This window comes from Coptis chinensis, chromosome 2 (genome assembly GCF_015680905.1).
Source record: "Coptis chinensis isolate HL-2020 chromosome 2, ASM1568090v1, whole genome shotgun sequence".
NCBI classification, from domain to species: domain Eukaryota; kingdom Viridiplantae; phylum Streptophyta; class Magnoliopsida; order Ranunculales; family Ranunculaceae; genus Coptis; species Coptis chinensis.
This window is the reverse complement of record NC_141457.1, coordinates 99,308,703-99,380,791: the sequence shown is the minus strand read 5'-3', so window position 1 is coordinate 99,380,791 and position 72,089 is coordinate 99,308,703. Positions and strand designations below refer to the sequence as shown.

At 36.5% G+C, this 72,089-nt stretch overlaps 1 protein-coding gene, 1 long non-coding RNA gene and 2 pseudogenes across 5 annotated transcripts; 3 read left to right on the top strand and 1 right to left on the bottom strand.

Moving 5' to 3' along the window:
- Positions 1–28,060: 28,060 nt before the first annotated feature.
- On the top strand, positions 28,061–29,600 carry LOC147519538 (putative carboxylesterase 2 pseudogene; annotated as a pseudogene). The gene has a single exon (XR_015212261.1). The product of XR_015212261.1 is annotated as a putative carboxylesterase 2 pseudogene (transcript).
- A 7,823-nt stretch (positions 29,601–37,423) lies between these two features.
- On the top strand, positions 37,424–38,390 carry LOC147519537 (beta-glucuronosyltransferase GlcAT14B pseudogene; annotated as a pseudogene).
- A 1,815-nt stretch (positions 38,391–40,205) lies between these two features.
- LOC147519535 (uncharacterized) lies at positions 40,206–56,106 on the bottom strand. Its single transcript, XR_015212260.1, has 7 exons — positions 55,078–56,106; positions 54,173–54,383; positions 53,506–53,701; positions 53,323–53,391; positions 53,060–53,188; positions 52,693–52,858; positions 40,206–40,349 (listed from the first exon to the last, which is right to left on the bottom strand). It is a non-coding gene; the product is annotated as an uncharacterized LOC147519535 (long non-coding RNA).
- Positions 41,635–45,933, top strand: LOC147519536 (uncharacterized). 3 transcript variants are annotated; one of them, XM_086594866.1, is made up of 5 exons: positions 41,635–41,953; positions 42,725–42,889; positions 44,459–44,534; positions 44,796–45,086; positions 45,520–45,933. In XM_086594866.1, exons 2-4 carry the CDS (start codon positions 42,791–42,793, stop codon positions 44,966–44,968), a joined length of 348 nt encoding a protein of 115 aa, XP_086450992.1. In that variant the 5' UTR covers positions 41,635–41,953; positions 42,725–42,790; the 3' UTR covers positions 44,969–45,086; positions 45,520–45,933. The 3 variants fall into 3 exon arrangements, 2 of the variants coding, with proteins under 2 accessions (XP_086450992.1, XP_086450991.1); XR_015214246.1 differs by having other exon boundaries at positions 41,806–41,953; positions 44,459–44,638; positions 44,748–45,086; XM_086594865.1 differs by having other exon boundaries at positions 41,808–41,953; positions 44,748–45,086.
- Positions 56,107–72,089: the final 15,983 nt, after the last annotated feature.

The window sequence follows — 72,089 nt, the reverse complement described above, 5'->3', positions numbered from 1 at the left end:
CTTCAGCCATTACTTCAGGTGATATGTGTGGTATATTAGTTAGAGGTGTAGTCTATGGTATACTAGAAAGGCGTGTTTGTTGACATTGCCGATTGATTATGTTAGGCATTTTTCTTCGGCCTGACCTTAATCTTATGCAAGGCTAAGCCAATCTTAACGAACACAACAACACTCCAAACAATCTTGATATGCTAGTATGAACCTCTAACAGGAGATGCGAGGTGTGGAAGAAAAGAGTACCTGAATGCCTCCTTGCTTCGCTTATAAATAGCGTCTTGTTTACGCGTGCTCAGTGTGTATAACAAGTTAAAACACTAAAACTATGAAGAAATGGAAATTTGAAACAAACCTGTGGAAATCAGGCAGTTTCAGCAGAGGGCGCAGGTAGTGTTCAGAATAGGCCTAAGTAGGGCGCAAGTAGCCAGGCCGAGTTCGAGCTGGAGTTCCGTGCTCTTGCGTAGAAGGGCTACTCAATTTAGCCTTGGTGGGGCGCAGGTAGCGCTTAGGGAAAACCTCGAGGTCCAGCGCCAGATCGGGGCCGTGTTTTGCCTTGGCAAGCTGGTCGCTACCCAAAGAGTCGAAGTTCCAGTGCACTTGGGCACGGGTCGCCCCCATTATGCCTACCCGTATGGCTGGTCGAGCTCGCGTAATTTTTTGAGGAAAATTTTCAAAGTCTTTAAAACGGACAACCACAGTGAGAATCAAACAAGGGTGGGTGGGTTATGGGTCTTTGGAAAATTAACAATTCTAAAGAAAACAATGCTAAAGGCAACTAAGATGGCAGCGGCGCCATTTGATAATCGTAAAATGCTAGTTTTACTAATGAATAAAGCGATGAAACTTTAAACGAAAGTAAAACTAAAAACTGGACTTATACTAGACTTATCAAAGATTTCTACTCTCGAATCTATTGAAGTAGAGTTGGAATAGAAGATTCATTCCACTCCTAGTTCTTTAGCACTCAAGTTTCCTACGACTATCAATCCTACCAAAGTCAATGAGAGAATTACGAATTATACTATGAAATGCTACGGAATACTAAGGTTTGAATCTAGAATAAGAATTAGGGGGGAATTGAATCCACCTTGAATCTAACTTAAGAACTAGCATAGATTGTTGTAATCTAATTCTTACGTTCTTACGGTAAGAATTGGTCGTTTTAATCCCTAATTATACATGGCATCTCTACCAATTCATAACTAGCATGTGAGGAAGTCAACCCATTCTCATGGCGAATCAACTCTCTTCTAGAGTGGAATAGACTCTTACAACGATTATACACTACATAATCAAGTTTTCATCAAACCCCTCTAATGGAGGTTTAGCCTTGATTCATCAAACTATCATTTCCATATGAAATTGAATAAGACATAACATAAAGATTCTAACTTTATTAATATAAAGTTCTAATCAATAATTCAAAACTAAATTAAACAACTAAGAAATGAATAACAACTAATAACTGAATTTAGATCTAAGTAATTCAATAAGTCAAAATCGAAATTATCAAGACTAATTATTTTATTTAATCCAATGAATAATAACAATCATTCAATAATCTAAATTAAAACAAGGAATGAAAACTAATTAATAAACTAATTAAAATTCTCAAAACAAGATCTAGAACTAAGGTTTAATGGCTACTCTATGGCTACTTTCTATCCTACACTAATTGATACTTAAGAGCTAAGTCTTGTGTGTAGAAATGGAGGAGACCAGATCCACATTTTTGTGCATGGGCTGAGGGTCCATGTTTTGGGCCGGAAAATCGAGCCCAAAGCCCAATTTCTTCAGTCCACAGGCCCCTTTTCAGCTGGCTTTGACTTCAATAGGATTTTCGTCTACTTATGCTCCTCTGATTGGGTCAAGATTTAGACCATTGGAAAGCTCTTTCCGAGCTGGTCGTTTTGACATAAGGTACGCCCAATTCTGAGGCATGAGTCCAAAGATACGATCTTCGGAAGTTCTGTTGATTTTTGTGTGCTGTTTCTGCCCGTCTTGGCCTTTAATCCCATAACTTCTTAGCAACCAATCTTTTGCTCCTTTATATCTCTAAAGTGGCACATTTCTGCATAGAATTGACTTCAATGCCTGAAATACATAAAAGCACGTAATTAGCATTAACTTTTATTTATTACTCGCATAATTGGTCTAAAAGTACTATTGTTAAGGGGTTAAAACTACAGTTTTGGGCTCTTATCAATTTGCATGAAGAGGTTTCAACCTCAATTATTTTGAGTTGTTAGTGAGTCTGAGTTTCATTGTGACATTTGTGAACTGCCTAAGAGCCACCGTATTTCATATTCACCAAGTATTAATAGATGTCTTGTTCCTTTTATGAAAATTCATTCTGATGTTTGGGGTCCTACCAAAGTTTCTTCATTTTCTGGAGCTAGATATTATGTGACTTTTATTGATGATTGCACTCGCATGACGTGGGTGTCGTAACTGAAAAACAAAAGTGATGTATATGGGATGTTTACAAAATGGTGGCGACACAGTATCAACAATCTATCAGGGTTTTTCAGTCTGATAATGGTGGAGAATTTGTGAATGGTCTCATGTCTGAATTTTGCCATTTAATTGGAATTCGTCATCAAACCTCCAATTCTAGTACCCCCCAACAAAATGGTTTAGCCGAACGGAAGAACATGCAGTTGTTGGAGGTTGTTCGCGCTTCCTTGTTTGGCATGAATGTACCTCGATTCTATTGGGATGAAGCAGTGAAATCAGTAGCCTATGTTATCAACCATACTCCCTCACGGGTAATTGAGTTCCAGAATCCTTATCAGAAGCTCTATACACTTTTGTCCATCCCATCTATGCCTAACTTGGAGCCTCGGGTGTTTAGATGTGCAACTTATGTTCATATCCCACAACCAGAATGAAGTAAACTTGATCCTCGTGCGAAGAAGTGTATTTTTGTGGGTTATGCAGAGTTTCAGATGGGGTATAGGTGTTATGATCCGACTACTGCCAAGATGTATATATCCCTTGATGTCTCATTCCATGAATCGACCCGTCATATACTCGAGGGGAGTTTCCCGCTTTTCCTTCGTGGGGAGAGTGGCGGTGAAGGAATCCCGATGTCTTTGGAGAATTGGAACACTTGGAGGAATGATTTTAAGTTCCTGAAGCAGAAATTAATCCTGTAAGAGATAAAAGCACATGATCCGGATGTATCTGAAATTGTTGTACACGACATTTCCCCTTCTACATCAATAACTGAAGATCTCGATCAGAATGCTCTACCTCAGGTACCTCCTATAACCTTTAATGGGTCTGTTGGGAAAAAAAGTCTTGAACCTAGACAATCACAAAGAGCTAGTAAGGGAGTTCCTAAGAAACAATATGAACCAGACATCAAAGCCAATGCTAAATACCCTATAGCTAACTCTATGTCTAACCATAGTCTTTCTGAAATCCATGCACTTATCATAAATCAATTATCTACTGCATCTATTCCTAGTAATGTGCAGGATGCTTTGAAAGATTCAAAATGGAAAAAAGCAATGAATGAAGAATTGGAAGCCCTTCAAAAGAATGTAACATGGGAGGTAGTTGATATGCTTGTTGGAATGAAGACTATTGGATGTCGTTGGGTGTTTACCGTGAAGCTTAATGCAGATGGAACTATTGATAGATATAAGGCGAGATTGGTTGCTAAGGGATACACACAGCGTTATAGAATTGATTATGAGAAGACTTTTGCACCTGCAGCGAAAATCAATACAGTCTGGATTTTAATTTCACTTGCAACAAATAGAGATTGGCCCTTGCACCAGCTTGATGTGAAGAATGCATTCCTGAATGGGAACTTGGAGGAGGAAGTATACATGGATATGCCTCCAGGTGTGAAGAACCATCCCAAAGATGTTGGGAAGGTGTATAAACTGAAGAAGGCTTTGTATGGCCTGAAACAGTCTCCAAGAACTTGGTTTGGAAGACTTACACAGTCAATGAAAGTTTTTGGGTACAAACAGAGCAATTCTGATCATACCTTGTTTATCAAACACAAGGATGGTAAGATTACAGCTCTAATTGTGTATATTGATGACATGATCGTTACAGGAGATGATCCGAAGGAAATAAATGAATTGCCGAAGTATTTGTCGAAGGAATTTGAAATGAAGGATCTAGGACAACCGGTATTTTCCGGTATTGAAGTTGCAAGGTCTAAAAGGGGATTTCACTCTCATAGAGGAAGTATGTCCTTGATTTGCTTGCTGAAACCGGGATGTTGGATTGCAAACCGATGGAGACGCCCATTGAGATGAATCACAGACTCGCCATTCATTCTGATCAAGTTCCTACTGATAAAAGTAGGTATCAGCGTCTTGTAGGAAGGTTAATCTATCTATCTAATACTAGACCTGATATTGCTTATGTTGTGAGTGTGGTTAGTCAATTTATGCATTGTCCTAGTGAAGAACATATGGATGCAGTCTTTCGTATCCTGAAGTATTTGAAAAAAGCACCTAGCAAAGGTTTACTATTTGGAAAGTATAATGCATTGGATATTGTTGGATACACAGATGCAAATTGGGCTGGTGATAAAACTGATAGACGGTCTACATCAGGATATTTCACTTTTGTCGGTGGAAATCTTGTAACTTGGCGTAGTAAGAAGCAGAAAGTTAATGCCAGATCGAGTGCAGAAGCTGAATTTTGAGGTATGGCACAGGGAGTATGTGAATTGTTATGGATCCATACTGTCTTGATGGAATTGGGCTTCGAACTTCAAAAGCCTATGGATTTACATTGTGATAATAAAGCCGCCATTCAAATTGCACATAATCCAGTTCAGCATGATAGGACAAAGCATGTGGAGGTTGATCGTCATTTTATTAAAGAAAATCTTGATAGGAAGGTTATTCATTTTCCATTTGTAACCTCTGAGGAGCAATTAGCTGATGTTCTTACCAAAGGTGTATCCCGAAGGTGTTTGATGAATCGGTTGACAAGTTGGGCATGATTGACATCTATGTACCAACTTGAGGGGAGTGTAGAAAGTGTATTTTTTGCTTTCCATGTATAGGGCGACCTACACTAAGATATAGTGTGTATAAGATATAGACTTGCACCTTGCACCCTCAGCTTTCGAGATGTCCAAAGAGTTGAGCGACACGAGCTCTTCTTCTAGCCTAAACAGAGCGACCACCGCCCGTGTTTCTCAAGCCACCGAATTGTTTTGTTTCCTATTTTGTAAACTCTATATAAACAATTATATTGTAATCTCTTTAGAATTCAATCAAGAAAATATACACTGAATTGAATTGAATTCTCTGGTTCTACATAATGGTGAAACCTTCAACCGAGATAGTGGTTGCGTTATGAACTTCGGACGGGATGTTGGATTCCGTCTCGTGTGTTTTTTTTTTAAAAAAATCAATTTTTTTTCCGGATGGGATATTGGATTCCATCTCGCGTGTTTTCAACTTTTTTTCGGTTTTTTTTTTTTTACTTCAGACGGGATGTTTCATTACTCGTCCGGCATTTTTTTCGATTTTTACATTCAGACAAAATCCAACATCCCGTCCGATATTATTTTTCACTTTTGCATTGGGCAGTCTAACCTTGCTTTTCACCAAAATGGTGGAAAATAGGGGAAATACTGCCTACGTGAAGGTGAATATTTGTGACTTGCATTGGGATTGCTTTAAGAAGTACAAGGATCGATACCTCGCATCTCCATTTACTAAAAAACATTGGGTTTTTTAGGTTTTGGTCCTCCTAAATAATGGGTATTCTTTGATTTAGAATGACCAAAGCCTAATAAGTCGATTAGTGCAGACCAAACCCTAAATACCAATTATTTAGGATAACCAAAACCTAAAAAAATGATGAATTATACTTGAAAGTTGTTTCTTTATTTATTTATTTTTGGCTAGATTACATGAGAATGGTGCATATAAGAAAGCGTCTCTTACTCAGTACAACAGTGAGTTCTTACATTGTTTACCTGTTATTACATTGCTTACCTTAGTGATCATGGTGAATGCTGAACACCTATTACTTTTAAGAGGGCATGCAACTAAAAGCCTCATCCTGATTCCACCTTGTGAGTAACTTCATATATGTTCCATAACTTATTTATCATATTTATGTCCTTCAATTGAAAGTGTGTCATGCAATAGGAAAGACGTGTTTTGATAGTTGGTACTATGAATAAGTTAATGACCACGATTCACAGTGAATTTGTTAATCATTTATAAGAACTGAACGTGTGTTATCTTTTGTGCTAATACAAACCCTGATCTTATTAGTAAAGTTGTTTCAATTATGAAAAATATATTTTTATCATTAATCTCTTTAGATTGAATCATTAACCTCCAGACAATCATCCCAATGCAAGTAGACATGTAATGCCTTCGATAAATATTTAAGTAGGTAGACTAGCCAATCAATTAACTCTCTCTAATACAACTTTAGACATATATAACTACTACAACTAAAGATATTAATTGACAGACATAAATATGACAGATAAGTTATGGAACAAATATGAAGTTACTCACAAAGTGGAATCAAAACGAGGCTTTCAATTGCATACCCTCTTAAAAGTAATAGGTGCTCAACATTCATCATGATCACTAGGTAAGCAATGTAAGAACTCATTGTTGCACTGAGTAAATGACACTTTCTTATATACACCCCTTCTATTGTAATCTAGCCGAAAATAAGTGAAGAAAGAAACAACTTTCAAGTATAATTCGTCATTTTTTAAGTTTTGGTCCTCCTAAGTAATTGGTATTTGGGGTTTGGTCTGCACTAATCAACTTATTAGGCTTGATCCTCCTAAATCATTTTGACTAACAGCCTACAAATAGTCAACTTGGTTGACCGTTAGTCAAGACGATTTAGGAGGACCAAAGGCTAATAAGTCGATTAGCGATGACCAAACCCCAAATACCCATGATTTAAGAGGACCAAAACCTAAAAGACCCAATAAATTTTTTTACAGACATACATCATTGCCCAAAAGATTATTAATTATATTTTCTATTTAAATGCAAAAATGATTCTATGAGATCGTCATCCAATTATATATGAGTTAAGGATTGCTAATTACTCACTTAAAAAATCTCTGGCCTTTTATCAATATAATTTGTATTTTACCAATTAATTATTTAAGGTTATGTGGATAATAAGTTTGGGATGTAGCTCAAATTGTAAAGGTGCTTTCATTTGTTTAAAGAAGTACGATGATTGATACCTCACATCCCCATTTTCCTTTTTAAAAAAATATAGACGTGCACCATTACCTAAAATATTATTATATATATTAGCAAAAATGCACGTGCTCTGCACATGCTTGACAAACAAATTTTATTGAAGAGAATGAACATTTTATGCCTTTATGATTTTTTTTTTCCAGAGGGCGGAAATGTGAAACCCAATTTTGTATATTCCTGCTATCCAAGTTCATAAAAATAAAAATGATTACTCGAGCTTTTTTCCATATTGTTTTTCTGAACATTTACAATCACTTCAATAACTTCTATTGACCAACTCAAGTTTGAGTGGAGTTCATGAAATAATACGTTTAAAAGGGAAAAAATATGATCGCCATGTACATATGAAACTACGAAAGCAATAGATCATAGTTGGTTACACAACTACAGAGATTCAAAGAAGTGGTGGGTTCAAAGCAAGGGGAAACACTATATACTGAGCAAGGAGCCTTTGACCCGCACAATGTCAAAACTGTAAAAGAAGCAATGCCCATTTATATATTTTAATACAAACTAAAACTGCAATCCATTTACTGCTACAAAAACACTTGTAAAAAAATTGGAGAAAATCAGTCAGCTTGCTAACAAATTCTCCTGTCTTCACTTTTGCTATTCCATACTATTTAAAACTCATACCTTAGTTAAAATTGTTCGACAAAGCGGACCTATAGAATATCTTTTCCCATTGAAAAGTACATCCGTTGTGAAACATATAGTGATCACCATATATAAGATAAAACCACTCAATCAACCCACTCAAAAGTTACAATAAGACAAAAAAAACAACTGAAAAAAACTCAGAGAGGACATGCTCCTGAACACAGACATATGATTTCCATATGTGGCAACTTCCTGCATTCATCCTCTTCTTATAATTCTTATATGCGTCCTGAAAAAATGAAAAAGAACCAGATAAGTATGAAAAGTCAAGTAAATTGAGAATTCAAATACATGGGGTTAACACATTGATATAAAAGTATAAGAAAAAAAAAACAACACATATTGCTTGTATAGTTAGCAATGTCACTAAACCAAAGTATATATTTTAGCCAATTGGAAATTGAAATGATTTGCATAAGTGTTTTTTACAAACATATGCAATAAACTTGATAGTAAGGATGACAATAGAGACCAGAATGAATGTCTAAATGAAAAACCATACATCCATAAATCACTTTGGTACAAAGCAAGTTGTGGAGGGAATATTTACCCAAGGTTTAGGGAAATTTAAAATACTAAATTAAAATAGTTGTAGATAGTGATCTTAATTTCAAGCCTCGCTCACCACCTTGATGTCCATTGAGGGTTAAAAGTTAACAACAAAATCATTCAACAACCTTTCAAACATAATGATTTATTTGTTCAATATACCTACACCAGAAATAGTAACTAAAACCTTGGTCGACATCTGCAAATCGATAGATTTAAGGAATGAGTTCTAATCAATCTATCCCAGGTATAAGAGTTTCACGAATAATCAATAATATTAAAATTAAAAAAAATAAAAATAAAAATAAGTTATAAAGTTAAGTAGGCACTTACAAAGTATTGACCAACTGCGGGAAAGTGCATATGCCTTGGATTGTTAAACTTCTCCAATTACTTGAAAGCAGTTTGAAATCCTGGTTTAAGAGCAATTGTTTAATATTTTCCCTCGTCTTGTACACTGCTTGAATTTTGATCCGTTAGTAGTGAGATGATTGAAAGTAAGGTCTAAAAACTCATTTCTCCTTAAACAATCAAATTACTAAAATGTGGAAAATCCTACATACCAATGCTTTACAAAGCTAAACGGATTCGTCATGATAAAAAAAAATGTGTTAGACTCCATTGGTAAAAATTCATAATCCAACCAATGTTACCTACAACACATAAATTATAAGCTATTGAAGTCTTTCAAGGTTGTCAAGAGAGGGAAATAAATTCTACCTTTAGTTCTTAGGCACATACCAAGATACATTGTTCTATTTGCAAAAGTCCCCACTAATTGCTATAGGAAATAATATGAGACCTAAAAACCAGAAATCATACAAAAAAGAGTTAATGCATAATATCTAAGTCGAAATTTCATCATGAAGTTGGAGGAAAACTATTAACATCAATAATCTAAAGCATGTTTCACCAAAGCCATGTCACATTGCCCTATCCCTACCACTTGGATTTTAACATTAGGAAACTCTCCAAAACGAATCATCCTCCCCCACTTTCATCCTATTTTATGAAAAATCCAACCTATTATAAACCCTATAGTCCAATAAGTTCAAGCTGAAGAGGTAGACCTTAAAACTTAGGCAAACTTTATATTTCATAATGCAACCAAAACAGCCTACCTTACCTAAGAAGGAAAAAATTGCCTCCCTTGACGTGAAAAAAGGGAAGAGGTTTAATATGAATATAAGAGTCTTAAGTATATACAGCCCAGCCATCATTATTCACGCATAACATGACATTTAAGAAATCGATCTAAACCTCGAACAATGGCAATCTAAAGTACTTTCTTTGGGGATTCTTGGGCACTTAAACCATAAAAACAATATAAATCAAGGCATAGAGTGTTACATAAGTCAATTCGAACAACTACATATGATAATACGCCTCTCACATCTAAAAGCATAGAGTGCTACATAAGTCAAGGCCACTTGAACCCAAAACAATATAAGTCGAGGCCACTAAAACCAAAACTAAAATATAAAATCTCAGTAAAGTTTAAGAGATTTTGTATGAATTCACATTTAAATGTTGGTTATGGCCATTCATTTATAACAACAACAATAGATTTAAGAATCGGACAATCATAATAACAGACAAAGCCATCAATGCATAGAGCCTATAAAGCTTTTTTCTTGCTTTTCTTACATTTGTTTTTGTGTATCTAAAAGCTCTTGTTTTCCATTGTTAAGGCAACTTACATTTACATCAAGCAATAGTAATCTTAAAATGGAGATTATGTTGTTGTGTATCTAAAATATTTGTGTTCAAGTAGTTACAAAGATTAAGAGGTGTAGGGAAAAGACAAACCAATGAGACCGGCTACTATGCCCAATTGCATTGGCTACATCAACAACCCTTAAGTTGCCACCTGTTTGTAACACTTCCCAGACACCATTCATGTTGCTCACATGGGATTCAACCAATCCTAGAACATGATAGAATCCATCTGCCACTTGCCTAATTTCAAGCCTAAACACATAGAAATATCATTTAGGCGCATAACCTATTTATCGCTTTTCAACAAAAATATTTTTTAAAAAAAACTACATAGTATTACCATTAGTAGTAAAAAAAAATGTAAAATAACATTCTAATTACCTCTTTGAAGTTACTGTAGACTGAGATCCAGGCACAAGTAGGTCTCAAATTTGTTCATTATAGACTTTACATAAACTTCATAGTGGTATAGTCCCTGACGATCTCTCATGGTGTGAAACAACGCCTCAAGCTAGAGTTACACAATTTACACCACAATCTTCTTTTGGCCCTCCATTGTAAATGTCTTTCCAGTCCCTATTTGTCCGTAAGCAATTATACAGACATTGTAAACATCTAACACAGATGTGGCAAACGGGCCTGTAAAAGAAAATTGCAATGTCATTAGAGACTATCAAGTCAAAAACCTTCAGGCATTATGTCTAACTCTATATAAGCATCATGCACATTAAAAGAACATTTCAACAACTTACCAGTAATGTAATCACAGTACTGCTTGAAATTAGATCCAATATAAATCTAGTTGTGTTCCTGAAATGACATTAAATCAAGAAGTAGGTGATCAATGCCACATAAAATTGACCAAGTGAAAAAAAACAAACCTGTTGTGACCTAGAACATTAGATAGTTTGCTTAAAATGTGTTGCATGCAAAAATACTCTCTAAGAGTTGGTTCATTGAAGCAGTCTTTATTAAGATTTTCCTGTCTTATTTGGACATTAACCAATATAAGTAGTTTTTTTTGGGGGGGGGGTCCTTTAATGCATCAAGTAATAAAGCAACTAATCGACTCAAGCAAGAAATTTGTGTTTTTCTTTTTTCCTAAAAGTGTAATTAAATATAGTCCAATGTTTCTACTTGTTTACAAAATACTTCCAGCTTTAAACTTTGCCATTCTAATACGCTGCCATAGTGCACTAATTTTGATTCCCAGACATCTAGTAAGAATGTGATATACCATAAGATCCATAGAACCTTCATTTTTTTTTTTTTAATTCCACAAACAGATAGGCAGCATGTTACTAAATCTGAGTACATAGTATGACCCTGGTTCTAAACCATGCAAAATAAACTTATGTCATTATCATGGAGAGCATCTAGAGGAACCTTGTCAATATACAGTTCCATGATAGATGAAACAGTCAATTCTCAATTTCAGTAAGAAGGCTAATCTAGCACCTTAACAAAAAAGGAGAGAAACAACTCTTACCCTTTCTAGTTGCAATTTGCTAGGATGCTCCGGAAACTCCTTTCAAACCAGCAGACAAATTTTCAGATGATTTGGAGTGACGCCAGCTTGCAAAAATTGTTTGAAGAACACATGTGAAATAGGGGTCAGTTGGTACTATTAGCTAACAAACCTTTTGTGACTTCGGTGAGTTGGTACTATTGAATGCATATTCAAAGCTTTATGGAATCCACCAAACACTTGTAGTTATCCTTCGGAACTTAATTACAGGCTTCCAAGACGATGACATATCAAGCAAATTCATTTCAGAAATCAAGTATTCACACCATCTAGTTGGTCCATCTCATTCCCTCGATCTTGCAGAAGTCAGAGACACATCCTCAGACGCACACTGTTGTCTTGATTTTGCCATGATCTAACTCCTCAAACCTTTAGGAAAAAAATGCTCCGAATTGAATCAATAATTGTTACTCAGACCGAATCAATAATTGTTAAGAAAGAGGCTTACATTCTTGCTCTTCTTGACAGTGACACGGCTGACCCCTGGAATGGGTTTCATACCAAGCTTTAGCATTGCCTTGTGACTCTTCTTCTCGCTTCTGCTCTGTTTATTAGACTGGCTTCCATCTGCTAGCTGACCTACACATGTGAATGGAAACCCAACATTGTAAAACTGAAGAAATAGAAGTTGATCGAAAAATACTCAAAAGTACCACCCAACCACAAAAAGAAGAAAATTAAACTTAGTCTCTATTGTCTGGCGCTAGTAATCTTCTTACCTTCAGCATCATAATTGTTCCTCTAGCAAGCATGGAAGTATCTTGAGATTAGTACGACTTACTGATTATTATGCACTGATGGAAACCAAGGAACTCAAATTTTTGGTGCCACAGGAGCTTAGGCAGCAGATTTCAAATGAAAATATCCCAAGCGACTTTCGCAAGGGATTTTATAATTGACTATACTTTTTTCCATGCTCATCAGGCAGCCTAATCAACTCAACCATATCAGGAAGACACTTTACTTTTCTAAGAGGACATATGAGAGATTCTTCCACGAAATCCTACGTAACGAAGTTTTTGTATTGAACATTTCAATACCAACATTACCATAAGAAACCCTTTATATGTATTTCATAGTGGAAATTTACATGGTCAATCATACCTAGATATATACAGACAAAACTGCTCGTATCAGCTTTGTGCACATTTAATAACCAAAATATACCATTCAGAAGTCAGTGGCAAAAAAGCCAAAGAGTAGCGATCATATACATGCTTATTGGGAAAAATGTGTTCCTCTTTTTATCGAAGCATAATCGAAGCCTCTTTTTATCGAAGGATATTTATTGGGAAAAATGTGTTCCTCTTATAAAACAGGTAGAAGATAAGCGAGAAGTATATGAAGCCAAAAAACTGATACGAACTGATTATTACGAAAGCAATAAACATATTACAGAAACTATTTGCAATCGATACCGAACCTGTAAACTTTGCTGCTTGAACCAAGGTGACTCCTTGTAATGTTTAAGATGAATTCATTGAAGCGAGCACAAAACATTAGACAGTAATTCCAGTGTATATAAACAAAGTTTAGAGAGAAAATTGCCTTCAGAAGGATGCTCAAATCCAGAATCAACAATAGCGCGAAGTAGCTCGGGCTTTAAAAGAAAGTCTCTTGATAAACGTAAAAAGAATACTTTTACTAATGAATAAAGCGATGAAACTCTAAACGTAAGTAAAACTAAACGATAGTTTACGTGCCTATTTTATCAAAGATTTCTACTCTCAATCCTATGAGATATAGTGGAGTAGAGTGATTCGTTCCACTCCTAGTCCTTCCGCATGTTAATGTTCTCTAAGTATAAGTATTCAACTCTTAAAGTCTAATGAGAGATTTACGAAAAGGCAACTAGACTACGATGCAACTACCCACGAGATGCACTAGTCAACTATTAGGACAACTAAGGGAATGCTACGTTGATTCTATGATAAGGAGTTAGAGGGGATTGATTCCACCTTAACTCGACTTAATCCTATTAACGACGAATCGTCAGAAATCCGAATTGAATCGCCCTTCGGAACAATTGGTTCTTCCTAATCCCTAATTACACATGGCATTCCTACCAATTCATAACTAGCATGTGAACGATTAAACCCATTCTCATGGTGAACTAATCGCTTCTAGAGTGGAAAGGAAATTACGACGATTCTACGATATTCGAATCAAGCTTTCATCAAGGCTTCTCAACCCCTCTAATGGAGGTTTAGCCGAGAATCATTACGCAATCATTTCGATTACATTTAAACTAAACATGATATAAAGAATTGAAATTTACTTAATTAAACAATAATGAAATCTAATTTAATGACTAACATGAAATAAGGACAGGAATTGAAATTAGATCTAGAAATGGAAATGACAAAAATCGAAATTGATAAAAATACTACTTTATTGATCTAATCAAAATGAAGAACAAGATTCAAAGGTTTAATCTAATACAATAATTGAAATGGAACTAAACTTAATTAATCTACATGAAAAACTAGATCTAGAATTCATTAATGGAGGCTACTAATCTAATTCTAATCTAGGTCTAACTATCTACCATTAACAAAGAGCTAAGCTTTTGTTTTTATACTTTCAGATCCAAAATTCGTGCATGGGCTTGGAGCCATGTTTTGGGCCAGAGAATCAGGCCCAAAACCCAATTCTTTCAGTCCAAAAAGGCCTCTTCAGTTGCAGTTGGCTTCAACAGACTTTTCGTCCACTTCTGCTCCTCTGATTGGATCACAGCTTAGACCATTGGAAAGCTCTTTCCGAGCCGGTCGTTTTGACATAAGGTAGGCCCCATTCTGAGGTTTGAGTCCAAAAATACGGCCTTCGGAAGTTCTGCTGACTTTGTGTGCTGTTTCTGCCCGCGTCGACTTTTCAGCTTTTGACTGGGCTTTAAAAAGGTTTTGTCTTCTTGAATCTTGGCCTTTAATCACGGAACTCCTTAGTAACCGACCTTTGCTCCTTTATCTCACTAAAGTGGCACATTTCTGCACATAATGGACTTTGAAGCCTGAAATGCATAAAATCATGTAATCAGTGTTAACTCTTAATTATTACTCACATAATTGGTCTAAAAGTATGACTGTTAAAGGGTTAAAACTACAGTTTTGGGCTCTTATCATCTCTAAATCCCGAACTATGAATTCCAACGTAGCCCCTACGCCACCAATACAATATCCAAAAAATCAATAAAACCACCACTTTGTTATATAACAAAACAAATCCATATAAATAAACTTACTTCTTAGTAGATTCGTTTGTGGGTTTAGTTCCAATGGAATCGGGTGCTTTATCTTCATCTTATTCGTAATCGATTAGTTCTTCTTCGTATGGATAGTTGTTATTATCTTTTGGTTCTCCCATTCTTACTTTCTCTCTCTGCAAAACCTTTTTTTTTTTTTTTTTTTTAATTAGGGTATTTGAGGATGATAATGAAAGAGATTGTGGGAGGTAAATATGGTATTGAGCAGTGGAGAGATAATGGGTAGTAGAGAGACAATTAGTTCTCTGTTTTTTTTAAAACAGAGAGTGAATGAGGGGAGATTTGAGAGAAACAAAGGGGCGCCAGAAGAAAGAGAAAGACGTATATTTTCTAGCAATTAAATTCGATACAAATGGTAATAAATTCAGTATTAATGTGGAGGCGTAACTCGCGAACAATTAAATAGTGGCGTATAGTTGATTTCCACTTGAATTTACACAAAAGTCCTTAAGGGTGTTATATCAATGTAAGGGTATAAACGGTAGTAAATTTTGAAATGACAAAATAGTCTTTTTTAAAGGCATTGAATAATTTATTTGAATATTTTATCAAGGGTATTTAGTGGTAGAAAAAAATTGGTCCAATTTAAAAGCTCAAGTTAATTATGGTGTACTCTACTAATTGAACTATATGAATTGTACGCCTATATTTATTAGTCATAAATTAAGACTTAAATTACCATAAATATACTAATATTTTCCCTTTTCGTCTCCCTCTCAATCTCTACTTATCCCACCTTTTTTTTTGCAAACAGTAGGTAAAAAAAAAGGGTATTATCTCTTGCCCCTCTTGAAATACTTGGGATCAATAGCCTTTTCTTCGCTGTCTCTTAAATTAAAAAAAAAACCTCTAATCACTTAACCTCCGGTCTCTTAACCTCAACAAACAAATAGAACATTTGACGTTCTTCAAAGAGAAGTTGGTCCTCAAGTCATGGAAAAGATTGAAAAGATTAGGATCCTTGCTCAGGTATGCATATACTTTATCTTCCTTCTTTTCATTACATATAGTTCATTGTAAACATGGGGAAATGCTACATTCTTTTGCATCTTGCCATACATGTGTTATGATATGCTTTCCACTATTTTTTCAACCTTCTGTTTATTTTGCACTTTGAGTTTTTCTTATTTTATTTGAATTGTCTATATATATATATATTGTCTAATTTGCTGTTTGAAACGTTGGTGTTGCACTTTTCCTTGCATTTGATCTTTTTTCCTCTGTTTTATACTTACTTGCCGAAATTTTGTTGATCTAAGAACTTGAGTACTACTAAATTAAATCTGCAATGTCACCCTATGTGTATAGTATTTTGTTTTGAGATGTGGGCATTCGCCTTTTCGGCCCTATTTCTTCATTAGTTTGATGTTTACCGAACTCCGATGAATTGGGCATGTTCTTAAGAGTGCTCTCAATATGAGGACGGCAGGGGGATTGAAGACATGGCGAGGTGCTTGAAAAGCGCTTAAAGTCGGAGATATCAAATGTGACACTAGAAGATGCTCTTACACCGGCTAGAGCATTTAGCCATTATCTCAATCTCATGACTATTGCGAAACCCACCACCAATGTCGATTGTATTACACTACTTCTTGGCTAATTAGTACAAGCATCCACTTGATATGTTTTCTATTTTTTACTTTATGTGACTTGAGATATCTTTAATGTTTGCATACGATTAATGCGTAAAGGCGAAATGTACCCTTTTGTCTAAATCTTGTGACGATATCTTTAATAAGTTGATACATAGTGGGATTGCTCCCCAAGATCTCTATGACACACCAGAAACGGGTTTGTTTTTCCTTTTTTTCTTTTCCTAAATTGAAGAGGTAATTGGTTGTGGTGTTGATCAGTTTTTGCTGCAGGTGGTGGAGATTGTTCTTACAGCTCACCCCACACAGATAAACCGGCGCACCTTGCAGTACAAACACATCAGAGACAACTGTGGAGCTAAACAATTCAGTCACGAGACCTCTAAGATATGTTTTTATTTGAAGTTTTGTGTATATTTGACAGTTTTAGGGTGTGCTTCAATTCTGGGAAACATTTTTCTGAAATACATCAATTCAAAACTCAAAATATTGCTTTCAATATTCCAAAAAATAGATTTTCTAGCAGTATTTTCCATCAGTCATAAGTGTATAAAGTCAAAATCAGTTGAGGTTCCTTGAGAATATCCTTGAAAGTGGAATTAAAAACTACTTTGTGAAATACAAGGGGAGATTGCAAGACTGTTATGTTTGTTCAAATCAGCCCAAGTTTTGCAGACTCGGAGACCCTCTGCTTCAATCGATCATTGAAGTTGAGTTCGAGGAGTTGAGCATGAACCTGCAGCACATAAACAAGCAGATACTCAGGAGTTGTTTAGGTACAAGCAGATGGTATGCTTCTCATATCTTTACACTAACAATATCAAAAGGGTTGTTCGTATCGAAGGTACTTATTCTTGATGGGAAGTAATGAAACTACAAAACAGGTTGCAATCATTGTAGGTGAGGTTTGCTGCTCGTGAACAACTCTGCAGAAGTCTTCAAGAGAAGGTAAAGATAACGACTTCAGAACATCAATGAAATTATTTTTTATTTGTGATCTAACTAAAAATTTAACTGTTTTTCTTGCATTTTTGACAGACACGGGATCTCGAGAGTCAATTGGCTAAGGAGATGAAAGCTAGACTCCAACATGAAAATAGAGTTGTTGCTGCTTCATCTAAACCATCTTCTTCATTCGCATTTTCATACCAAAATCCGATAATCTGGACACAGAAAAAAAAAACCGCCACTTGGACCCTCCAAGTTGAGGCCTCCATTGAAGGGCATAACTAACCTTCCTTCAATGCCTAAGATCGATCCCCTCAGAAACAGGGCCACGACCAATCGTGACCTCACCATCAACAAATGAAAAGGAGAATATTTCTGGGACAATGAGAACAAGCAACACCAAAACTCTGATGCAACCAAGGCGAGTCTCAATTTCAGTGCGGCCTCCTCAAGCTTCAACTCAGACTCACACATGTTATCTACAATGAAACTGGTTGATTATTCGACTATTCGGACCTTGATTCCCCAACCCAAAATGCGGGTCTCAATTATTGCTACCCTCTCTGCCTGAGAGTCACACATGCCATCCACGGTGAAACCAATTGATTATGCAACCGTCCGGACTTTGATTCCACGCCTAAAAGGCGGGTTTCTCTTTGCTATTGGAAAGTCCCATGGTCACAGTTATTCCCTACAATGTCACCACGGAACACCTTAAAATCTCATATTGATACTGGTGGTGTAAGGGGTCAACTATCATTTGCAAGGGAGTCAAGAAAGATATCAAAGCTATTCCCACCAATATCGGAGTTGAAGTCGACACCAGAGGGAGAGGTTATTCCTGTCACCAGCAAAGAAGCAAGTGCTTAGAAAGTCCATCAATGCAAGTTGGCTCATGGAAACCAAAGCACCCAACTATGGTTGCATTGCACAGGAGACATTTCGTGTGGAGCCCTCTCAAGCAAATAAATCAAAAGAACAATAGGAAGTCAGGAAGTCATTGTTGTCTTCTAGAACCTCATATTACTAAATGTTGTTTGAAGTTTCGAACTGGTTTTCACATTCACCCACGCATGTAATTTATTGTCTTAAACATGTAAAGCTCCTTTGCTACATTCTAACTTGAGTATGTACCTGAAAGTAATGTTCAACAGTTTATATCAACAAAGATTAATTAATGCATAGTTCCTTGATGGTTGTTGAAATTTGATGCTTCTCAGGTCCAATGTTTTGGAAGCTAATTAATCTACGCATGTTTCTTTTGATAATCTAGGTGAAACTGAATGGATTGAATCTTCTCGATTCAGTTTCAAAATAGAGGAACAAGAACCGCAACTATAGTATGCATACTCAAGTTGTAATCTTGGGCCTCTGAAAACAATGACAGTTGACGCTCCATAATATTCAAATATATTATTTATTTGAAACGCGTCGAACATCGCCTAAACTCAAATTGATCAAGAGGAAGCTCAACACTGGAAAATACACTTAGCGTATTGAAGTTGGTTTATAATGAATAAATTACATTTTTTTTTTCAGTAACAAATTTGATAATAGTTATATCAATTTACACTTTCATTTCTTTTTTGAATCCCAATTGTTTCATAGAAGTAATGTTGTTTTAGATTTCTACTACAGAATTTATTGAACACAAATAGATGTAATATATATACAGACAAACAATGTCACTATTCCAATTTACTTGCATTCCTTTTATTTTATCCACAACATTTCTTTAGAAAAAAAATTGTTTATCCCTTACTTATATTTATTTCGTAGTTGCACGTGCCCATTAAAACCAATAAAACATGCTCACATATTCCTATGAGAATAACATAAACTACCCAATAAAACATCATAACCTATGCATAATAGAGTTGATAAATCTTTGCAAGATACCATGTATTCTTAAACCCATTCTTTTCATATAAAACCTCTACTTCTTGCCCTTCTTTAAACTCCATTCTCCTCCTTCACACTCACTCTCACAAACTTCTGCATAATCACACTGTACTTTACAAACTAAATTTTACTCTTAGAATAAACAAAACCCACCTTTTGGGATCATTTTATTTGATTGGTTTTAACTATTATTGTAGACTTTACATCCAGGACCATCCTAGAACCTCAGATGAGTATGGCAGTGGCTACCCTATAGACATCTTTGTTAAACTAACATCTAAGTGAATCTATCCGTCAATCTCTTAAAAAACGGCCACACGTGCCAAGTACAATTTTTCATCTTTGAGTTCTGATTTCCACTGACTTTTATGTTACCCATGTCATTTGATGGATGCTGGCATTCATGATTGTGCTGCAGTTACAAATGAGATTTTATTTAAAGTAAGATAATGAATGAACTGCTTACTTGCCATCTGTTGGGTTTTGGTTCTCTAAACATATGTTCATCCTAACTAAAAAGTTGGTATATGATCTCATGACCAGGATCCTACTAGGCTGAAAGCTAATGGAATAATTGTAGGATGGGGACAACAAAGATTGCTGGACTATGTAAAACTGAATTACAAAAATCCTACAACTATAATCCATGAAAATGGTAATACCATTAAACTTCCCCCACAACGTCTGAACCTTGAATTTTTTTGCTTCAGCTTAATAACACTAATATGCTATGTGGATCCAGCTGATTGAGTTTTCAGATGTTGCACCTTTTAATATTGCAGGACTTCCAATGACTAGCGATGACTCATCTAATCCAACAACCCGCAATGACACTGTAAGAATTAAATTGTTACAGATATATATAAAAAATTTGCATCCATCCATAAGGTATAAATTTTGTTTTGCTACACACTAACACACCTACTCACTTCCTTTAAAAAAAAATTTGCCTTAGTTTCTGTTTTATGGATGTTAGAGAGCTTGGAAGCATGGACATAACTGAAGCATTATCCAGTACTACCCTTTTCCTAAGCATAAAATTTTGGTACCTTGGTAGACTGTTGAAAGTCTGAAACATGAAGTTACAAACACGTCTTAATTGTTCACTAATCAAACCAAACCAAATTTTGCTTATACCTTAGCATATTTATTCGATAAACTGTTGAGTTATTGCCATTTTATACAAAGAGTTACATCTATTTAGTCAATAAAAAAACATGTACCAAAGACATAATCCAAGACCTTCACGCTCTAATTTCTAAATTTTTATTGCAGGAATGGATCAAACCTCGGGGGATACTTTATGTGGTCCTTTCTTGATGTTTTTCAAGTAACGGGTGGTTACACTTCTCATTTCGGTCTTTATGGAGTAGACTTCCGTGACAAGGAAAGAAGGAGGTACCCGAGGCAGTCAGTTGAATGGTATTCTACTTTGAAATAAATTGCATTTCTTGAGAATGAAGTAGATTCATGATTCCATGAATCGAATATGTCCTGCCATTGGTGAGCAATCTGTCAATAATGAGTTAGTACATAATGGCCCAAACCAACTAATTGTTTTACAATACTCAATCCCAGAACAATATATATATACTCGTATTACCGGTTATTTTCAAATACTATAGATACATATTTAGTTTTCCTTTTAAAAATGTTGGTTCATATATATATATATATATATATATATATTACTTATCACGAGGGGATTTAGAAAAGGAATTGTGAATTCCTATAAAGAAGGAACTGTTGTCGCATTTCGGAGGCGGTTCCCTCTAGGATTTCAACTGTGGTGTACACCTTTCGAGGTGGTGGGCCACTTTTAAAGGGATGCATCACTGGATGTAGTCCGGGAATTACTTTTCTACATTTCTAGATAACCATGCTTGTACGTGTCACGCTGTATGGTGCTTAGCTTGTGTGAGGTTACATGTTACCTCGATGAGGTTTAGACGCGAGGAGTGAGAGTTTAGTCCACTCCTGGATGTGTGTTAGGATCCTGATCAGTCTGCAGTCGTCGAACGGTTGACCACCGTAAGTTAGGTGACAGCCCGTATGGGGGTCATGGTCACAGGGCCCACCTGAGCCCTAAAAGCTTTGGGGATTTTGTGTGTACGAACACGACAACGGCATTTCACGGCCCTCCACGCAAAAATCGGAAAACAACGATGCATGGTTCACACTGGAAAGTATTGAACCGAGATTTGCCTGTGACTGGGGCTGAGTACCAGTCGTACCCTCACCATTCTAATAGAATGCAGCGGCCACAATAGTTGTATGATGATTGCGAAAAACTCTGTTTTGCATATCAATGAAGCATGTCGAAATGATTTCTGCTAGTTAGTGATGTATATATATAGTCACGATATTTAAATACTTTTATGGAAACCCTGCATGTTTTAAATGTTTTCTATAAGTAAACTATTTATTGGTTATGTGCGTTTCTACTGGGCATAGTTGTTTTGCTCATCCTACATTAACATTTCAGCCGAGCCCGTTACAGAGGAGACATTCCCTACCACCGAGGATGATGGTTATGGGGATTTGGGTGGTTTCCCCCATTCTTGACGAGGGACAGAGTCAAGTTCATATTTTGGGTTGTATAGAGATAGTCTAGTTAATTCTTTTGTTGTATATAGAGAGCATAGCTCTTTTCTTTTGGTTGTATAGGAGAGCTTCGCTCATTTTGGATGTAATACTCGATGTATTGGAGTGTAGCTAATCTTAAACATTTTGGATATGTATATAGACATCACCGTTGTGTATAAAGTTAGGATTTATGTATATGGTTGTTGTTAAGGATGAATTATGCGATGTCCAAGGTTTATGACAAGTTTTGAGTATACGAAACGTTGATTAAACAAAGGAGACTTCACCAAAATTTTGTTAGAATTGGGATAGCGACCGCCTCGAGATTCACTCATCGTCCTCGGGATGTGTGTTGGGTCTCGGGGCATGACATTTAATTTGTAGTATAAATGTCATTAACTGAATTATATCTCAATGCTTTTTGCCATTAAATCTTGATAGTTTTATTAAAAAAAAACGTCATAAACATGCAATGTCCCTTTATGATGTTTCTGAACTAATTTCACATATTGAGATTTTTCTTAACACTTCCGCTAAAACTGTCATAAACTTTATGATGGTTTTGGTAGACTTTTTATGACACCCTAGTAATGGCGGCTAGGGCAGGAAATTAGGTCGGGTAGACCCAAATTCGAACCTGAACCCGATGAATTCGGGTTTAGGGTTCGGGTTTATTTTCATATTCAATTTTGCATTCGGGTCGGATACGGATACTGCTTTTGGGTACATTTTCAAATTGTTAGTGTTACCCGGTCGGATATTGGGTTCAGATTTGGATTCGGATAGAAATATTTTAAGAAATTCATATTCGGATTCGGATACGATGAAAAAATTCGGATACAGCCATGTCCGACTCGAACCCGACCCGTTTCTTGCCCCAATGACAGCTATTTTTTCAATCATAAAGTGTCATTTGTCATTTTTCAATGGCAGCTATTTTTAGATTTCCACCCCTAGCAACTTTGCAAATTAGAATTCCACCCCCAGTTCTTTCATTATTAGACTTCCACCCCTACTTTCACAGCAAGATACATTCTGTCTGTTTGCTACATGTGCAAATACACATCTACCCCTCACAAGGTAAAATGACCAATAAGCCCTCTGACTCCCCCAAGACCAAAATCCATCCAAATTCCATGTGGTGTCATCACAACCCATTTAATCCAACGAACATAAATTTTTTGCCTAAATGACGTCGACTACCCCTGCCCACCTAAAATACCCAAAATAACCTCACTCATATTTTCTCAATCGCCACGTGTCATAATCCTAACCAAATCCATCACCGCCATGTGTCATCATCCTAACTAACTTGATCAGTCGGCATGTGGCAAAAATAGCTGTTTGGTTCTAACCTTTTATAAGTGAATGTGACCATAATTATACTCAGCGAACTCCTCGCGAAAAAAGGAAGAAGAACTGGAATAAAAATAGAAAAAATGGGAGGTGGTGGAGAATTAGTCTCATCAAAAGCAACGTTGGATAAGGTATTTCCACTTTGTACCTAAATCTTGTTACTTATTAGTTCTTTGCGATGGGTGGGTGGATTAGTAATTAAATTTTGTTAATTTTAGGATCATGGTTGCTTCTCATGTGGAAAGCTTTATCATTGGATTCAGAATTGTCCCTAGAACGGCTCTCCTTGCAAGAGATGCGATGTTGGTCGTGTTGTGAGAACTTCACAACAACCTCATTCATTTGGTTAAAAGTTTTTGAGTTGCCCAAACCCAAAGTGCTGGAGCTTTCAATGGATGAAGGATGCTCTGAAGGAGTCAATCAAGCAACAACCTAGTAAGTTATTATCTGTAGATGGGGGGAGCTCTTCTGTAGGGAGTTCTATGGGGAAGTGGAGAGTTTCAATTGAAATAGAAATGGATAATTTGTGTGATGGGTTTGAGACAAATGTGACTGTGAAAGGGAAAAGGAAGGGTTAAGTTTGTATTTGGTTGAGTTTGGTTTTCAGTTTGGTATGTTTCGTTGTAGTTTGTTGAGTACTCTAGTTTGTTAGAGTACTCTTTGTTTTATCAGTACTGTTGTTTTGTTTTGGATGTTTCGTTGTAATCTTGTAATCCTGTCAAGTTTTAGTTTTAGAGTTAGTTTTAAATGTTGAAGTTTGAAGTGAATTTTAGTTTGGTAATTAAGTTTTAGTTTGTTAATGAAGTTTGGTAATGAAGTTTTAGTTATGTTGTAAATGTTCAATTTCAATCAATCAGTCAATTTTAGGTGGTTCTGCTCAAATATGTTTGAATTGTATGCAGTCTAAAGTGTATGTTAGAATTAACAAACAAACCAGTATTGGCTCTAACATTGAAAATAGAGAAGAGTAACATAAAATAGTATTGCAAAGAAAACTTGCACTGACTCTAAACATTGAAACTAGAGTACTCTTGAAACTAACATACCAACATTAAACATTGAAAATAATAGGATAAAACATGCAAAACATTGGAACTAACATTGGACACTTGACACTGATTTGACTATAAACATAGATCTTCAAACATATAACATAGAATGCTTGAACTTCAAACATAGAACACACCATGAAACAGGACAAACTTGAGAATACTTATTCTTCTTGTTGGACTTCTTCTTGCTCATGCAGACTCCAGCTACTTCTAGTGCCAAGACAATTTCTTTAGCTTGACGTGCAGGTGATTGTGATGGTCCTGGACCACCTACTCCTGGTGATCGCCTGAGAAGAGGAGGAGGTGCTTTTGTTTGTGGTGGTGCTGGTTGTGGTGCAAATTTGAAATCAAAACCCTTGGCTGGTGGTGGAGGAGCAAACCCTGGTTTTGGAGGAAAGCCAGGTTGAGGATATGATCCTAATTCATCTTCACATAGACCAAAATAAAAGTCCAACTATAAATAGCATATGCAATTGCAGTGCTTACAGACTTTGAGACTTAACTTGCCATCGTTCTCCATCATCTCCAAGAACACCCTCTTATCTTTCTTGTCTTTGAGCAAAGACTTGATTTGCTCAAAAGATTGTTCAATTTGTTTGCTATCTAATGGAAATTTTGACATTGTTCCTGCTTTCACCATTGTTTGTTTTGTTTGCATTTTTTTGTGTAAGGAGATGAGAGATGTGATTGGTGATGTAAGTTGTGCTTGAGGGGTGGTTATGCCTTTATAGAATAGAGATGAACAATGTTTATTCACGGGGCATTGACTAGCCAGCCTAGAAAACTGATCTATAATTTTCACAATATTTCTATTTCTATATATACAAACACAATATCACAACTTTCTTTCTTAATATGCTAACTTAATTCCATAAATCCATAACTGCCAATTTTAAAAGCCAAGATACGCCATTAACATAATAAATTGGCATAATAATCCAATCATTCTATAATGATATAATAATCCATCAGTCTGTAATCTAATAAGAATACTCATCTAATAATCCAACTGATTTGTTTCTGTCCAAAATAACCAAAACAAATGCAAACATACTAATTTACAAAAGTATCACTCATCCAACTATACATTGACTGCATTGTTCCAAGTTCATTGTTCCAAAAGTAATAAGTCTAAATTGTGGTCATGGATCAGCTACCCTAACCACCTTGAACTTTGGTTTATGTTGTACGGGCTTCACAGATAACTTCTCCACTAGCTTGACAGGTGGCTTCTCAACTATAGTAGCTCTAGACCTACTCACAACTGTTGGTGCCTTGAAAAGAGCCCTAACACTAGCACAAGATGCTCCTAGTGCCTTCACAACTTTATGATCAGCATGTAAAACACTTGCACTATTCTTTTTCCCCTCTCCTTGCTTTATGATCAAGTCGCCCATAGCAGCATGTAAAACATTTGCACTATTCTTTTGCCCCTCTCCTTGCTTCATGATCAAGTCACGCATAGTATGCCTGTGCTCTGGTGCTTTGAAAAAGGTAGGTCCATTGCTTTGGCTCTTCCTTGAGTGTTCATGTCTTGGTGGTGCCACTTTTACTGGTGCATTACTTCGTGGTTCTGCTATGGGGTCACTTGCAGGAGCATCACTTGCAGGAGCATCACTGCCATTTCTTAATGCTTTGTATTTTCCCTTTTTAATACCACTCTGAGTCTTTCGCACAATTTTTCTACAAAACAAGACAAAAATAATTTATATTTGGTATCATTTTAGTAACAATGAAGTACCTAGTACATTCAGAACTTACTTATACTCGTCCCATGACAAATGGACTCTCCCCAGGATGCTTATAGACCTTGTCCAAGGTTTAGGTTTCAGTCTTGGTGTTGTTTTCTTTGCATTGCTTCCATTACTTCCATTGCTTGATACTTCTGATGCAGCAAGACCTTACATAACCTTGCATTATATGCCCTTCTCCTTTACATTTGCTGCAAGTCATTTTCCCTTTTTTTTGGAATGCCCATTTTCATTTTCATTTTCATCATCATCAGCCTTCATTCTCTCCTTTCTAGGCCTTCCAATACCCCTCACCAAAGGAGGTGGTTTCACATGTTTGGTTGGATCCTAAGAAAATAGAACATTTTACAAATTTGTTTGAAGAACATTAAACTTGGAAAATATATAAATAAATACTTATAGGTTTAGGCCAATCTTTGACATCTTTCATGGATTTGACATTACTTGTTTGCAATGACATGGTCCTCCTCATCCTCAGAAGAATGTGTACACATATACGGTAGGCTTTACCCCTCATCATCCTCAATCTCATCTATGGGTCTTGGTGGTGGTGGTGGTGGAGGTGAAAAAGGTGTTGGTGCATGTGAAATGGGTGTTGTGGAATATGAAATAAAGGATGGACCTGAAATGTGTGGAATAGATGCATTGGTTGTATGTGGTGGTAGAGGTGATATATCAACTTGTGGAGTTAAATTGATAGGTGGTAGTGGGGGTAATATATCAGCTTGTGGACCTGAACTTAGAGGTGCTATTGGTGGTAAATCCTCATTCCAGTCATTCTCTTCATCAGAATCATCTAATGTACCAAGACACTTTTTTGAGTAAAAATCATCATTATCTTTAATGATAGACTTATTCTTACTATTTCTCCTTGTACTCTTTTTCTTTACATTCTTGGTAAACTTCCTACACTTTGGAATTGTAACTTGTGGAGTTGGCACAACCATAGTTTTAACTAGCTCTATAAGTTCCCCTTCAAGTTCAACAAATACATGACTCCACCCCCTTATATCTTCCTCCATGTTAACCCACATTTGCATCAAATCATTGTCATTCTTAACATACACCTTCTCACCATTCAAAGTGTACAATATTTCAAATCCTACACTAATATCAAACAAATAGTTCTCCTTCATATCATCTATTAAATCTATAAAATTTATCCTATCTATCCCAGTCCACATTCCTCATTTTCTCCATAACACCCTCGATAATTATTTTGGGTATATAGTGAACCATCAGGTACCTCTTGAAATGTCCCATGATAATGAAAGATCAAGTTTCTTTTAGCCAAACAATCCATTTCCATCTGATTATTATAACAACCAAACAAACAAAATATCCAGCTTACAATACAAATATGAATCAAACATATTTATAAAACAAAACATTCCACCATTAGACACGTTGTTTTCAACTATATAAACAATAACTCGTGTTACAATGTACTCAAACTTAAATGGAATGTACTCAAACATAGGTTTTTAACAATAATATTATCATGAAAGTTAAACATTAGACTAAAATTTTGAAATTAAAACTCACCATATTTACTTTCCCATTATAGCTAAATCTCTTGCTAACTATAGGTTAACTAAAGTTAATATGTGTGGACACATGGCTATCTACTATTGGACCCACATACTAAAAACCCCACGTGCTAAATTTTTCGTAATAAATAGGGCTATTGTCAGTTCTATGTATCTGATGCATGAACACGTCAATTTTGGTATCATATCCTTAATTGTTGCTATCGCATCCCATCAACTATTGGTATCTACCCAGTTACCCAAAAAAAAAAAACTATTGGTATCTACCAGTCTACCACCACTGAATATTTTTAAAAAGAAACTTTTGGTATCTACCACAGTACCACGATTTCTCAAAAAGAAACTTATCGCGCGCACCATGCTATTCTGTTGCTAGGTGAGCGTAAATTACATGTTGCACTCATCTGTAGTGTTGTTTTTATTGTCAAGTTAATAATTGAGAGGATAGACAAAATGTGATCTGCGGTTGTGGTTCATCACGGGGATATCTAAATATCTAATTAAGTTGATATTCACATGCATTATCCGCATCCACCCACAATGATCGTACAATAATACAGAACTACAAACCAAAATCCTCCTACTATATAAGGGCATAGCCTCTAAAAGTCTAAATTCTCAAGAATAATCGTACAATACAGTTCACTTTCTTCTTATTCTTGTTCAATGGCTTCCACTACGGCTGATGATATAGTCTTCGAATATCCACCATTTATCCGAGTTTACAAAGATGGTCGTAAAGAAAGACTCAGAGAAGATGTGTTCGTTGCAGCATCAGTCGACCCATCCACTGGCGTTTCCTCAAAAGATGTTGTGATCCAACCAGAAACCGGTTTATCAGCAAGAATGTATCTACCCAAAGGAGCAAACCCAAAGACTAAGTTACCCCTGGTCATTTACTATCATGGTGGTGGTTTTTGTATTGAGTCTGCTTTCTGTCCAACATACCACAACTATCTGAACTTACTAGTTTCAAAAGCAAATGTTGTTGCGGTTTCAGTCGATTATCGAAGAGCACCAGAATATCCTCTACCTATTGCTTATGAAGATTCATGGACTGCACTTAAATGGGTGTTTTCTCACCCAGACGAAGAATGGCTGACTAAGTACGCTGACTACGATCGAGTTTACATGGCAGGTGACAGTGCAGGGGGTAATATCTCGCACAATATGGCGGTTCGAGCTCATATTGAACCAAATAACTTTAAGTTTAAGGGGATTGTTTTAGCCCATCCATATTTCATTGGTTCAACACCACTTGCGAGTGAAGGGGACATGGATTTATTAGGAAAGCTGTGGCTTGCGGTTTATCCTACAACAAGCGGGCTCGATGACCCGCTTGTCAATCCGTTCAAAGATCCAAATTTTTCGAAGGTGGCATGCAAAAGGGTGCTGGTGTGTGTTGCTGGGTTAGATGTTTTGGTGCACAGGGGAAAGCATTATCATGAGAACTTGGGAAAGTGTGGGTGGGAAGGAGTACTGGAGTTTACGGAAACAGAAGCTGAGCCCCATGTGTTTCATGTCTCTACTCCTGAGATTGAGAATGCTTCTAAGTTGATGGAGCAAGTGGTTGCTTTCTTAAATGCGCCCTGAGATTTGAGTATCCTTTTCTATCGTATTTTAATTTCTATGTGAGAACTCCTACTTTGTGTTCGGAGTTTGCTTTATTTGAATAAATCATGTCTGTCCTCCTAGTCTTTAGGAGTTTGCTGTTTGCTAAGTCAATAAGTCTCCATGCACTGGAGCTATGTCTCCGTATGTGTACTAGAGTTATGTCTCTATGTGATGGTTGCTGAGTCAGTTTCTTTCTGTTGTACTTTGTATGTTCTATTGAAGAATCACGGTTTATGTAGAAGTTTAATTTGTTCTATTTCGTCGGCTGATAGATGTAAATAAATAAATTGTTCCATTTATTGCACTTGTTTTTTTTTTTTTTTTTTGCTAACTGGCTGTCCGGCCTAACTTACGCGCAACTCGACTAATCCCGGGGCTGGTTGGAAATTTGACCGGTTACTGCCTCGGCATTGAGGGAATCGAACTAGTGACCATTTATTGCACTTGTTTTTCTATCTACGTACTGTTGTAGTGTGATCTCTTTCCTCTGTCGCTTTATATAGTTTATATTGCAGCGTCTGTTAGGGCATACGTACTGTTGTAGGTAATAGTGTATTATTAGCTAATAGAGGGGTGGAGAATTCCCCCTCTTTCCTCTTTAACTCGCTTTTGATATAGTTTATCCGGAGTTGCAGCGTCTGTTAGGGTGTAAAAAATTGAAGTTAGGTGTAATTTTACAGTTGGACCAAGGAATTGAAGTTAGCAGTAAACCACATCTCCTAGCAGGAACTTTCAAGCAACTGGTGGAGTTGTCAACAAAAGAATTTATTGATTAAAAGACAAATTGTCGTGTGTTGAGATGAAGACTGGCCCAGCTAAGACCACCTCAACGTCTATATCATTATTATTTGTTGTCACTTTGTTCCCCCTAAATTGCTCTTTGTTTTGTGTTTTGCATTTTTGCTCTTTAAGGATGCCAGTTAATTAAAAAGAAAAGATCATATAAGAAACCGACGAATGCTAGCGAGTAGCGAGCCTATCATCGTTACAGAAAATCATATATAATAAACTGATTTCAGAAGCTAATGTGGTCGTCGCAGTTTCAGTTGATTACAGAAGAGTGTTGTAGCATTTAATTTTTACTACCCTGCTACGTACCAACCCTTGATATTAGAGATGAGTGAATTTCTAGGCGAAATTAGATTGCACACCAGGATTAAATGAGGAAAAAGGCAGTAGATTGAAGTGGATGCACCGTTTACCGGCTGCCTACGTACTCCAGTCTTCGAAAGATCAAACCATCTTAGTTTTGCTCGGAGTGATTTTTTGTTCCCAGCGGGATTTGCTCCAAGAGCTCCAAAAACAGGAACCAGCCACGTGTCCACTAAAAAGAGATTGACATTATCAAATTCCTTCCTTAGAACAAACATCCTGATTTGTCCCTACTAAAAATAGAAATAAATAAAAATAAAAAGAATTAAAAAAATCTCATTGTAAAATATATAGGAGTTCTTCCCATCATTAGCTAAAGATTTTTTTTATCTTTTTTAGTTTGAAAGAAGTGTCACTAGTTCAGCACTTCAAGTTTTTTATTTTTTTTCCCCAACAATTAAGACCAAAAAACTAAATTTTGTAACTGGATAAGTTTTTTTCTTTTATTTTTTAAGGTTTTGGGTAAATCAGGAAGCATATATTAAAGTGGAAATTTGATAACTGTTGACCCCTTTTCAGTGGACACTTAGTTGGTTCCTGTTTTCTTTGGAGCTCTTGGGGCAAATCCCGCTAGGAGCAAAAAATCACTCTTTTGCTCCCCCTTTCTCTGTCCCCTCCCTAGACGAAGCCCCTTTTCGACCCTATTTTCATGGGGCTATATCTCTTTTCCTTGGTCTTTTCTCATGGTAGCAACTTCTCTCTCTCTGGGTTATGATCATGTGCTCCCTAGTTATGATATAAGTGTTATACTCTTGGGGCTCATCTACTTACCAAGCTGGTCATCACAAATATGGCTACACCAAATAGCACCATAACACCCCTTAATTAGCTTTACCGGCCTATTACTTATGAATTGAAGTCCCATGCATGAATTTCACTTCAGTGGGTATTTTCTCAACGTGAAGAAGAATGGTTGAATAAGTACCATGATTCCTACTAAGGAGGAGAATATGAGATGAAGGGCATTAAAGGCTTATGCAAAGGATAGAACTAACCCACATGGCCCAGCACAGAAAAAACCTCCGAAGTCAATTTTGATTAGTGTATTGTATTAAAATAATGAGTTAAATTCTCTCTCTTCTCTCTCCTCTCTCCTCACCAGCCAATCACAGCTGACTTCTGAAGTCTTTTTCTGTGCTGGGCCATGTGTGACAGTCGCGCCCTTATGCAAAACTCTGTATTAATTAATTGAGAGCATAAACATGAAAGAATAGAAGTAATAGATGAAGGGCGCCGGATATATCTGGATTCGGATATCTCGGTTTTTGGTGACTATTCAAAACTTTCTAAAATATCGATATCCTCGGATATATCGCAAATTAATTGAAATTATTAAAATTTGCATAAACATGAAAGGATAGAAGTAATAATTAGGAGACTACATGTCATACTCAAAATTTTGGGTGCGTCATTGGAAGCATAGGTTAGTATTTAGAAAAGGATAGAAGTAATAATTAGGAGACTACATGTCATACTCAAAATTTTGAACTTGACTAGCTTAGGAAGCTCGTCTAGGACGGACTTGATGCTTGAAAACTTTGTAGCTTTAATTCGAAAACTCTGTGTATATTAGGTTACTTTGTGAATATATATAGGGACATATTTCATCTTAACACGTAAGCACGTCTAGGGAGGGGTTCTAGGGACATATTTCATCATAACACGTAAACAAACTCAAAATCGTTAGGATATTTATAAGTTTTGAATTAGGCTAATTTTTTGTATATATGATTTTCTAACTATTCTAAACATTGTCATAAATAATTAAAAAATAAATAAAAATAAACTTGCCAAATGTAGTTAACAATTTACAAAATTTAGCTAATTGTAGACCGTTCATTTTCACTATTTTTTATACTATATTTGGCAAGTTTAAATTTTTTTGATTTTTTTGATTATTTGTGACAATGTTTAAAATAGTTAGAAAATCATATCTACAAAAAATTAGCCTAATTCAAAACTTATAAATGACTTAACAATTTTGAGTTTGTTTACGTGTTAAGACTAGTATATTGCCCTTGTCATACGACACTAAAAAAATCCAACCGAAATCCGACTAAAAACACTCCAATCGAAACCCAGTAGAAGCCTGACAAAAAATACACAACAGAAGACCACTAAAAGCCCAGCTGCATTTGTTGACTTTAATAATGATACAACACTCTTGTTTCACACTATTAAACGATCCACACCTCATAAACTCTTAGATTCGCCACATCATAAACTAGATCGATCCAAAGGTTACCGGGTGGTGTTGGATGTCCAGTACCACCCTTCTTTGTTATATAGATAAGATATGTTCCTAGAACCCCTCCGGTATACTCCCATAGTCCCGTATATATTGGTTAATGCAGATTTTACTTTGTGCATATCAGTAAACAACCATGGAAAAATTCAACAGTGCACATCTATCTAATAAAAAGCAATGGTGTGGAGCCCACACATACTCTATCCAATGGTTGCCATTGTCTTTTCTAAGTTGTGACATGGCAGATCCAAGTGTTTGGAGAGTTTGTGTAATTTTGTTAAGTGTAATCAATACTTATGGGATCTATCCAAAAATCAACCAAAAGTCAACAATTAAACCGACTTATAAATTGTTGGGCTTATAAACCTGCTAAGCAATTCCAATTGATTTGGGCTTATAGATAATGGGTAATTGGGATGGCCTTGCGGCTGTATTTATAAATTGAGTTGTTTCGCTGGTCTTGTGCCGAATATTTTACACCTAAAATACGTGTACGCCTTGCGACGAAGGCGCAATGAGTTGTCGGGATAATATCGCAGGCGCGTCGAGGTCTCGCAGGCCGTAGGCACGGGCATACCCTAGTACCTTAAAAGCTACTGTTAAACAGTTACATCTGAGTCTGTGGACAGTGGATCACAAGATATCTGTCCGTCTCTTGCATAGCATTAAATTAGAGACCAGATTGGCATTAAATTACAGACCAGATGGGTTAACACTGTCTCTAAGCTACTGTATATCTTTTGTCTTGAATCGTCCAGCACGGTTTTTTTTTTTTTTTTTTTTCAGTCAGTGGTTCCCTCAACTTAAAATTTTGTGTACACAACACCTCGCGCATCCACTCATGTTACAAGATCGTCAAGCACGTTTAAACCATTAGTTTGAACGATATTTTCGCAGCCACTCGCACATAATAGAATTTCGGACTTTATATCATTTTCAAATACACTGACATAAATGTTAGTGGTGTTTCTCGATTAAAGTTAGCAAGCACTAGCATTTTTCCAGATTCCAAGTAACTTGTCCTATTGTGCTTGTTATACCAAGATCAGATAAATCCTTCTTGACACCAGTGTATTATTAGCTGGATTGCTTGTTAATTGTGAATTTCCGGTTAGAAGCATTTTCAGTTATTTCCTTTTTTGGCGATGCATGATAAACTGTGAATATGACATCACTATCTCCATCAAGCATACTTATGGAATGCATTTCAGCTAAGGTATTCACAATCATGAAGTGGGATAATTGTATGTGGGACTTCTAATGAGATGAGGCTTTAAATTTGAATGGAGGAAAAGTATTAGTTTAGCTCCCGGATAATTGGGTAAGTGTTGATAATGATAATGACAAGCAATTATTGATTATTTCCTATTAGGGGTTTTTGAGCCAAATGAGTGACTCTCAAAGAAAAATTTGATGAAAAAGTCACTCTCAACACCATATATATATATATATACTAGCAAAATACACGTGTTCTGCACATGAATGACAAATAAATCTTATTGGAGAGTATGTGAATATGAACACACATACAGTTATAATAGATATACACTCATCCGAAAAAAAGGGAAAATTAACATGTATGACAAATAATTCTTATTCCGATTATAATTGATAGTTGGGCATAACTTTTCAAATCTCTTTTGTTTGAAAATGTTGTTAATAATGAATCTTACAAAGTCGTATAATTGCTACATATTAATTTCATATGTGAGTTTGGCACTAAAATAGTTGTTACATAATCCAAAAAGAATAGAGAATTTTACAAACAAAATATTACACGGAGTATGACATCCAATTCAAAGCTCATATAAGCAATTCAGTAGAACATGAGACTATTGTGCTCCAACGTTCTTGATGGAGTGTAGGTTCTTCATCAGATTACCAACTTATACACCAGGCATACAATGATCGTACGGATATCCATGGATTCAAAATGAAGAAATGGTATACAAATCTATATTGTTGGTGCAGCTCATCTGAATATAGCAATGAGAAATACCATTGTTCAATAATTCAGTCTAGACTATAGAGTAGAACAAGGTGTTACACATGTTCATCTTTCTCAAACATCAACGACATGTCAATTTCAGTGACCTGAGCTCCATGATTAATCAAGTTGATGCTGCCATTAGGTATGAGCACCTCTGACCTGAAGTAGAAAAATTTCAGCTCAGAATGTACTAATAAAATTTATTAAACCAATAATTAAATTTCAAAACAATGCACATACCTTTCTACTATATACTTCCCCTCTTTGTTTATCCAAGTTGCAGAAACTCAAACTGCAATGCAAATTGTGTAAGTTTTTAAGTCGGAAACATACAATGCATATGAATGACAGGACGATGCAATTGTATAGTACACAGGCTAGTTAGAAACTATTATTATGCGGCAATAATTTCATTAATTGTATTCATTCATGATATATTTTGTCTATGTAAATACCGGCAGTGCATGTACGCCTATAATTATTTTGAATAGATGTGTCTGGGTTCAACATTTTTTTCAAATTTATTTCTTGCAGAGTTGGTGTGAAATTGCCTACAGTGGAAGTGAGGTATGAGAATGTTTGAGTGGATGCAAAGTGTGAAGTAGTCCATGGAAAGCCCCTACTTACATTATGGAACTCTCTCAAAAGCAAGACCCAAAATATCGCCGAGATATCCGAGATATCACCAATATATCTCGTTTTTTTGGTAGATGAAAATATCCGATATATCTCAACCGAATATTGAATCTATTTTTGTCCGATATATTTTGCAATTTCTGATATAACGATATATATCGACCGATATATACAATATAACCGATATAAATTATTGACTTTGACCGATAATATTGACTTTGACTGAATATTGTTGACTTTGACCGGTATATTGACTATATTTCCAATATAATCGACAATATTTTTGATATATCAACATACAAAACAAAATTTTGACTGGTTAACAAAAAAAAATATATTTCCGATATATTCGATATATCTTGGTTTTTGGGTACATCGAAATATTTGTAGAATTCGATATTTTGGGGTTTGCTCAAAAGCAATTTCTCGGTGTGATCCATCTATTTCTTGCTTCTGGGCCTTGTTGGAGTCAAATGGAAAAACACTTTTTGCGACAAAAAAAAATGTCATTTGGCCCCATTTGAAATGGAGTGCAATTGTTTGTGTCCCTACCAAATAATAACATGCCAATTATGAAGCAGAGTACAATTGAAGTGTAGTATGGTTTGGAGTTTGGACCATTGGACACAAAAATATACTCTCTATCCCCAAACCACCTTTTTTTTTTTTTTTTTTTTTCCAATTTTAGAGATAGGGAATACACTACCATTAGACTCAACCTAATTGTTTATAGGCAAACGATAAGGGGAGATTGATCTGTCCTCAACTTAGAGCTCACTTGTCAAGAGTCGTGAGATAGAGTTGCACAAATCTCAATGCCGGATGAGTCAATAAAAAAACAAAAGTTAAATCCCAATCATTTTATTCCCATTACTCACACTGTTATGACCTAATTTTTCCTCCTCTCTGTTACCAGTTCTCTCCCTACTCCTCAACCTCCCTTCTATTAGGGTTTCTCTTCTCTCTTGTACTTGGTCCTCCACTCTCTACGCCTAACCCTTGATCTTGCGCTTTCATCCATCTCTCCTGCTCCTCCCACGTGTCCTCTACTACGTGGCATATCTATCCATTGCCTAGCCAATTATTCGATATCCTTCGCTCTATGGTTTTGAGTACTCCTCTTTGGACTTCGTCCTAACAACCCATTCATTCCTCCGAACCTATGAAGCCCATTAAACTCAAATTAGACCGTCCTAACAGCCCATTCATTCCTCTGGACCTATGAAGCCTATTAGGCTCAAACTTAGCTGTAATAGTTGCCCCTCTTGGTATCACAGACTTACGTTAGTCCGCGAGCTAAGAAGCTCACCTATTTTCCTTTTATATTTGGAAACTTCAATTTATCAAAACTCACCAAATATCGTTTAACTCATTCTGCTAAGTTTACCAAGTTTATTTTGGCATCCAACTAATTGATATAGGTCTGCAATATCAACAACACCCAACTTGCTTTGTCAATTAGTCTACTATCCAAGGACAGATCCGCATTATTAGTCATACCCAAATTCAAATTTTGCTTAGAGTCCTATCTACGTAGGCACTCCATAGTTATAAACATGGTCACTACATGCCCACATATACCTTGCTAGTTGCTACTATACAACATTTTTGTGAAGCATTAGATCAGTCATATCCCGTTGTGTCTGTAGTTTGCTTCACTTTGCGATCTTCCTACAGTCTGCGATCGGGAATAAGTTCTTGATCTCATAATGAAGTTCCTTTCAGCTCCGAAGTTTTTCCCTCAATCTGACTACTCTAATGATGGTGTGCAAGAGACTGAAGCCTCTCACGTTCCTGCGACTGAAAAGGGTGTAGCCAAGTAGTCCGCGGAGTAGCTTGGGAAATCAAAGGTAGTGGCCGCAGACAAAACTCAATTTCCCTTCTATCTCATTCAGTGGCCGCCCACTGACTTCTGCGGACTCCGCTCTGGACAATTCCTTTGTCATCGAAGTGAACTGAACTCTTAAACAATTCTTCTCATTTTTAGTTTGTACATAACGTAACCAAGCAAAAGTTCTTCTCATCATCATCTCTATAGAAACTAGAAAGTACTGATTAGTTATCTGACCCATCATAAATTGTCTAACGAGTTGAAAATGTTGGAATCAGGTTCAGCTTGGATGATGCTTTCTCGTCCCTTTGTAGAGTTCTGTATGGGGTTGGGACAACCTTCCAAGGATAGTACTTATAAATGCGTGATTCAACTTTCCTTTACATACACAGTTGAATGAGAACTAGAATGGATGATAGAAGGGACCGAGTTCGGCTTGGGAGCGAACTGCCTACGTATCTTGCCCTCCATTCTGAGGGGAGAGAAGAATCAGGTTTGGCGTAGTTCATAGGAGGGGTATTTATAAATGTTGAGAGTGAATCCTCGCCCACCACGTGTAAAGTGTACCACAAACATGGGGTCTCGATTAAGGAGGCGTGCGAGACCTGTCTTTATAGGTCTGTTGTGATGATGGGGAGTAGTAGTCTGGGCAAGTAGCTTGCGGCAGTGGTTTGTGAAAGTACACCTTTGGTAATGATTGCATATGGATAAGAGATGATGTCATAAGTTGAGGCGTGCTCATGCGAGATCGTCTCGATTCGACCTGCGTTATCCTGGAACGAGCTGAAGTAGACCACCTACATAAGGCGAGTTGCTTATGAAGTGACCTTTGAGAACGTTGACATGAGATCGGTGTGGTATTTCTGTTTATGCTTGACACGTGTCTAATATTCATTAGATGTGAATATTACTCCCTCACAGTACTGATGTACTATGTCAACTTCCTATCCTCACCTGAGGGGTACTTCCATACTGTCATTTGCAATGCTAATGAATTTCGCAACACAACTGTAAGCCATGACCTCCACTACATATCTTGGGACAACCCTCCCAAGCAGCATCCCCACTTCCTTACTGTCAATGACTACCAAAGGATGATTGAGAGCAATGCGCATTTTGAAAGGAAATTTGGATGTAATGAAACCATACCTGACAAGATCGACTCAGAGCTTTTGGATTGTGCTCCTAATGGCTTTGTACCTGGTGGATGGTTTACTAATGGAGATACATAGATGAGTGCCCCGAACTCAACTGAGCTCAAGCCTGGGCCTTCATCGAAGTAAACACAATTATCTCCTGTTGAACTAGCTAATTAGTTTACTTAGAACATCTCTAGGTGGTAGTATAACCTGTGTTTTTCTTTAAATTTGAATGAAAAGTTCGAAATTTCTCGGAATTCCATCTCTAGGTGGCCTCAAATCCGATTGCATCACCTGCTTGTTCTCATTATTGTTTGCAAATTTGGCAATTTGGATGCGGATGCGGAGCGACATTGGTAATGTCACGCGCCATTGCAAATATCGCCCCAATTTTTTTTTTTGACTTTGACCAACACCACGCGCCAGTGGTACTGTTGCGCGCCACTCCTAATGTTGCATGGGGGTTTGGAATGGTTGCGCGCCACTCCTAATGTCGCGTGAGTTGTTCTGGAATTGTACATGGGCGACACTCCAACTATCGCGCGACAGTGGTAATGTCGCATGGGTTGTTTTTACTAATCGAATTTGCGACCACCTAGAGTTGGTCGAAATTTGTGACCAACTTCTTCAAAAAAATTCTTTAAATTTGAAGAGTATACTACCACCACCTAGAGATGCTCTTATTGCTCCCAAGAAATTTCTGTGTGCCCTTTTAGTGCACACTGGCCTATATATCTTGTACTCTTCACTTCTTCAGTACAATATGAACAAATAAGTATTGTTTCTAGAAACTCTGGTCATCTGATGAAGGGAGATCTTGCACTTTTTTATTCGCTTGTGTGTTTTTGCTTCATGTTGTTGCCTTAGCAATGTTTCAAGGTGCCCATCTCCTGATAGATCTTGCTCATGCCCGTGAAGGTTCTTTGCCTGCGCATCGTGCAACTGAACAAAGATACAAACATATTACATGGAATACAAAGAATTGAAGTAGAACCGTTAGAAAAGAAACAATACAGTATTGATTGTGAGTAATTGATTGCACATAGTGCTAGTATAAAAATAAAAATGTTAACATACTGTATGAATCTAATTGACCGAGACATTAGGAGTTTTTTTGGGTCTATGATCGAAGCTAAAATTTCAATGTTTGTCCGTCATCACAAAAGTATACGTGTGTAACAATTTCTTCTTGATTCTCTTCCTCCTCCCCTATCTTTCTCTCAACCAAAACCACCAAAATCACACACATTTCTTTTAATTCTTCTTATCTTTTCTCTCAACCAACCACCAAAATCCCACACACCTTTCTTTTAATTCTTCTTCTTTTTTTCTTTTTCTCTTCCTTCCTAAATCCTCGACCTAACATCGGTTTTCACTGCCCTTTGCGGTTTTCCAGTTTACATTGTGCTGAACATTCAAAATCATACCAATTGCGTTTTGAAAGGAATGTTCTCGCTAAGATATTCATTGATATTTTATTTAAACAAAAATAAGAGCATACACTACTAAAAAAAGACCTTTAATGACAACTTTTTTAGCTGTCATGAAAAACTTATAATGACATTTTTTGGGCAGAAAAACAGCCATCATTATTGGGGGTGTCATAAAATTTTTTATAGAAACCGTCGTGAATTTTACATCGCTTATATCACAAGCGTTATATCGTGCACCTTTTTTATGTATGAAATCAATTGTAAAGGCTCTTACGAAAGGGTGAAATATTTTGATGGTTTTTTCTAGAGCCGTTATGATTTAGTGAGAAGAAGCGTCGAGATATCATCTGTGGATATGATGGTTTGCACACAAACGTCGAGAAAATGAATTTTTCTTTATATATATATTTTATTACAAATACTTTCCATTACTTACAGATATTGTTGTACTGCAACATACTCTGAAAGATAAATAAGTCATACCAACAAATCATTTCACCTGTAGGCCTTCAAAGTGTGACAAATATTTATAACATACAAGTAAATGATTTAAGTTGTAGACACTTAACTATCCCTTGCAAACAAAAATAAAAATTGAACCATAACAGTATACACCATTCTAATCTTATATATAATGGAAAAACTTGCCCCGTTTATTAGTCCTCCGTATTCTCCGTTTTAAACCAATCTTTTAAATCAAAAGGGTACCCGAAAGTTTCACCTACGAAATTCCCAATGGCCTTAAAACCTAAGGACATAATGGTCATTTAATCAGTTATTCAGTTATATAAGATATAAGATTAATCTATTCCAAACAGTGCGTCTTTTCCATTTCTTTCTCAAATACAAAGTCTCGACCAGTTCGTATATCCTCCCATAACTTCTTTCTTCTCAAACACGATCTGCTGAAAAATTAACTGGGATCTCACTTCCAAATTGAGACGAGTTCTATTTTTCTATCTCCTCTCTACCAAAACAAACAAACTCGCTGGTTTTCAATGACTATATGGTTCAAATTTCTTCTTAAACACAAAGGTACTATTTTGTTTATTTTTCCAATATTATCATTTATGTAATCTTTCATTCTTGAACATTTATTTCGGGATCATTCCAATATTATCAACCCTTTCCCCAAATTTCTGCTTCAAACTTAAAGGTATGGACTCTGCCCCTTTTCACTCATAGTAATCTTCATTATGGTTTCCATTTGATTTTAAAAATTATGGCTTCGGATGTGATACGTTTTTCCCTCTTCGTTATATGCCCGAGCAACATTTGTAGTCATCTTAAGAATGTGTTTGCGTCTTTCATTTGATTACCAATAGTCTGATGAAATGCACGTCTCTTACGTTTATGGGCTTCTTCCCCAAATTAATTTTTCGGGGCTTTGAATGCTTCAGTAACATCACATCTTGGATATTGAAGGGTTTTTGCTTCCAAAATTATGCTTATTACTACTTTTTCACTTTTCAATGATTATTGGATTTTGGATATTCAAAGTGTATGTTTCTTTTTTGGGTTGTGGTTTATGAAGGAAGACAGTTGTGTGAAATTCACAGTTTTGGCCTATCAGAATTTCAATTGATAGTTCTTCTAAGAGTATATGGCACTGTTAACTTGGTTGGCCTATCAGAATTTCAATTGATAGTTCTTATATATAATGGGAAAACTTGCCCCTTTTATTACTTCCCGTATTCTCTTTTTTAGACCAAACTTTTGGTCCAAAAGGGTACCCAAAAGTTTCACCAATGAAATCTACGGAAAGGTTTAAGTGTATGGGTATGTTTGTCATTTAACAACCAACGAAAAAAATACCGTAACTTACTTTCAAAATATAGAGCCAAAACACACCGTTTCAACCCCATTTCCCATCTCTGCCTTCTCCATCTCTCTTTCCTTCTATTGCAAACTCAATTTTTTTTATCTTCTCCTTTATATTCTCTCTTTTTAGGAATTGCACTTCTTGAATGGATGAGGTTAGTTTTTCCATGTCTTCTAATCTAATCCCTAAGTTTGAGCATTTCGTTCATCGTCTAATTTAATTTTATCTCATTTTTGTGTTTGTTCCTTTGTTTGGACGAATGACTGATACAACAGAGTCGACCAATCGGTTATGCATAATCGAATGACGATACTTTCGAAGGAGACGTCTGTGTAGTATTAGGGATAGAAATAGATATCAAATGCGCTTTCAAACACCGCATTCGTCTACTACTGCTGAAGGTATTCCGTGAAATTATCCGTTTCAAATACTCTTTTTCCTTTTTTCATTGGAATTATCCGTGAAATGGTTGAATGTTCCGGCAAACTCGAATCAACTGAAGGACACAAAAAGATAAACAGAGAAATACCTCTCAATAGATTTTGGGAAACTATTCGACTGTTTGGATCAGAATTCATCCCTATTCCCAGCAAAGGCTGGATGTGGTGGCCCCTCTGATTACTCTTCTTCTGGTTTCGGATCGAGATCTCTTCTTCTCAGATGATTAGCTAGGTTATTATCTGACCCTTACCTGTTTGTGAAGAGTAGTTGAGTGTAACCCTGTCACACTTCAGCATGCACACACAGTCACAGGATGTCTCTAGGTCACTTTAACTCTCTTATTTCGATGACCATTTTTTGAAGAAAATTGGTGCACATTCTTGCACGTTATTATACCCTTTTATCTGTCAATTGCTAGGAAAGCAAAATTGGAGTGCGAGAAATAAATTATCGCTTTTGTGTTGTTACAAGGATGCATTTTTAAAAAACTTGAGATGTTCATGTCATGAAGAAGTTGAAGTTATCTTAAAACACTACATTTGCAAGGTCAGCGGTAGATGATTGCTTTTACTTTTGAACTTATAATAAAATACCAATAGCTTCACTGTGCATCTCTGGACCCTCCCATATTCCAGGCTCATTCTGTTTATCTTAGCGTTAGAAGTTACTTGCTGATCATATGTATTGTTGATTCAATAGTGTCTATTGTTGCTAAATTATACTTTGCTGAGGAGCCACGTGGCTTTGGTTTTGTTCCATATGTGAATCCTGATGATGTTGCAGAAGCGAAATATCAAATGGATGGACAAGTTCTTCATGGCGGGAGCGTACATTTGTGTTTTGCAGAGGAGACCGTAAAAGAAACCTTCCGAGATGAGGGCAAGGGAACGACAGAGGTAAACTATGGATTTATGCTTCTCTTTAAATCTTTGATACTGTATTTCCAAGTCTACATCATATTTATCATAATGTTTAGACCGAAGTTTGCTCTTGAACTCTCTCCACTGTTTATTAATTCTTTGGAGGATTTGAGTTTTGTAGGTCGAAGAGACAGTATAATAATTTTGTTTTCAAAACACTAGATCAATAAAATATATGGTAATTGGAATAGTAAGAGGTCACACTGAAAGAAGCCTGAAACAGACCGTAACAAGCTTCCATATCATAACCTTGATTTGGTCAGGGACATCCTTCCAGTGCGAAATTGGACAGTGTTTTCGCGTTGAAATGGCTTGGAGAAACCTAAGATAACAATAAAAATCAGACGGCAGCCAGAACCTTTCTTTCCAAGCTCTAGAAATCCTCAAACCCCTTCGTATAATGACCTTAGATTACAGTATCTATCAACATCACATCCAGCCACAAGAAGTTTTAAAAAATATATAAATAGAATTAAGAAGCCTTTCAACATGAATAGGGTGTTGTTGAAAGATGCCATGATGCATTTTACATCTACTATCATTTGTTCTTGGTTTTACACATTTTATATTTATTTTGTTGTTTTCTTTCTCCTGCTGTCTCTTTTTTCTATTGTTGTTATGTTGGAAATTTTAGTTCATAAAATTAGATTAGATTAACTTGGAAAAGGTTGTCTTTAATTGGAATTATTCAGTGTACTACACCAAAGAAAGTAGATTGTCAGGCGTCGTTTTTCGGTCTTTCTACCAAACGCGAGAGCATAAGATTTGATACTAACAAGGGTCACCGGTAGCTAGGTAACATGGTCGAACCCGGTTTGATATAGAAATTGCTATTATAGTACAACTAGCTAGTTCATTTATTTGTTAAACACTTGAACCACTTAGTATCGGTTTAACCTAACTTGCTAAAACACACTATTGAGTATCCGGATCCTTCGGTAGATGTAGAGTTTTAAGGAAAAACATCTTATTTTGGTGCTCGGTTAAAATTGTCATCTCAGACGTTACAAGGATCACTCATTCAACCTAATGGCTTAACTTCCAAAGAATATCACATGTCCGACTAGCCGCTTAACCAGGTTGTTTGCAATTAGAGTATTACACTACCCATTTTGTTAAAGAGCGCTCTCATGTAATCGAGTAAACTATCATTATGTTCCTCTAAATGATATCCCATATGCAACCTGACTTGCTAATCTTTGGAGGGATCTTTCACACTTTCCGATGTTATCCAAAATGACTATACTATTATGTTCACATTTCTTTTGTATCAATCCTGAACTTGGGAAAGGAAAGAAAGTGGCAGTAATAACATCCCTAAACAACAAGTAAGAACTCCAAAATTAAGCATTATTACTATGAGAAAAGTAAACACTGCGTATAAGCATGATTACTATGTTCTTTTGGATTCTTTGGTTTCTATGAATGTTCTATGGAAAAGGAAAATCTACTGCTATTCTTTGTTGATAGAAGAACCTAGCAAGTCATGTTCAATACTCTTGCATACTCGATAGTCTCTCATTCCAGTAATGTCATTGTGTTTAGGGATCACTGTTGAATGAGCTTGCCATAGCTAACAAGAGTTTAGGCAGAGGCACCGTTCTGGCGATGGCTGAGCAAGGTAAAGAAGAATGGAACTTGACATAACCAACTCCAAAGGAACACGTGTCATATATAGAATGTAGTAAAAGTGGAATTCCTCTGATTCTATATGAACCGAAGAAGGTGGGATTTTGACTTCTGTTAGTATGCTGATTGGTAAACTAATAAATATTTTAATACCTTGAAATCAATACTGCGTCAGAGTCACTTAAGTTAAAGCCTCCTGTTGTAGATTTAAGTGATGATGCCACTGAAGTACAACAGAGTCGTTTTCTTCAAGATTCAGATAACATCACGTCACCATGCTCTTTGCAACCTGACACTAAAGTGAGGACTGATGGAAATGAGGATCAACCTGGAGGGAAGGCCAGTAATTTGTCTTCAGCACTTATTGATGTCAAGCTGGATAGCACAGAGAACTTGGATCAACATCTTCAAGATTTCTGTTTCTGAACAATTATTTGAAGTTCTTCGGTTTCCAAGATGGTGACTACCAATATACCATATGATGAAGGTGCCGTCAAGATGTCAAAACCATTAAGCAATTCTGATAAAGTTTACATGATCAAAGGTATGATTTCCATCTCTGGCGAATAGTTACGTTTTTCCCTTCGAAATAATGATGAATTTGATCCATATAGTGAAACCATGTGCCCGTTTATAACTGTTATGGTTATTAGTAAAATATTTCAGCTTGATATATATGTAGTGTTTACACTTTCTAAAATGGATGTAAGATCATCCATCAATAAACTTCACTCCTTATCTAATTTTAATATATATACCTCTCTATATGCTTTAATGTGAATGCAAACACTTTGATTGATAGTCTGATGCTAGCTAGAATTGCATTACATCATATCATAGATTCTTCAACAAGTTAATGAAACTTCAGTTAGATGACTTGAGCCACTAAGAATGTACCCCTACAATTCCTCTCTTCCTTATTTACATTTTTGTTGTTCATTTAATTGTCTAACAGGCCCTTTGTTTCGCCTTTGCAGTAGCCATTACAGATGCACTAGCCCGAAGAGCACTATGAAGAAACGTGTAGAGAGATCATTTCATAATCCATCAATTGTGATAACAACATATGAAGGCCAACATAACCGCCATATCCCGGCAACACTGCGAGAAAATGCTTCTAGACTGCTGGCTAATCCGATGTTCATTTCACCGCCACGGGTACCAAGTTTTCATCAAGAGCTACTGATGCAGCTTCCTCGCACTAGCTGGGCGAGGATGCTCACTCACAAAGGCGTTCAACACAATATTAGATTTATTTTGCTGTTGCAACTTTTACTGAAATTGACGAGACCTTTGATTATAAGCTATTTTTGCTTTTGTGAACCATTTCATTACTCGAATTATATTTTTTCACATTTATTTGTATTTAATCAGTAATAATTCATTTTGGATTTATTCACTTCGATTATTTAGTAATATTTTCCTAACAACAAAAAATCTTTTCAGAAGCAAATGGTGGATACTTTTTCGTTTTTATCTGGAAAAAATGGGTTAGGCTGGATACAGGGCCGACCAAACTTCTTTGGTGCTAGAGTATCTAAGGCAGTTGCTTAACTACATCCCTTAAAGCGAAGAATCGAGGTTTCAGTTTTCTACATTTGAACAGATATACATCCTTCGAACCGTTCAGAACACAAATTCAGTTACTTTATCGTTAACCGTCCCTAACTATCCCCTAAAGAGGTATGATGATCACTATAAATACCGAGAGTCTTGCACTTTCAAATCCCTCTCTTCTTCACTGCTTTTCCATTTCCAATTGCATCCTTGCGAAGAACAAAGAACCATATCATTCAAAAGAGGTTTCTTTCTAAATCTTTTCTATTTTATATAACAAGTTTTTCCCCTGCTAATTCATTATTTTTTTTCCTCTATGCTAATTTGCATCATTCCACTATTATTCTACATGATTATTCGTACTAATTAAAACAATATCCAAATTCACTTTGTTTATAGGATCAAGATTGAAGTCGTCAAATAATTCTTAGGCAATTACTGATGGGTCAGATCAATAGCAACATCGTCCGTTTTCCATTTTATTTAATTTTACATCCTAATATTTACTTAGTAGATTAGACTACAAAAACTCCTTTGATGGTTGATGTTCTTTTATTACGATATATGTGTGATGTGGTACTGTTTAGATTTATAACAAAAAAGATTATTGTTGTGTTATTGTTGTATGCCAATTTTATTAATAAAAGGGGGTTCAATGGTTCATTTTATTTTGTATCAAACCCTGTCAAAGATGATTCCAAAAATAGCCATGTTGCTGCTGAATCATTAGAGTCACCTGGAGGCACTATTGCAGCAGGAGTAGTTGTTTATCAAGGTACGGTGTCGAACTCATTGCACAACTTTAATTAATCTAGCAATCTCACTGGCAGTGTTGAACGATTTTGGAGGACCCGACGTCTCCAGTCTTCCAAAAGCCTATCTATTGGCACAAAAGATCTCTAAATGCAGCAATAACTACGGTTTAAAGTCAATTTGCATGTGGGCCACAGTGATGTACCATGCATATGAACACCGTGCGTTGCACTACTGAATTAGTATAGTTCTATTGGCACATCATCTGACCAGCTTTCCTTATATTCTCCACGTCTTAACCTCTTTCTTTTAAACTTTGCGCAGTTTGTTCAAAATAAGCAGGTCAGTCCGCCTAACTTTTTTTCCCTTAACAATGGATTGCGACTCTGACGAGGCCAATAGAATCATTGGTGTCGCAGAGTATGGGATATGGATTGTGCTTTCAGACTGAACAAAATGCAAGGAACAGTCTACCATTGCAACGCTTTCATACATATCTCTGTGGATCCATGGCAGTTCCAATATTCTAACACCATCTCAACTATCCGAGTTCACAGACACCATGGCAGTAGCAGGAACTACAAGTTCACGGTATGATGTGATTAAAAATAACTGCAGCTTCACCCTGAATTCCAGCTCTAGATTTAAGTGATAAAGATCCAAGATACTTGGCGAACAAGTTTTCCAATTTCTGACATGCTAGAAGGGACACAAATGCTTCCACTATGTCATGCCTCATGTACAAAATGTGCACACTTCCCCACTTGCAAGAAAAGGTGGTAGGAGATATTATGGAGGCAACCCAGCTGTTACCGAATTCTTAGACAAGACATGTTGCAATATCTTCGTGCTGCTCTATCCGAGCCTCTTAGTACCGGCGCTACGTTCATGTCCGGTCGGATGGTTCGCAAATTGGTTTGTCGCAGGGCGGCCGGATCAAGGAGATGGGGAGCTTTCTCATTGTTGAAGTCCACTAATTTCAGCAGATGTTTAGTCAGGTTCTGATTTGGTTTCAGTTTAGATGGGATCTTACATCAACTCCTATTAATCACTGCAAGGATCTAGGTAATTAATCTCGCTTTCCTCATACAAGTATTTCACTGCTCTGATTTTTTTTTTCTTTTTGGTTTTATTTTTTGCTTCTTTTCCCATCTTAAGTATTCGCTAATATCGCTACTCTGCATGTTACAGGGTTATTGTGGTTGCGCGCTTCATTTTCAGTATCATACTCCAAGGTGAGTTTAGTTTTTAAGGGATTGTTTCAATTTAAATAATGCTACATTTTCTTTTAAAGACATTCAATGAGCACAATATCCATACGATATCTTTGCAATTTGTTGTGACTAGATTATGAAGCTAAGAAGAATTAAATCAAGTCTTATATATAAAGCCGATACTTGCTTCTTAACTTGGTTGCAATCAAGTCTTATATATTAAATCATGTCTTACTGTTCTATTCTAATATATTGGTTGCAATCTGTTTTTTGGTATTAGTTTTGTCGTGCTTTGAATTCGTTCTTATAAAGGTTTGGCTTTCTTATTAACAGAGTACCAGAGAACCAGAAATAAGCAAAAGCAAACGTCGATAACGAACGATGCATGATGCTCAACAAGAACAGAATCATAGGGGATAGTCACTATTAAAGAAGAACCTATCAATACATTGTCGATGATCAAGTACAAAGTACAAATTTTCTCACCTTATCAATACTTGGTTTACCTTATTGGTTTTTTTCATTTCCTAAACAAATTCAAGGGTATATCGCCCATCGAAGACTGAATCACTAGATTATTAAGAAAGAAAAATGAGTAAGTAGTGACTACTTAAATTCAATTCAATATTGAATTCGGTCGATCCCACCTACCATATGCTGATATGCTAATGTATAGGTAGAATAGGTACTAAAACTTTTGTGTAGCACTTTTGGTAAGCTTTAGAGAATATGCTTAAAAGTTAAGAGCGTTGTGCATGCCTTTCCTTTTTCCATATATTTCCACACGACCTGTTGACAAAGTTTGGGGCAATGTATTCGATGCATATTGGGCATGTATTATGTTTTTCTTTTTTTGTTTGTCTAACAAAGCTAACATTGTTCCTTGAGCATTGCTTTATACTGAATTTTTTCAAAAGGTTTGTAGACAAAGAAAGAAAAGTTCATTCGTTGTCCAGGCGATCAATCGATGGCGAATTCGCCCGACTTCCGGTTCAATCCAAAGATTAACTTCAAATAAGCACCCGAAAGAACCATCGCGATGTCGCAAGCTTGATCTCATGCGCTCATTGGTCTTCCCTTTACTTATGAAACTCGATTCATTGAAACAGGTTAATTCAAATCTAAATTGGACGAGAGAATTTTGGTTGTGGGTCATCGAGGGAACATGCCCCTGTTGCACTTGGTGCTGCAGGGGTCAAGGCGGTTGTGGAGGAGTCTTATGCAAGGATATTCTTTACGAATTCAGTTGCGATGAGTGTTCTACTACAGGAATCAGAGGGGAGGTTGTGTGATGAGTGTTCTATTGGTGATGTTGTTACTGTTGAGCTTGCGGAGAACCTTCTGATTAATCATACTACTGGAAAGGAATATAAGTTGAAGCCTATCGGAGATGCAGGGTCTATTATTGATGCTGGTGGGATTTTCGCTTATGCTATGAAGACTGGGATGATTTCTTCTGCAGCACCTTCTTAAGGTTTTACTAAAGCCCACTGTCTTTGGTTTCTATGGATGTTTACTAATGAGCATGAAAAATATTGGGTTCTATTAGTTGCTCATTTTGGTGATGTTCTTTGTTGCTCTTTTTAACCTTTTGTTTATAGACTCCAAGGGTCATGCTTTTTGTAATACTAAGTGTCTTTCATTTTAAAATAAAATTTGTTTGTGTTTTTGTATTTTTGGAGTAGATGCATAATAAATGCATTGGTTTGTATTTGTTCTGCCTATGCATCTTTCGGATTACAATTTCTTTGTCTATGTATGTTCTGCATGTGCATGTATTGTTTCTTCACATTCTTGCCTCTTCTTCTAGATACTTGGGTTACATATATAAATTATTTCAAGTTTGGGGGATGCACTTCTTAGTATGTTACTGTTCTATTGAATATATCAAAATATATTGCCTTAAGTTATCAACATTGTTTAATGGTGGAGCAACAAATATTCAGATTTTGCTTCGATAATATAGAGTAATTGGGGGTAAAAATAACTCAACTAAGGAGTTCACGTTGGAAATGGAAAACTCAGTTAGATGAAGTAGTGAATATGTCAATTTAACCAGTTTTTTGGTTCACAGAAGAGGAAAGAGAAAACCCTTTACCCTTTGATTAAATTTTAATTAAGAATTTAACTCTGTACAAGACTTTTTTTTTTTTAAATTGATCTATGCAGATTCCCATGCGAAATGTGGACTGACCTCTTTTGGAGTCCAAATTAGTATAGTTCTATTGGCACATCATCTGACCAGCTTTCCTTCTATTCTCCACGTCTTAACTTCTTTCTTTTAATTTTCCCTTAACAATGGATTGCGACTCTGACGAGGCCAATAGAATCATTGGTGTCGCAGAGTATGGGATATGGATTGTGCTTCAGACTGAACAAAATGCAAGGAACAGTCTACCATTGCAACGCTTTAATACGACGATGCACTTCAGCTGTGCTTTAGATGCTCCCTTTGGCCGAATCCTTTAACTTAGATAATATTGGGGAAATTAGTCCCTTCGCTTTGCGTTAGAGCTCGTTTCTATCTAGCTTCTTTGACTGCACACAGCTGAAAATTTTGTTCAAAATCATTGTTTGAGTTAATATCATGTTTTTTATTGTTTCATTTTATTATCATGCGGTGTATCTCTGCTGGCGGTATGAGTGTTTCCTCTCTCAAATAGTTTGCTTTCGCACGCTACATAATCAGCCTTAAATCTGTTTTAACTTATGCCCTTATTGCATGTTCTTGACCTTTTAATTAGAACTTGGGAAGTGACCATCGAATTGCCTAATTAGTGTCCAATCATTGGTGTCTCCTCAGGTCGTTATAAACGCAATCATCATCATGCCATCAAGATTCAAACTCCATTTCCCATCATCCCATGTAGTACGAGGAGAGCAACACAATGCCAATAACAAATGTGCACCCACTATCACAGTATTCCCACTTTTCCTCCAGTGCATATATGGACTTTACCACGTGTGGATTAGATGCTCCCCGCTTTGTCCGAGCGAATACGAAGGTTCACCAGTCGTGAGGAGCACTATGAATTTTTTTATCCTGACGTCTATGAAATATTGACAGTTATGAATAACTTTTTCCCATTTCCCCTAAGAAACATATATTACATAAAACAAACAAAATATAATGCATATTGCAGTTTTTCCGTATGTGAGGAATCATATAGTTTAACCTGATTCACAATCAACTTGCAGTTCAAGCTTTTGTTGGGTGTGTCATACCTTGGTAGCTCAAAGCAAAATGGCTAAGAAAAATTAAAAAGTTTCAGGAATGAAGGATTAGCTACTCATAAATGGCATGAAACCAAACGATTACCAAATAGGGAACAACATAATGGTAATGTTAATGGAAAAGTTAATATTTTGCCTCCATTCTCTTGATGAAACTGTTCAACGAGACTACCATTTGGCTCAATATTTATATAATTCTCTGCATCATTGCCATTGTCCATGCTATCACAACCCATGTCAAGAGATTATTCAGAGGTTAGTTAGTACTCAATATCTGAAATCAATGCCGCATAAAATGACCATTCATCCAATGCAATCAATACACAATGCTCCTCGAAAAACCAAGACACACTACCAAGTACAAAAACCATGTCGCCAACCAAGTCACAACGTCACTACCAAATGGCGGTCAACAACGGGTTTCAGCGTGGCGATCTTTGCTAAATTTATTTTGAAACCACTATCACTGGCGATACGATATTGAGTACTAACTTGAAATATTTGGAATCAGTCCCATGATATGCCGCTTACTCTAGTCAGAATTCAACGGCGGCTAGAATCCATAATTTCTTACTTATTATGCCTCCCATACAAATGGATTGAAAAAATTCAACCCTCCATCATTTGAATCATTCAATCTTGCCACATAGCCATCTTACCACATAGTCATCTTATCGAAAGCTATTATTTACACATTCAATTCAATCCACATATTATATCCGACTTAAATGTGAACGTTTCTAAATTTAAAAAAAATGGCTTTTTTAGCTAGCAACATTTTCTTTCTCTCAAACCTACTTACTTATTTAATCGGACCAAAATATTCAACGACAAAAAAAATTTGCTAATGGATTAAGCTAGATCATTTAGAAGACAATAATAAGAAAAAGGTTATTCTTCTTGCATTTTTCTTTAGATATTTTAATCTTCGTTAAGAATACACATTATGTTGCACAACATGATGTAGTATTCTTATATCTTACAGTAGTACACTCATATGAATCCAACAATGTTCCTCCATCACATATAAATGCTTCGACAAGAGAATTACACAACTAGCGAAAGACAAAGGTGAATTTCTTCAACATAATATCAATTTCTTAGGTAAATTAGTTTGTGGCATATACAATACTAATTACATACTAACTAAATTACAGGCGGTTAAATACCTCTTCAAATATATTTATTCGCAGCATGGCAAAGCAGCAAAAATCGTATCAAACAAAAAATAAAACTAACGTATTCAAGTGTTTTTTTTTTCGCTTATTGAAGTTTCATTCAGACAAATTTAATATGTAATATTTTACATTATACATAATACATAATTCTTTCCTTTCATTTTTTCCGCCCCATTTTTCATTCCTAGCACGTGCAACGCACGTGCCCGTTTACTAGTAAGCTTATAATAGACATGAATACATGATAATTTCAACTCAGAAATTTACTTGCATCCGAATTGAACGAAACAAATTCACAAAAAATGCAAATTAAATCCCTAATGAATCTGCCTTGGTCACCCTCTTTCAATCATCCATCCAACCAATGCGTAAAGTTACACCTACAATAACCCAAGTCAATAAACAAAAGTTGAATTAGTTCTTGAAATTAATTGTTAATGACAACTAAACCAGAATGCAACACACGATTAACAGATCAACTAGCTAACACGCACATGCGGAACCAATACCAAGTCGATCAATACTAATTAAACAACCTACCAAACCATCATATATTAGCATGGATGTCTAGTGCAAAGTACCTTCTTAAGCTATGATGGAACTTGGTTAGAGAAGCCATAGTCGCTACTCATGAAATTAATCACCATTGCTCAGAAAAAAAGGAATAAGCCATCTGGATTGGATCAGTAACAAAACATTGAAGTAATAACCTGAGTTCAAGAAGGTCAAAAAATGAATTTAATAGAATACAACTATACAAGTCAATATAACAATTAAGAGAGTGGAGGGGAAAATTGGGGTCAGAGAAAAATACATCATTGGCCGACTCGTGTTTAATTCGTACCTGTCGCATGATAGATTTAGGAGTGATAACTTGTTGCTCCTTGGTCGAGTTCGCTTGCTCCTCTTCCTTCTGGAGAACGATAGAGCAAGGACATATATAGATAAAAGAGGTTAGAATCCACGATACAAACTGAACCACATAAATATTCCAACATCAAGCAAAAACTTGAATGTTTAATAGTACCAAATCAACTCCAATAATGTCGGCAACGATGTTTGTAATCCATGTGAATTGGTGTGTCTTTCACCTTTTAGGACTCTCAATTAGATGACCAAACCTGGTCAGCAATATCATCTAATATTGGAAGCAGTGAGATCGAGAACATAAAGGGAAGATTAGGGAAATAACTTCTGACAATATATATGGGTTTAGGATGCACCTAGAGCATAGCTAGTAAATTCGTGGACGGCAAAAGCTCGATACGTCAATTATTCGCCTAAGATTCGAAATTTTCAACAATAATACTTTTAAATATTCGGTCCAATAAAACGCTAACGGTAAAAATACGATATACGTGTTTTAAACGAGTATAATACGAATATATTTCTTTAAAATTCGGCTATATATTTTACATTTAAAATTTTGATATATAAGTATATAACGCGTTTTTTTTTTTATTTTTACAATTTTATTCATGAAAAAATAATACAAATGTCATTTTATTAAGCCAAACCTTATAATTAAACATAATAATTCATGAATAATTAAAGCAATTATAAGCCCGACCCAACCAATTCGCGAATTAAACCAGATCATTCAAAAATTAAGCAATACCATTATTCGTTTTATTCGCCAAACCTTATAATTCGCGAATAATTCGTGAATAATTCGGCGAATTACTAGCTATGACCTAGAGATGTCAAAGGAAGATATAAAATGAAATGAATATTATCAAATGCATTCCCATTAAGAATAGATTAATCAAGTAACATAGAGTTAACCTTGCATTCCAATTCAGGAGGGTATTATCACTATATGTATGTGTAAAGAATTAATACAGCCAAGGTCTAGTGATTTCAAGTCATGAAATGCTATCATAATTCCATTGTAGCTAATGCCCACTAAGGGGTTGTTTGTTTTTTTTGAATTCAGCATTCAGAGCCTCTTAAACTTAAGTTTTAAGCATTCAGAGGTTCAAAACTTGTTTGTTTTTTTTAAGTAGTTTAAGCATTCAACTTTTTTTAGCATTCAAAGATTCAAAGACCAAAATTTCTTCCGAATCTTTGAATTCTAATACTTGAAACAAGAAAGTCCCTTCTTGCCTTTTCTTAAGAACCCATCTACTTTCCTACCTTGACTTTTATGGCTTCAAAATAAGTTCTTCAAAATTTGATGTTGGCGTCACGGGTTTTTTCATTTTTTTGGGTGAATGATAGCCACTTTGTTAAAAATAGAATTACATATATATATTCTGAAAATAAACAAAATATGAAAATAAACTGTTAAAATATATTTGTGAAAGCATATTTTAAATAAATTTATTTATCATTTATTTTTTTCGATAATCCATCTCTTCTCCTCAAATATAATATATATTTTGTTTAACAATAAATCAAGTTAGTGTTTAAAATAGATAGTATGAGTAAAATTGTCCGAATGATTTATATTCGACGCGAGCCGTGGGTTATTCTAACGGAAAACAAACATCTTTTTAGAATTCAAAGAATCGAAGATTTAGCATTCGTAGGATGAGATGAGCCATTCAAAGATTCAAAGATTCATTCAAAGATTCATAGGCTCAGAAAAACAAACGACCCCTAACTGTTAGTGATAACTATACCAGAATGCAACACTCAACAGGTCAGCTAACATGCACGCACAGAACAATACCAAGTCAAACCCTTATTAAACAACCTAACAAAGCATTAGATATTAGCATGGATGCCTAGTCCAAAGTACCTTCGATCTTAAGCTACGATGCAACTGTGTTATAGAAAGACATCGTGGCTAATGATATTCTACAACATAAAAGCAAATCATGGCAGGAAGGGATAAAGTACCATGGAAAATGCCTAATATATGTGATTCGTGACATATGGAAACTCCTATAGCATTTCGACAAGGCTGAGACAATACCCTTTCAATATGTAATGTTTATCGTTGGTTGCTGGCCTGCTGCCACATTATACATTACGAATTAAACTGTGCAACAGAGTCAATGACCTGATAAGCTTCTATAATAAAAACAAAATTGCTAACTGGAAACCCAACTAGCATTTTCTCAAACATCTAATATGCGCAAAACAGAACCCCCACATTTGCTAACAATTTCGAACAACTACTACACATAATCAAAGATTTACAAACGATTTAAACATTTACATATGCAATGCAACAAAACATTTTTTTTTATGAAACTAGATTTTCGATAAAAAAAAGAGACAATACAATTTCTGATAAAAAGGTTCAAAAGGCCAACTTTTTTATATCAAAGTGTTGATCGACATGATTGAAAAAAGTTCTCAAAATGTTCAACGAAATTCTTCGTCTCTTGTGAGTTTCATGACAAGTTCAGTGATTGAGTGAACTCCCAGCAGCTTAGGAAGCGGTTTCGAGCATGGAGGAGAAGAGAAAAATATATGGCAAAGGAGGCGCTAGGGTTTCCAGAGAATAGCAGAGGCGTGGAACAAAAATTGGTTCCAGAATTCCAGAACAGAGAGTGCTCGATAAACTTTATTTATTTATTTATTTTAGAAGTGGAAATTTTTATCATAATGATAACGGCTTTTACAAGTGGAAATCATTTATTTATTTTTGATCAAGTAGAATTTTTATTGATAACCAGATTTACATTAATTATGACAAACGGTAACACTAATTAGAGCAAAGCCCAAAATATCGCCGATATATCCCATATATTGCCGATATATATCGTTTTTTGGTACACCAACATCGATATATCCGATATATCTACCGAATATTGAATCCTTTTTTTCCTGATATATATCAGAATTTCCGATATAACGATATATATCGACCGATATATACGACTTTGACCGATATTGTTGACTTTGACTAAATATTATTGACTTTGACCGATATAATCAACGATATTTCCGATATATCGACATACAAAACAAAATTTTGACTGGTTAACAAAATAAGAAATATCTCCGATATATCCGATATATATCGATTTTTGGGTATATCGAAATATTTACCGAATTCGATATTTTGGGCCTTGAATTAGAGCATCTCTAGGTGGTGGTAGCATACTCTTCATATTTGAAGAAATTGGTCACAAATTTTGACTAACTCTAGGTAGTCGCAAATTTACCAAGCAAAAATCACTGTAGAGCCCCATCCCCGCTGACATTGGTATTGGCCGGCGCCCGATCTTAATGTCGTGCTATGCTTAATATAATGTCGTGCGACAGTCGGACTTTTGTCATTTCACAACTTTTTTTTTCAACTTAGTCACTCTAGTTACAGGAAAAAATGAATTAATTTTACGAATCGTTTATAATAACCAAACACGATGGAGTGGTGACGGTGAGGAAGAAGAAAATAGTGGTAATAGTGCATACGTTTGGAACAATCTCATTGGTGATCTAGATGATGAACCAACCACTTCTGGAGCTGGAAATCAAGGAGCTGAGGCTGACGATCCATTATTGCTTCAGTATCAGCAAGTCGATTTTGAATTTCCTGCGGAGGCTATTGATTTCAGCCATCTTAGGCCAGTATCTATGAGGTTTCATGATAGGCATGTCTCAAGAGTTGTTCTTGAACAACAGGTATGTATTTTAATTTCATATATTAGTAGTTAATTTTAGTAGTTCAATACGTACATTTTTATTTTTATTTTTTTAATTTTAGTTTCATTTTGTGTACATCAAAGATGTGTTATGTATCGGGTTCGGTGCACTCCACGTGCGCTTAAGACGTGGTGGGATGATATTAAAAAGTCGGTGCACTTGACCATGTTAGAGATGCAATTTTAGTGACTCTCTTTGCTCATCTAGTTGACATCTCTTACAATAAGACTGACATTCAGGGAGTTATTAATGGTTTAGTTGAGAGATGGTGGGATAGTACACATACTTTTCACTTCCCTCAAGGAGAGTTGGGCTTCACTCCACTAGATTTTTGCATGATATATGGTTTGAGTATAGGATTAGGTAATCCGTTAAGATGTAGCACTGAATTCCAGAGTTGTGCCCAAATGATGACTTTCTTCCTTGTCGTAGAAGTCATATAGCGATCTTTGGTGTTAGGATTTCAGGTATCAAAGCTGCATACATTACACCGTTGACTATTGATTAGGGTTTTTTGATAAATTATTGATTCAGGGTTGCAGTTTTTGATAAATTATTTGTCACTTGATTCTGATAATGGTCAAGCACATGTTGATGAGTATGTAAGAACTTTCTGTATGTATTTGATGGGCGTCTTCTTTTTGTCTTCTGGCCATTCCACGATTAACTTGGGGTATCTAGCCAACTTTGAGCACTTGTATGAGTTGGGCGATATTGATTTTGGTGGAGCCATATACTGTCATTTGTTACATTGTTTAAATAGGGCTTCTTGGCAGACTGGTGTTGTCAGTAGTCCCTAGATGGGAGGGTTTGTCATTTTCTTAGAGGTATGGTTTTATGAGTATTTTCGTGCTGCAAATCCTATCCTCCACAGAGTATACCGATGAGAGGCCTAGGCTCGGGGGCTTGGCACGAACCTCGTCGAGCTCGTCTAACCGGTGAGATCGATCATAACATAACTTCATCCAACCCGGATCGAGCTTAGCACCGCGGGCTTTTATTGTTTGGAGGCCTTGGAGGACATCCGTGCATCGGTAGCGAATGATGTAGATATGCATTGTTCATTTCTCATAGGAGGATGGTATTCACTTGTGGGAGTGATATGGAGTGGTATTTAGGGGATAGATGTTACAGACATCTCACACCATACTTTGGTATCCCCCCTGATCCGCCTACCCATGTATCAGAGGCTAAGGACATGACCTTAGAGCAAGTCATCGAGAGTAATGTGCATTAGACTTGGCTACAGGCTTCTGACCTAGTTACATTGCAGACTTATGAGCAGTACTACCGTTATTGGTTTAGGGTGTCTATTGATCATTTGCTCCCAGTTGTGGGTCGTACAGGCAACATTCATACGGTTAGCAATTTGGGTGTCGGGGCGTGAATTCAGTTGGCCCGGCCGTCCGCGATAACGTTTGGATGGACATGTACACACATTTGTTCCAGCGCCAGATCCCCCTCAGTCAAAGTGGCCTTGGGTTTTTAGTTTGAGTGATCCGAGTGGCCAGACGATTTACCAACCCATTTCTTCTATTGATGACACTCGCGTCGTACAGTTAGAGCCTGACCTTGGACATCTATCTCTGGTAATTATTTTTGTTGGTTTTGGTTTATTATTTTTGTTTATTATGAAAATATCATAAATTATTAATGAATAATTATTTCAGGATGACCTACGCATGAGATATGAGACAAGCATTCGTGTAAATGATGGCTTGCACTCCTCGGTATTCGCCTACAGTGTTGAGAGATAAAGACTTCTTTCCCACGCTCATGTGGATTATGACAATTTGCAACGCTAGGTTAATGAGTTACAGGCTCAGATTGATCGCACAAGGGTGAGTTCATCACAGCATGGATAGACAGAGAGTTCAGCACAAGGACAATCGAGGAGGAGTTCACTTCACGGCAGAGGGAGGTATGTAGGGTAAAATAGGAGGTTGTTGTATGACGATTATTATTATGTTGTGTGATTTAGAATTGTTCATTTGATCATTTTGATAAGTTCTAATTTACTTCCTTTGATTTAGCAAATGAATTGTAATTTTTATTAATAGAACGACAACTAATACATGATTGCAAATACATAAAATAAAAATAAATAAATAAAAGACAACTATTATATATCACCCTTATTATATACTACTAAAGTTACTCTAGTTATCAAGCCAATCATCATTTTCTTCATCATTGGCTTCTTCGTCGTTGGAAGCTTCATTTGTACTACTTGCTCCAGTCTTCTTTTCATATTTAGCTACTATTGCATCTTGTTTTAGCTCTAAAACCCTTCGCAAATGAGGATTGACTTTGTCAAGTGACATTGCCAACAACCTAGTCTCATTTTCCTCCTCTCTAACACGGAGTTTTTCTTGCTTCAAAAAAAAAAAAAAAAATTGTGTCTTCTCTTGCTTCAATTTCATCATATTTTGAAATTGCCCATTTAGAATCTCTTCTTTATTTCTCCGACTTTCTTTAAAAACTTCAAGAAATTCATGCATATTTTTAGCAGTGGATGCAACATTACCCTTGACAGTAGAAGCAACTTTCTTGTTCTTCTCAATTTCTTTGCTCTGCTTCCTACCGACCGACCTCTCCAAAAAACCTTCGGTACTGCTAGGATCGTATTCCGAGTACAGTAAAGGTGAATGGGTAGAGTAAGGCGTTAAAGAGGTTGGGGTTGAGGGTGAAAAATCGAAACCTTCAACATCTCCGGATATTGTTTTCTTCTTTGGTCTTGGAGCAAGTGTTTCGTTGCGTAACTGAGTTCTTTGCCACTTTGGCGTATTTTTTACTAGATTATAACAATCTTGTCATATCCATGGTTTTCCAGTAGTAGCCGCATAAGTTGTTGCTGCGTCTGAAAGCTACGTTTATTAAAAAAAAAAAAAAAAAAAATCAATATCAAGTAGTATATAAAACGAAGTATAAATTAAATGAATCTTACAATGTCTTCACGTCCTCACCCGCTTGGAGGTTGTTCTTCAAGTTTTTTTAGTATAACATGATATTTGTTGAAGAACGGTAAAATAATCGACCAACGTTGTGAAACTCCTTTCTACTTATGGTTGCGGTCAAAACCTTGAATTTGATTCATCCTAACCATAATTCGTTCCAAATAAACTTGTCCCGATTGATCATTTTCTACTATAGGATCTTCTCCAATCTCAATCCACGCTCTAGTAAGAGTAATATTTTCTTCATTTGTCCAATTTGGACCCCTTCATTATTTTGGTTGTGACATTGAGAGTGTTGTGCGTGAAATGGTTGAGAGTGTTGTGTGTGAAAATGAAGAATGAGATGAGTGTAGATATATGGATGTAAAAATCCGACCGTTTTTTGCCCGTTTTTTTCTCGTTGGAGCATGCGACATTATGAGTGGCGCGCGCCAGTGGTAGTGGTTCGTGACAGTAGTAGTGGAGCTCAGTAGTAGTGGTCAAAGTCAAAAAAAGTGGGGCGACATTTGTACTGGCGCGTGACATTACTATTGTCGCTCTGCATCCGCATCTAAATTGCCAAATTTGAACAAGAATGCGAACAAGTAGGTGATGCGACCATAAATGAGGCCACCTAGAGATGAAATTCCGAGATATTCCAAACTTTTTCTTCAAATATGAAGAAAAAGGCAGATTATACTACCACCTAGAGATGCTCTTATTACATTAATTGTCTAGCATCCACCTAAGATGCTAGGTGATGAGCTAGACAATTAGTTTCCCTAAATACATGAATAAAAGAAATACTCTCAAATTCAATACATAGCCTTTGGAATCTGGATATTAGTTGCTAAAACACTTGGGCAACACTTTAACCAATGTTCGAACAATAAAAATTTCGGACATCATTTAAAGTGGCGTCCCAGTTTAAATTAGAGAGGGGATGTCTTCCGAGTTTAAAATCCATTTTTTTTTTACACTTATCTATTGGGAATTATAAAACGTGGATATTTATAAGCTATATAATAGTATGCAATTGGAGTTGTAAAATCTCAATAGCACTTATGTAGAAGTTGTAAAATCTCAATAGCACTTATGTAGAAGTGTAATTTTACACCACTTATTGGAGATGCCTTTAATAGTATGAAATTTTATTCCTTCGCTGGACGATTTAGTGTACAAGAAACAATTAAATCAATTCATATGTGAAATTAAAACTAAATTGGATTGAAAAGAACAACCTGGTGACCTACCTATTCTACACGTCTTCTTCATGAAGGTTGAGCGTAGATGTGAAGAGTTTCTGAGGGTGAAGAACATCTAGTAAGGGCAGATTTTTTTTTGTTAATAAAAAAAAATGGAATATGAATAGGAATATACTTGTTCAAAATTTTACTATAGAAAATTTCAATGTAATCACCTTATTAATCTCTTACATATATTTCATATCGAACACCAGCGAATCACCTGATGCATACCAGTGATACCACTTTCCACTTCTCACAACCACCTTAATAATCTGTTATAGATTACAACAGATTCTTATTTGATTAAACAACACAAATTTGTTTACGAAAAGATAAGAGAATTATCAAACCTGTTCCTTCGATAAAAAAAAATTATAATATATACATTTTACCTTCTTAAACCCGTATAACTAAACTCACTTTTAACATAACAGTTTGCATGAAATGTTGAAAGACTTGAGAACGGGTTGTTTAGTAATTGAGGAGTTAAGAATTAAGAAGAGGCTCAAAGAAAGGAAGAGATGGAAGATAATAGGCACGTCTGAAATCGGTTAGCTAGGGAAAAAATCAAATATAAGTAATTAGAAATTATTTTTCCGACGTGGAGCTAGCGCTGAGAAAACTGGCAAGGACAATGCTTTAGTAGAGTTAGAATAGATTTAATTTATGTGTCAATCAGATCTAAGGGCATCACCAATGGAGACCTTCAAAACCCAGGACCATGTCAGATGTTTGGATGGGCACATTGGATTATTGAGGACCAATAAAGACGACATAATTAAAACTCGGAATTGGTGGGCGTTCCAACCAAGAAAGTAACCACTCCTCTAAACCACTTGAAATAAGCCCAAAAGAAATAACAGTGATTCTACGGACACAGACAATTTGGCCCTGTTTAGTGACTGGCTGACGTGTCTGGCAATTTTCTACTGCTGTCTCAAATCCCCTACTCAAACAAAATAAATAAAATAAAATTACTCTACTGCTTTTATTATTCTCAATTTCTTATCTAATAATTTAAAAAGAAAGCACAAATTTTGTTTTATATCCTTAGACTCTGTAAATTAAATTGAAACCCCTCGTCACTAAAGAACAGAAAATTGGAAGAAAATTTTATTTGAGATGATTTTCAAAATTTATTAATGAAAAAGGGTTTTCATAAATTTTGCACTTGTAAAGAGATTGTGTCTCCAATCAGAACATAAAAACACCACATTCTATGTAAAATATTCCACGTTTCTATAAGTGTGGATACGTAATTAGTAGTTGCTGTGTTTGAGTAGATATAGCTTGACATCCAAGTAAGTCAAGTATAAATATATAAACTAAGGTAGAAAAAAATATCATTCTAACCCTATTATTCTAGCCTCCTCTCTTATCAGTTTTTTTTTTCTTGGGTTTTTTCTCATTAGAACAATGTCACACATCTCCTAGCATCACCACTAACATAGAATTCTACATGATATCGGAGCATCAAGTTCAAATATAAGTTTAGTGGTATGCTAGGAGAGGTATGCTTTGAAAAGGAAAGACCTAGAGAATTTGTCAACCCTAAGTACCATCTACAATTTTCGAGCGAAACATCGCCTTACAAAATTACAAGGGAGATGACAGATGCAACAATTATTGAAGATGTTGAACAATCGCGATTACTATGAGTCTCATAGAGAGAACCTAATTACAGGAGAATGTAGGGATTTTTTTTTTTTATTTTTTATTGATCAATTAAGTTGGCCAAGTGTTTTCCGGAAGTGTTGATTATTGATTGTACCTATAGGACTAATCTTCACAATCTGCCATTGCTAGAAATTGTTGGGTTTATGTCTACAATGAAGACGTTTGCTATTGCTTTTGCATATTTAGATTCAGAGAAGGAAGATAGCTTTGTTTGGGCTTTGGAAATGTTATACAGTGTTTTGGAAGGCAAGACATCTAGTGCATAAGAAAGTCATTATGACTTACAGAGACTTGGCATTGATAAATGTTGTAGCGAGTGTATTTTCCATGGCTAAACACCTCCTTTGTCGTTGGCACATTCAGACCAATGTGATTACTAACTGTAAAAAATCTTTTGAAGAAAATAATGAGTTTCATAAGTTCAACGAAATGGTTTGTGATTTATTCAGTTCACCAATTGAAGATGTCTATAATGAAAATTTGGTTGTGTTTAGAAATGAATATGCACATATATAACACTTGTGGTACAGTACATCGAAGAGTTGTTGAAAAAGTACAAGGAACAGTTTGTGGCAGCTTGGGTTGATTTAGTGATGTAGTTCGGCACTTACACCAACAATAGAGCAGAATCCCAACAATCATCTTTGAAGAGAAATTTGAGGAATTCGCACGACAATTTGTACCAAAATTGGGATATGATTAATAACCTCCTTGAAAATCAACTCAATGGTATACAAGCTTCATTTAATATTAGTCACAACATTATGCGTCATTATTGTCGAGACAAGACATATAGTGAGATTAAAGTATTTATCTCTAGGGAGGCAATTGATATGTTGTCGAAAAACTTGTACGTTCAAACAAAGTGGGCATTTATGAAAAGGAATGTGGGTGTGTTTTGAGGCATACTTGTGGTATTCCATGTGCTCATGAGTTGGTACATATGGTAAAACTTGGTGATGGTTAAGTTACATACCCTTGAGGTCCATAGATCGTCGTTGGCAACAACTTGATTTTGAGCCAATGGAACTTTCAAGAGGGTCGTTGGACATTTCACCTGAGGTGGAAGGAATTAAGAAGATGTTCAACTGCTTACCATAACACCAAAAACTAATGTTGATGAAGAAATGATTGGAGTTTGATGATCCAAATACTACACACATGTTATATGTGGCGTTGTCTGATATATGAAAGGTTAGTAATGGTTTCGATTTTAATAAAATGTTGAAATGTCGGTGAATAAAGTCCCTATAAAAGAAACAAGTCATGCAAAGGAACTAGATAAACAGAAAAAGTAGATCAAGAAAATAAACAAAGAATGAGACACGAGTCGTGGCCAACAAAATCGTGCACCCCAACACCCACCTCCATCACTTCTAATGCTAATGAGACTTATCTGTGGCTGAGCGATGTAGTGAAACATTGGAGGTCGTATGTGAACCCTGTAAAAGCTGTTATTGGAGATGAAGAAAGCAATAATATCAATCCACTTACTCCCACCAGAGAATACTGCTGTAACGTCTGCGATTATCATACCTCTATTCTTTCGGGAATGAAGTCTCATGTCCATAAGCACAGAGGTTTCTCTGAAACTTGTGAAGCATGTTACCACTTGTTCAAGTCCGATAGTGCAAAGACGACTCACCGTAGGATTTGGCATCATATGAAGAAATACAGGGACGGAGCTAGGATTCTAAGCCAGGGGGTGCGAGATTATGTGCACACCCACCCCCACCCAAATATATATATATATATATATATATATATATATATATATATATATATATATATATATATATATATTTTTTTCTTTGTCAAAATGTCTAAACAATAAAGATCAACAAAATTCTGCATTTATTTCAATTCACAAAACTAGAGTGCGTTGATTACTTAAAATTTAATATGGACTGATGAAGTTAACTACTTAAGCACGACTGACGAAGCTAAGTTAACTACTTAAGCACTTAAGCTATTAATTGATACTACTATGTCTATATATATCTACATAATCTAGTCCACAAGTCTAGAACAATTCAACAAATTGTTAACTTCCATGCATCCTATAATGCTATAAGTCTATATAACCCTACTATCATGTGGAGAAAACTATAAAAGATTAACATTGAAAGTAAAAAAAAAAATTACCTAACTTGTTTTGTTTGTTTTTTTTTTAAGTGAAATTTTATTGATAATGATAACGAGTTTTACAAATAATTATGACAAGCGTGCAACAAGCTGCGCCACAAGTCCTTTTTGAATTTGTTTTTTGTTTTTTGTTTTTTTAGGTTGAGGTCTGCCGCTTGTTTAAGAATTGAGAGTGGAAGAAAGGAGGGAGAGCTTACGGGTTTGTAATGGGTGATTAGAATTACACAAATTGACTGGTTGGGCTTTGAGCCTTTGGTTATTTGTTTTAGTTTCATTAACTAACTCATCAAACATTAAATATTCAAAGACACACTTGTCTCTCTTTACTAGTTTTGGACTCAAAATAAATGATAAATAATAATTTTGTAAGGGCAAAAAGAGAAGTAAAAAAAACATTGGTTTATTTGAATGTTTTTTATTAGTTTTTTTTTCATACTATTTTTTTTGTTGATTATATTCTCACTATAGTTGTGAAAATTTTGGGAGTGCGGTAGTGGAAGTTTGCTAAAAACATTTGGGGGTGCGAGTATTTATAGTTTAAATTTTTTTCTAGACAATTAGTTATGTGGTAGTGGAGTTTTTCTAATCTCAGGGGGTGCGACCGCCCCACACGCACCCCCTATATCCATCTATAAAGAAATAGATAATTTTCTAAATCTTGTACATTCTTTGGAATCTGTTTTTCTAGGGTTTCGTTTTGATATATTCTTTTTTTTAGTTATCGATTGTGTTTTTGAGTGTATTGTTGAGTATCTAGCAGCAGAATTGGTTTGCTATCCACTTTATTGATATGGGCCAATGGGGAATGAGTTTTGTTGTGTTATATATTGAGATGTTTTTGTTTGGTTAATGTTCAATTTATTTGTCTTGAAACACTATTATGAAATATATTTGGTTTGATGTGGCGTTTTGGATTTTAAGGGAAGACCTAAATGTTATGTTGCCATTGGTGTTCACGAGGAGTTGAATGGTTTGCACACTAGGCTTTAGGCATGGTTTCTTTGATAATAAAATATTCTAATGTGAATCATTTTTTGTAAAACATGGTTTATTTTCCAATATTCTCAAGGATTATTATGTTGAGTTCGATTTTCTTAGATTACTGACAACATTGTTAAGTGTTACTCGATCCTGTTTATGATTTTTATGTTGAGTTCTACTGAGACAAGCATTTGGCCTGGTTTAGTGACGCTAATCTGTCATGTAATTTTCTACTCTCTCAACTCCACTACTCAAACAAAAAAAAAAAAATTACTCTACTACCCTCTTTACTCTCAATAATGGAAATCCTTTCTTCTTTCTTCTACGACATCTATTTACCTACATCCCAAATTCCTCTCAAGTTGCTGTCATGCCGATTTTTCATCTAATACTTAAAAAAACGAAACAGAAAAGCCTCATCTCTAAACCAAATAAATAACATAAAATTAAAATAAAAATTGAGTTGAGAATTGGGTTTGCCATAAAAGAGGATTTCAAGAATTGGTGCCATTAATGGAACAATCCCTCTTCTTTGTCTTTTTTTTTTTTTTTTTTTTTTGTTTGTTTTTTTTTTCTTAAAACGGAAATTGGTATTGTTCGGGTGAGAGAGAAGAGATCAATGTTTTACATACAAAAAGGGATACAAAGAGGGGATGGGGGCTATTTTCGGTTTATTCAATTTGTTGTCACATAGGAAAGATATATTAAAGAGTCAAAACTAGCTGCCACGTTAACCCTGTCACTAAACCAGACCAAAAATACTGTCGCCCTAGAATTATTGAAGTAATAAACTTAAGTCACGTGTGGACTTAAATGAAGTCATGTGCAAAGTTTATCTTAAAGTTTTGGGATTTGGGTCCTTTAAAAAGATCCATAGAAATGAAGATAATTATCTAGGATGATAAAACTGGAGGCCCGTTTAGGGGCAGCATGCATTTGAGATTGTTTTTTGAATTGGTCATTCAATTTTGAAGATAAAGGCCCATATAAAGACCATTAGTGATGCCCTAAGTGTCCTAAGGTAGGGATATGATGCAACTTAGTCGGGCTGGGTCGGGTTGAGATGTAACATGAGGCCAACCCGACATAACACAAGCCATATACTCGAGCATGCATCATATTTTAGATTTTGTATTTGTCGGGTTGAATTGCTACGGTTTTTTGGTTTTTTTTGTTCTTTGTTTTTTTTTATTGAACAATGTAGCCATTTTTTTTTCTCTTATTTGGCTATTTTACTTTCCAGCCGAATCCCTAGCTTCTTTTGTTCTTTCTATGAACAATGTATGGTGTAAAGGCGTATTTTTGTCAACCTTTACATATACAGGTTGTAGGAGAATGGGGATAGGTTTTGGAGAGACCGAGTTCGCTGGTGAGCGAGCCGCCTACGTATCTTCTCTTGATTCTGGGAAGAGAGAAGAATCAGGTCTCACGTAGTTCATGCAGGTGGTATTTATAGGCATAAGAGAGTATTGATCTTCGAGACACATGTATTCTCTTGTACATATGTAGGATGGAGATTATGAATGTGTGTTAGGTTGGTTCTGGTAGGAATGCGGTGATCATTGGGAGTGGGTGCAGTAGTTCATAATTTCCGGTAATTGGAAGTACAAGTAAGGTTTTAGTAATGATTACCCTTGGATTAGGGAAAGTGTCTTTATTCGAAGCGTTATGCACTAGGTCGTTCAGTCGTCTTGGAACGTTCTTGAGCGAGCTGAAGTGTACCACCTACATGAAGCGAGCTGTTCGTGAGTCGATCTTGGAGGACGATGTCTTGAGTACGTTGCAATCTCTACTTATGCTTAATGCGTGCTTAATATTCTTTAATGAGAATATTATTCCCTTACACAGCCCCCTCTCAGTAGATTGTGTTGTACATTGAAACGATCTGCTGAGAGAAAACGGCAATACGTGTTGAGCATGAGTGGAAGAACGGCTGGTGTAAGTGGAGTGATTGGCACACCGTAAGGTTATAGTTATGCTGTATGACGATTCGGTGAAACACAACAGTTGTCACGTGGTTAGCACGTGACGGAATCCTAGCAGTTGGTAGAGTAACGTGTCGCTGCATTTTTCAGAATCGTGAAAAGACAGGTCCTCGAGACATGTGTGTGGGCTAGGGTGTAGGTTGTAATCATAATTCCTTGGTAACTAAACGGGCGGTTGCACAAAATCAAATTTGGGACAACTGAAAAATTATTTTTTGTTTTCTTCATCAGCAAAACCGCAAGCTAGGGTTTCTCAGGTGAGTGTTTCTGCTGCTGCTGCCTTTCTTTTTTCCATTTTCTTTCGTCTTAGTTGAGTGATGTGTGTTTAGTAGGTAGGTCTATGTTAGGTTTTATTATTTAAGCTTGGGTATTTGGTAAGGAGAAAATGTAAAAATGTCTGACTCTGACGATACTCGATCTGAAGAGGTTCAGGAGGTTTCTTTAAGTTGTGGTGAGTATGAGGACGATAAGGAAGAGTCAGTGAGTCTTGGCAATCAATCTGAGCATGGTGAGGAAGTTAGGGGAGATGAGGGTAGTGTACGATCTGGCTCTGTTGGTGCTGTGGCTAGCACGTCAGGTCATAGCGAGGGGTCGTCTTCAAGTGGGTTGCCCCTAGGATGGTGGATCGTCTTGCGGCGAGTGTGTTCCCCGAACTGAGGGCAGCTTATGGGATAAATATACCAGACCTAGAGATATACGAACCAAGGTCGAGTGAAAATGTGCGAAGTGAAGAATACAACCCGCTGAACGGTGGGGTAATAATCTGTGAGGGGCAGCTGAGAGCGTATATGCAAATACCGTTCTCGAAGCTGGTTTGTGACTTTCTAGCTCATTGTTGGAAGTCCCCTTGTCAGTTTGTTGGTAACACCTTGCGGCTGTCAAAGTGTCCAAGTAAGGCTAGTGGGAAGTCGCCTGTGAATGCTGATGACTTGGAGTCGTAGTTAGTGTACTTGGATGACCAAGGGTGCAAAGCGGCGTAGGTAAACCGATTGCGATTGCAACTTCCGGTCGAGTAAAGGTATCGACTTGCTTACTTGAACATATAGCTCTAGATGGCAACCGCAAGGAGCTAGATGCTAAAGGGCTGGTTGATAACCTGAGGTGGTGGAGATCATGCAATGTCTGGTACGTGAAATTGTCCATTTTGGTTTACTAGTTTGCTTATGAAAATTGCTGCGAACTGATTGTTACTATAATTGTGCGGTTGCAACTTATGAGTGGGTTTCAAAAGCTGAAGGAGATTGCACAGTTCGCTGAGTCGGATAGAGAGACTGTGGTGAAATTGACAGACGAGCTGAAGAATGTTCAAGATGCTGCTGGTATGGAACGCAAGGAGTTTGAGGAGTTGAAGAAGACGCATCAAGCTCTTAGTTTGGCGAAACTGCTGAAGGATACTGAAGCGGACGAACTGAAGCTAAAACTACAGTCCGCTGAAGAGAACGTTCATGCGGTTACTCTGGAAATTGGTAGATTGAATGAGATGCATACTGCACTACAAAGGGTTGCTTTCGGGAAGCTCTGAAAAAGCTTATGACGATACGGGCACTGAGTTTGTTGATTTGGAGGCTGCTTACAATGCCTTGAAAGAGGAGCATGAACTTGGGACTCCTCGTACCTCGATGGTACAGGTATAGGGAGATACCAATGGTGTGCTTACTTCTTCCATCGTTGCGCCGGAGGTCGTTGTGCCTCGAACTGAAGCTGTTGTGTCTGATGTACTTATGAGTTTAGATTTGGATGGGGTGTCAATAGTGGTTGAGGGGAAAGAAGCTGAAGTTGAAGACTCGCTGGTGGCTGGAGATTTGGTTGTCCTTCCTGGAGCTGGCGAGTTATGAAATTAATTTGTTGATGTTAAAGCTTGTAATGTGTGATATAATAAAGCTGGTTTGTCGGGGTGACCTGGGCAATTCGTTTTTCTTGTTTCTGTTTATTGACGCGTTGAACGGCTTGGCGCCTCATATCGGTCTGGGGTGCCAATATGATGGTGAATGGTGGTTAGTCAAACTGGATTTCCTGAGTAGACTCAGTAGCTCAGCTAAAAAGCGAAATGTGGTCAGGGTTTGTCCGACCAGTTCAACTTTTGCTTATATGTTATGTTTACCTCTTCCTTTTTTGCTTTGCGTAACTCTTGCATGGTTGAATGTGTTAGTGGCGATGTTGCTATATCTGTGTAGTTGCATAGACGATCACTTGTAAAAGTAGTTGACTTTAAGTAGCCTACGATCTTTGAATGAGCGTCCTATCCTTAATAGGTCCTTTAGCGTGGTAGGCCGCATGTAACACAGATTGGCGACTCGTGAGGAACTACGGAGATAGTAGGACGTAGGCCGAGTTCTTCATTCTGGAGAATTGAAACATTTTTGCACGTGCGTGACACGTGTAGGCAAGTGAGCGGTTAGATATGTGCAATGATGGCTGCCAGGTGGCCTGACGTTTGGCGTCTCGATGTAATTATGATGTACCTAGGGAAGATACGTTATTGCATAATAAGTAAGACTGTTCGTAGAAGTGCAAAGGCATTTGTTCCCATTTGCGCTTTCTATTGCTGCATTTCCTCTTCATCAAGTTGTGGTACTTCATCTTTTTCGCTGCTCATTCAAGTACGACTGTCTTCCCTTTTTTAGCTATCGCTTTTGCACTATGGCCAAAACTTGTGGTTTGGTTGTTAACTCGCATAATGTCATTCTCGCTCGTAGATTGCATTATGGCCAGGTGCCGCAAATATACTAGGGGAGAAGGAAGCTTGAGGGAGACCTCTCCTCTGATAATGGAAGAAATGGAATTCCATCCCCATGTGCATGGTGACCGTGGAAAAAGAAAAGTTGTTGCTGTAGATGCCAAAGGCAACAAGCGACCTAAGAGATCAGGTCGTTCGACTGGTGGCATTGTATTCAGGTTGCCCCGACGAGTGGATGATATCGATCGGCATGTTGAGGAGCGTAGCGACCTGGGGCAAGGTCACCACGTCGCTGGTGAGAATTCGTCTCCGCGTCTCGGTGACGTAGGGAGCGAATTCTATTATATGGGAAGACGGGAAGAAGCGTGCGGTGAAACGCTCTGGCTGCAGCTTCTACTCGGCACCCATAGCGACAAGTCTTCTGAAGGGGATCGTGTTGGATGGTGACAAGGCTGAGGTGGAAGATGAAGATATGGAGACGATGTTAGGGACCATGGACATGGGTGCTTGTTTGGTGAGCTCTTCATGCGTTATGTTTTTATTTCTATTACTTGGGCAATTTTAACTTTAGTATTGTACTTGCAGTTTCTTGCAGGGTATGACAAGTTGAAGAACGCCGCAGCGTGCTGATACTGGCATTAATCTGCACGTCGAGTTGGGATGTATGCGAGCTGCATGGGGGGTTGACAAGAAGAAACTGGAGGTGATGACTAAGAAGTATCAGGATGCTACTGACGAGAACGTTGTGCTAGTTACCGCTATGACTGAGCTGCAGGGGGAGCTAACTAAAGTGACTGAGTACGCCAAACAATGTCAGGGGGTGGCGCGCAAGGTGCAAGATGTGTATACCATCGCCTATGTCCAATATGCCAAGCTGGATAAGAAATATCACCAGCTGAAAAAGGCGAGTGATGGCGGGGAGCAGGGCCCAGGTATGCGTGTGGTGTTGAGATTTGCCAGGCACACCCCCTCGACGAGCGCTGCCCCGAAAGATAAGCATGTTATGGCTGACTCTTGATTGTGAATTCTCCTCTTGTCTTTGTTAGTTATTGAAAGTTTATAAATATTTTATATGTTCTCCTCTCTTATATGAGAGTTAACAATAGAGCTGTGTCTTCAGGCTTGCCTGAGCAGTTAGCCATTTTGATACAGAAAACTGGTTTCCACGAAAGTGGCAGTTCCATTTTTAGTTAAATTGTAAGAAATACCGATCAGGATTTCTAGGGTAGACCCAGCAGATCGGTGGACCTAATGTCTTGGCGTTGGCCGAGTATTTCTATTGAATGTGTATGGAGTGCATGTTTTTGCTTGACTGCTTGTAGGTAGTATCTTGTTTATAATGTGTATGGTATGAAATGGCT

Coding starts and splice junctions, on each gene's coding strand:
- LOC147519536 (XM_086594865.1), top strand. CDS start 42,791: ATGGATGGACAAGTTCTTCATGGCGGGAGCGTACATTTGTGTTTTGCA. Junction 42,890..44,458: donor AGGGCAAGGGAACGACAGAG/GTAAACTATGGA, acceptor CATTGTGTTTAG/GGATCACTGTTGAATGAGCT. Junction 44,535..44,747: donor TCTGGCGATGGCTGAGCAAG/GTAAAGAAGAAT, acceptor CTCCTGTTGTAG/ATTTAAGTGATGATGCCACT.